The 60,948-nt window shown below is 32.9% G+C and overlaps 1 protein-coding gene and 1 long non-coding RNA gene across 3 annotated transcripts; one reads left to right on the top strand and one right to left on the bottom strand.

Moving 5' to 3' along the window:
* Positions 1 to 8,091: 8,091 nt before the first annotated feature.
* Positions 8,092 to 29,151, top strand: LOC146995100 (uncharacterized). 2 transcript variants are annotated; one of them, XM_085825542.1, is made up of 5 exons: positions 8,092 to 8,181; positions 8,314 to 8,409; positions 15,158 to 15,233; positions 23,477 to 23,567; positions 28,714 to 29,151. In XM_085825542.1, the coding sequence occupies exons 1-5, from the start codon at positions 8,152 to 8,154 to the stop codon at positions 28,862 to 28,864; spliced, it is 444 nt and encodes a 147-aa protein (XP_085681668.1). In that variant the 5' UTR covers positions 8,092 to 8,151; the 3' UTR covers positions 28,865 to 29,151. The 2 variants fall into 2 exon arrangements, with proteins under 2 accessions (XP_085681668.1, XP_085681667.1); XM_085825541.1 differs by having other exon boundaries at positions 8,099 to 8,181; positions 15,155 to 15,233.
* Positions 29,152 to 48,199: 19,048 nt separating this feature from the next.
* Positions 48,200 to 60,606, bottom strand: LOC146995101 (uncharacterized). Its single transcript, XR_015043680.1, has 5 exons — positions 60,581 to 60,606; positions 58,846 to 58,914; positions 57,408 to 57,485; positions 57,105 to 57,170; positions 48,200 to 48,374 (listed from the first exon to the last, which is right to left on the bottom strand). It is a non-coding gene; the product is annotated as an uncharacterized LOC146995101 (long non-coding RNA).
* Between the last annotated feature and the right edge of the window lie 342 nt (positions 60,607 to 60,948).

A 60,948-nucleotide genomic window follows, 5' to 3' on the forward strand; every position in this document is an offset into this window, starting at 1 on the left:
TATCCCTCTTTTACGGTTTAAACGGCGGCACCCAAGGAGCGACTAAGCCGGAGCCGCCTACCAGACGAGAATGCGCGGGAGTGGGATGCACAGCCATTCACTGCGCATGCGCACAGTGTACACGTCATCAAAATTCCCATAATTTTTGTATATTGGTTATTCTGCTGTGGCTAAACCGTAATTCCGAATTCTATAATTGTTTTTGCATTTTGTAGAGTACACCTTCATCTGTCAAATGAAACATAAACCCAACTCTCTATACACTGGTGTGCAAAAATTAAGGACGAAGGCGAAAAATTAGCATATCAGCTGAACGAAGAGGCAGAGCGGACAGAAAGACCAATCAGGAGATTAAGTAAGGTGATGTACGGTAGCACATGCGCAGATATGCAAGTAGACGTAATGGGGGAGTGTTTGAGTAGTATAAAGCATGTTGTCGGTGTAAGATCAGTATTTCTGGCAAAGAGATTGCACGCCGTATAGCAGTTAAAATCACACCGAGTTGCTGCCTCAGCGAGAAATGGCGAATAATCAATCTGTTAGACGACATCTGGATGCTTTTACCCGAGGTCGAATCATTGGGAAGTTGGAGGAAGGCCGCAGTGTGACAAGTGTGGCTGCAGAGTTCGGAATTGCTCACAGCATCATTTCACGGCTTTGGAGACAATTTCAAACTACAGGAATAGCTATCCGGGGGTTTAGTAGTGCTCGTCCACGAGGAACCACACCCGCAGATGACCGGTATATTGCCTTACAGGCCAGAAGAAACAGGCGGCAGACAGCGGGAGAAATCGCTAGACACACGACACAGGCGACTGGACGACCGATATCGCGTTTTACCGTGGCCAGAAGACTGTACGGTGGTGGTCTGTTTGCACGACGCCCTGTGCGGTGTGTACCTCTAACGCCTGCCCATCGGAGAAGGCGTTCTCTGTGGTGCCGGGAACACCGGAATTCGAGAGACAATGAATGGGGACGAGTACTCTTTACATATGAAAGCAGATTCAGCCTGAGTAGCGATTCTCATCGCATACTCATCTGGAGAGAGCGGGGAAGCCGCAATCATCCCTCGAACATCATTGAAAGGGACAGGTATGGAGGTGGCGGTGTTCTCGTTTGGGGACGCATCATACTTGGTAGTCGTACAGATCTTCACATCTTCGACGCAGGTTCAGTCAACGGGACCCGTTATTGTAACGAGATTCTTCTTCCATATGTGCAGGCGCTATGGGTCCGCAGTTCCTTTTCATGGACGACAATGCACCATGTCATCGCACAGCAGATGCCGAACAGCTCTTAGAGAGTGAGGATATTGAACGTATGGATTGGCCGGCACGATCTCCGGATCTCAATCCCATCGAGCATGTATGGAATTTTCTAGGCAGACGCTTGGCAGCTCGTACCTTACCACCAGTAACGATTCCGGAGCTTCGATTGGCGCTGCAAGACGAATGGGCAGCAATGCCTCAACAACTCATTGACACCCTCATTCTCAGCATGGGCAGACGCTGTGAACCTGCCTAGCAGTCAGGGGAGATCATATACCCTATTAAAGACCGGATGTTTCTTGCTGGACACCCATCACAGGGATGTTTCGGCCTTCAGTCGCATTGCGCTCCATGCTACTTTTTCAATAAAGCTTCTTTTTATCCCTCTGATTTCTCTTTTAGTGTTGCTTACATTACTCATGTCCTTACGTATTGGGGATCTTACGGTATCAAATGTGTTTATTTGGAAAGCGTTTGTACAAAGTTATATTGAAAAAACCGTCTCGTCCTTAATTTTTGCACACCAGTGTATTTTTTTAATTGTGGAGACCTAAGCGTTTCCTTAACCCACAAAAGAGTCTGGTTTTCTTTTCCACAGACCATCATGGGGGAACGTAAGTCTACGTTAAAACTGCCAAATGTGAATCACTCAAAATTTTGTATTCTATTCGTGTCGTTTAATTCCGTGAAATATTTTCAACAAATGTCTTATAATTTGAATCATTAGCCTGAAAAAAAGAAATTAATGATGTGCAAAATGCACTTTCACATTATGTTGTAATAATAGTTATGTTTGCTAGGTGCGCCGTGACGTGAAAATGGCTGGGAAGCGCTGGTCTAAACAACGGCAGCAACAGTTTGATGGGAATCATTCACTTAAAGTTCATTCAAATCCCGGAAAAGGGATAGATATTTGTAAGTGTATTAAATACACGGCGAGCCGAGTACTCGAGATTGCGGTGGGAAAAGAGGGGTGGGAGAACCTCGGACTGCCCCCCCTCACGGTGAATGCATTTAATGCTGTGCAACATCACACAATGTTGTTTATTGATTTGTTTCTTGTATCAATAATATAGAAGGTTATGTTTTGCTTCTATTATATATTTCTTACCATTTTTGCATTCGAATTATAACTGCACAATGCTCAGCAACATGTGTAATATGTATGTAGCTCCGGTGACTACAATGTCACAATGTATTAGCACTGTTTCTGCTACATTCTGCATTGTACCTTTGATTAGTTTTCTGCTTACTACAGTTATGCTACTTGGCTTAGGCCCTATTGCTCAACGTATTTTTTATTGTATATTTTATTTTGCTTATATGTGCATTCATTGCTACTTTTTCACTTTTTGTTTATATGTGCATTCATTGCTACTTTGAAACATTAAGTGGAAACTTAAGTGAAAACACTTAAGTTTTTAAGAAAAACTTAAGTAAACTTGAGTATGTTACTTAAGTTTTTTGTATCTTAGAATAGTATCATGTGCACATATATTGTGTAATATTAGTTGTTGGACACATTCATAAACTCTTATGCCTGCCTGATCTGCAATTTTGGCTTCTGCCCGAGGTTTTGTATTTAGGAGAATCCACTGCTAACAGAGCATGGTGCAAGAAACTCATTGTTAATCGGCTTCCATTTAACCGGGTCTCCGCTTTAACTGGCCGTAAATAATTTAAGTAAAAATTTTTTTTAAATAAAAAATTTTACAAAAAATTGAAGAAACCATAATTATATATTTTAAATACGAAATAAAAAATAAATAAACTTTAAAAAAGGAAAACTTTGTGCATTAACGGTATCGCACACTTCTCTTAATTTATAAAATAAATGGGACCCGAAATAAAGGTTGGGAAGTTACACTAGGGAGAAGGTACTTCCAGACCCAGGCTTAAAAAGCCCATACATAATTATGACGCTCCAGCCACTAAAGGTAATCCAAGATGACCAGGGAGAAAAAACTGCACATAGTAAGGAGGAAACGTAAGTCAATTCGACCGGCAAGCAGCCTCCGACAAAAAGGACGAAGATCAATGTCAAAGTCTCTCCTACAGTGTAGACCAAGGGAACCTTCGATACATAATTATGTAACGTCCCCACAACCAAGACATTGCCAGTACGGTCCCTGCAGAGCCTGAACATACCACCGAATGAAAGATGGAAAGTCACTGTGAAGACTGATTACTTTACCTCATAAGTCGAGTCTGTCTAGGTATAGGTCCTAGCCAAAACGCCAGAAGTTGCCTCCCAGTCGGCTCCGGGGGGTAGAATGCAGTTCAATAATAGATACGACACGTGTTAACCTTGAAACGAAAAGGGTAGGGCGCACATATCGCAATCCGAAGAATGGCGATTGGTCAGATGGTCACAATAAAGTTGGTTGAAGTAGGAGAAAGAAGGAGAAATGATGAAATCTCAAACACTGTTCCCGATAGTATTCGAACGTATTGGGCTTTAATAATTTGTTTGATTCGGAAAATTTGTTTAAATGTTGTTGTGGTAAACGAAAACTCTTTGTTGTCTCAATGAAAAAGCGATTAGATACCTTAAAAATAATGGATAGAGGTGAAAACCTTAAATCTATTGCTTCATCTCAGTGAGGAAACTAACTCTGATTCAAGCGTCATCGATTTATTGAAAGCGATTAATATAAAGGAAGTTACTTATATGATAGATGAGCCACGGTCAGAGGTTGCCGAATCTACAATGGTAAAATCTTGGGGGAAATTTTGGTCACCATATCAAAGAACTACAGAAGGAGAAGCAGTCGCTGCAGTTGAAGAGACAGACTTTTCTACTAATAACTTTGTATCGCCATTCAGATGTCTTAGTGGATGCCAAGATGTTGATGTTGAAGACGTGGAACGGTGATTGACGACTGACAAGGATCTTCAGCAAGAAATTTTATTAGATGACATTATCGTGCTGTCGCTGATGTGGTTTATGGTGACGATGACTCCGACATCGATGACAATGTGACCTCTGTCATATCACATACAAATACAGCAAAAGTATTGGAAATTGCTTTATGCTATGTGGAACAACAGGCATTGGTTCTTTAACTGATGATGCTTTTAAAAAAATGGCAAAATTATGCATCGAGTTGCCGAATTTCCAGGCTCTCCGCTTTAACCAGAATTTCCTTTAACTGGCTTAACCTCGGTCCCATTTCAGCCGGTTGAGAGCGAGTATACTGTAGTTGTACGTTCAAACGATGGTAAGCAGTCTGCCAGTGGAGGCGGTGGATGTTCTCCCTCAAAATTGCGGAAAACTGCATAGTCAGTGCGGAGGAACTATACTTGTACGACCAGCGGTGAACTTCCCGTATCCAGCCCTGTACCTGTACTTGAAACTGTTGCATCAGTTTTTGAAAATAATTGTACATATTGTAATGTATTACAAGATTCTGGCCGTTGTGAAATTAAAAGTGTGGATGAGAAGAGGAATATTTTGAAAAAAATCAGGATTAGCGTTTGTTATGTCTTAAAATCGTGCATAAAAAAAGTATGGAAGGAAAGAAAATGTGTGAAATTTGTAGTAAAAAACACGGCAGATCTATTTGTTCCCAACTTGAAACAAAATCAGATAAATATAAAATCGTGTCTGTAATTTTACTTTGTAAAGAAGATATTCAAATTAATCGATTAAAAACCAAAAATTTTCGGAGTACATTCTGTAGATGCAGTGTAACAAAGAGCACATATCCTAATGATGATTATCTGAAGCCAGTTCGTATTCTGTTAGACATTGGTTAAATGACAAATTTTATAATTCGGGACTTGTGAGAGAAGTGTAAATTACTAGTTACTAGTAAAGACTTTCTGGGTATTCGCCTTCGTAGTTAACTAAGCAGCAAACCAACATTTGATATTTTGAAAGTTAATTTTTATATCTGCCTTTCTCTACCTGAGATAGAGTATAACTTGAGAATATTATATACATATACATTTTAAATAAAGTAATTAAAAGTAAATTAAAAAGCCTATAACTTTACAGCTTTAGCGCACTAAAGCTGTAAAGTAATAAACCAATAATTTATAATAAGAAAACTTTCCATATTCAATATCCAAGAAACACAAATTTAAAACCATCAACGAAAATATTTGTTAGAATTTAAATAAGTATTTTAAATCATTTCAATTATTTGATTAAAAATCTGCAAAGAAACTCTTTACTCACAAAAATATTATTATTTATGTTAGCCTCAGCTTCCGATTTTTTCTTCTTTATTCTAACTGGAAATTAGGTTACTGTGCTTAGAATATCATCTGCCCAAACAGAGAGAAGTTGTAGAAGAAAACAAGGCCCATCATCTAACTTAGACTGTAGCTTTCAAGGCAAAGTAAGCAATCAGTTTACATAAAAATTTGCTTCTTATTTAAGGAATTTTAGTATTACTGCACTAAATTAGTCACTTTCAAATTGTTTTCAGTGGAACCCGATGTTTCCATGCAGTTCTTCTAGCGGTTTCGCAAGTCAAAATCAAAATGCAAAAGAATTTTTGAATACCATAAAGAATACAGAACTATATTCTTAAAATAATCAATTAAATAATACATTTTATTGTTGTTACTACTCTTTCTTAAAGTAATATGATATAGTTCTGTTCTAGGAGTGAAATTACAAAAATTTTCTTTGGATTTTTCACATCAATGTTCAAAGTTGGTTTCGCATCAGTTCATATGAAATGTAAATATTATGTGTTGTAAATTTCAATATATATGTTTAGCTTTTTTGAAGATAGTAGAGGTTTCGCAAAAGAAAATTTTAGTTATGTGTTTACTTGGTCTCGAAGACCATTTTTCTAAACTATGTTAAAATAATATGCTAATTAAATTGAAATATTTCTTAAAAATTTATGTGGGAGTAATCTCACAAAGTATTACACGAAATTTTCTGAGATAATACAAAATAATTACAAAATGCTTTAATATAATATTACTCTAAAATCCTAATATTATTTTTTAAATTAAATCACTGCAGACTCAAAACATTTTCTATCCGTTCTTTCATACGATTTCGGTTTTCCGTGAGAATATACAGTGGGTCACATTTGTTTTCGGACAATTGTATATTTGAAATTTATTAGCATAGATTTTGCATTAAATACTGAAGCATAGACTCCATATTTTATTTACATATTACTTTTTTTTTCTATTTTATGACTTGCTTGTTACAAATTAAATATTATCAAAATATTTTCTGCAATAAAATAATTTATTCCAAAAGTTTTAATCAGTAACTCATATAATAATTCGGACACATAAAAGTTTCGTTAAGATGGTCTGAAATACTATGTTTTTTGTCATATATTTTCGTTTTAAATAAAAACGTACATCGCAAAAATTGTCATCTGCATTTAGCAATTATTGCTTGCTTAGTATAGTATGTTAACATTTCCATATCTGAAGTCAACATGCTAAGGCGCTACAAATTAATGTAAGTTTCGTACCAAAAGTAAATTCTAAATATTGAAAAAGTAGCTACTGTCATTGATCGCAAATTAATCGACTTATCAAGAAGATAAACCAATCTACCATCAATTAACAATAACTAAATTAAGAGAGTATTTCATCTTACTTCCAAGTAAGCATCAAATTATTTGCTAGATCAAACCATAAGTCACATAAATAGTCAATCCAAACAAAGACATTAGTCTCTTTAAGCCAAAAGAATCTTGTAAAAAAAAGCAAATAATCTTAAAATTGAAGTTGCTCAATAAGAACACAATTAATCTGAACGAGGTGCTTACTTTAGAAGACATATCCCCTACACTCTCATTTTCAAATTCAGAAACAGAAGTAAACATATTAGAACATTAAAAGTTTATTCTAAATCATAAGATCAAAAATGATACAATCTTAAAATTAAAGTTTAAAATAAACAGGTAATTAGAAATTTAAAGATCAAACTAGTAATCTAAAATTAACAAACTTATCTTCAAAATTTGAAACCCAAATGGCTGGAAATTCAAGTATTAAGTGATACAAGTATATTATATATATATATATGTACATATTAGGTTTTACGTCTAATTACCAGTTAGCTTTACATTTTCTTTTTCAATTAATATATATATACATATACATATATATATATATATATATATTACATATACATATATATATTACATATACATATATATATATATATATATTACATATACATATATATATATATATATTACATATACATATATATATATATATATTACATATACATATATATATATATATAAGGGGAAAATATTATCATTACAATATATATATATACATATATATGTATATTGTAATGGTTATATTTCCATTCTCCTATTTTCACAAGCATTCTCTTGTTTTCAGTAGGTAATCCTCTTCACCGTATTCAAATTAGATAGCTTGCCAAGTTTGCTGCAGATGCTTTGGGCGATATATAAGCTTTTGTCTAACATTCGTACAAAAGATAAAGGTAGTTGGCACATGAAAATTTGCCTTGTTGTACCAATGCATAAAAAAAAAAAGAGAGAGAGAGGACAAAACAGCTCATAGAATTAAACTATAAGCGAAACGTCTTTGAAAATACATTTTATAGAGGATATATGAGCCTGGCTTATAAAATAACAATAATCGAAAATGTACCAATGATGGCCCTTAGAAGATTAAAGAAGAAGGCTATTATTCTAATAAAATAATATTTCTTCTAAACATAATACTTCTGTCAAAAATGTCTTATAATTATCTCTTATGATTATGACTCTTTTGCTTCAGGGAAACAAACCTTCAAATTTATCTTATCTTATTCTTTTATGAAGAGCGAGGTCTGTTAGGTCACGGTGTACCAGTTTAAATGAAGTAGTTCTCTAGACTTGGAACTGCACAAACTTGATTAGAATGATGAAATATGAGCTCTTTTTTCTTCTATCATAATCTAGTGAGTGGAACTTTACTAATATATATTTTTATCACGTGTTTCATGCAAACGCAATTTTCATTAAAAATGGTATCAGATTTTATGTTAGCCTCAGCTTCTGATTTTTTCTTCTTTATTCTAACTGGAAATTAGGTTACTGTGCTTAGAATATCATCTGCCCAAACAGAGAGAAGTTGTAGAAGAAAACAAGGCCCATCATCTAACTTAGACTGTAGCTTTCAAGGCAAAGTAAGCAATCAGTTTACATAAAAATTTGCTTCTTATTTAAGGAATTTTAGTATTACTGCACTAAATTAGTCACTTTCAAATTGTTTTCAGTGGAACCCGATGTTTCCATGCAGTTCTTCTAGCGGTTTCGCAAGTCAAAATCAAAATGCAAAAGAATTTTTGAATATCATAAAGAATACAGAACTATATTCTTAAAATAATCAATTAAATTTAATTGTTTTATTGTTATCAATTACATTTTATTGTTGTTACTACTCTTTCTTAAAGTAATATGATATAGTTCTGTTCTAGGAGTAAATTACAAAAATTTTCTTTGGATTTTTCACATCAGTGTTCAAAGTTGGTTTCGCATCAGTTCATATGAAATGTAAATATTATGTGTTGTAAATTTCAATATATATGTTTAGCTCTTTTGAAGATAGTAGAGGTTTCGCAAAAGAAAATTTTAGTTTTATGTGTTTACTTGGTCTCGAAGACCATTTTTCTAAACTATGTTAAAATAATATGCTAATTAAATTGAAATATTTCTTAAAAAATTATGTGGGAGTAATCTCACAAAGTATTACACGAAATTTTCTGAGATAATACAAAATAATTACAAAATGCTTTAATATAATATTACTCTAAAATGCTAATATTATTTTTTAAATTAAATCACTGCAGACTCAAAACATTTTCTATTCGTTCTTTCATACGATTTCGGTTTTCCGTGAGAATATACAGTAGGTCACATTTGTTTTCGGACAATTGTATATTTGAAATTTATTAGCATAGATTTTGCATTAAATACTGAAGCATAGACTCCATATTTTATTTACATATTACTTTTTTTTTTCTATTTTATGACTTGCTTGTTACAAATTAGATATCAAAATATTTTCTGCAATAAAATAATTTATTCCAAAAGTTTTAATCAGTAACTCATATAATAATTCGGACACATAAAAGTTTCGTTAAGATGGTCTGAAATACTATGTTTTTTGTCATATATTTTCGTTTTAAATAAAAACGTACATCGCAAAAATTGTCATCTGCATTTAGCAATTATTTCTTGCTTAGTATAGTATGTTAACATTTTCATACTTGAAGTGAACATGCTAAGGCGTTACAAATTAATGTAAGTTTCGTTCGAAATTTTACTGTTCATGATTTTAAAGATGTAAATAAGATAATATAAGGTATCAAGATAATAAAAGAAATATCCAAAAAAACCCGTGATGCAAAGCGTTCAACCACCTTTCATGTATTAAACGATAGAAACTGAGCGGAACTGTTCAAAATGCTCTGAAGTCTGGACCAAATTCAAAGATAACACGAATAAATCGGAGAATCGGAGAAAAATCAAGCAAAACCCAAAAATTAGGTATGTAAAATTTGCAGTGGATTCAGAAGGACGGCCGGTTTGCAATAAAAAGGGACCCTGAAACTGTTAGAAGAGTCTTCGAGGACACATGGATGTGAAAGATGATCAGCAAGAAGAAAATTCTTCATCAACAAGAAAACGATAAAAATACGCTTTCGCTAAATCCATGATCAGTAAAGATATACCATATTGAAATAATGTTGTATTTGCAGATGAGTTAATATTTAATGCATTTGGGTCCAATCAATGAATTGCTGTGAGGCGAAAGTCAAATGAAGAAATCCGAAAAACATATTGGCTACTGTTGAGCATGAAGGTTGAAGCATAATGGTTTGAATATGTTTCGCTGCCTTTAGAATTGAAAATTTAATTTTTATTACAAAAAAATATGGATAACATATAAAATATATAAGCATACAAATATTCTTGATGAAAACCTCGAACCATAAACTTGGAATACAAAATAGATTGAAATTATATCAGAATCACAGCCTAAACATGCAGTCCTAAATGTTCCTTTTGGTTATTATACAATTGTTCTGAATTTAGCAGAAACCCTCCGTATTCTTCCGTCTTAAACGCCATCAAACATGTATAGAGTGAAATGGAGAAGAGAATAAGGAAACATATTTCTTCGAAAGTGTATTGAAAGAGATTTTTACGGAGGAAAAGAACAAAATGGAAAATTAGATAAATGGTCTTGAAAGCGCATGAAAAGCTAAAGGATAACTAAACACGTATTGGATGTTCCGTAATTTTCCTGTTTTATTAAGTATAAATATTTTTTATTAAGTAAAAACATTTTTTTAAAGTATTCGAGTACCTGTGTCAGTTTATTTTCAGATCCTTTTGGATAAACTACTTTTTTTTTTAAAACCAAAAACGTTTCGAATAACATTTTTAAAAACAAGCATATTTTTAAGAAAAGGACGAATCATTATTGTACATGAAAGAAAAGTTAGTTCTTTAAGATTTAGTAACTCAGATTGAAAAAAACAAAAGTGTTCCAAAATAAATGTAAGCCATTGGAGCCACTTCAGAAAACATGCTTATTTATAATGTTCAATATTAATATTATTCTTTAATTATGTTCTTAGAGAAAGCCAGAGGTTGCCACCTTGCTGCGACTGTGAGGATTTTCACTCTGCTTGTTGAAAAACGAATAGAGAAATACAAATATTAGAAGAATTAAGTTAAATGTACAAAATGTACGCGCATGGCGTGTAGAAAAACCGAAAGCACGCGTAATCTAAAAAGGGTTCATTGAGATGTAACTGATATTGATGCACGGCTATTGTAAAAATATGAAATCTTTTAGAGTTTTGTATTGACTTGCACACAGCCGAGTGTTTAAAGCAAAATTGAATTAAAATTGTGCTAAAATTTATAGAGGTTTCCAGTTTTTCTACTAGAAAATATCTGTACATTTATTTTCTCTTGAAAACCGTGTTCACATGCTTTCAGACATCTCGGCAAACACTGACTAAAGCTATTATGATGTCAAATTCGAAATATATTTTTGTAATTATCTTATTCACTCATTTAGTCCAAAAATTTGGCTATTCATTCTTATATTACTATTTCTCCTTCATTTTCATCACTGCGGACTTATTGAATCATAAGAAGATTGGTTGCATAAAGCATTTACCACTTTTGCCTTTTTCCATTCACATTTTTAACAGGGAAAAAAATCTGAAAGGTTTCAGATTTTAAACTACGTCCAAAAGAGCGTTTTTTTAACATTTTGCCTGTTACCTTTATTTATTAAATATCACGTTCTCCACACTTAAACCATAAATTTCAGTTCAAGAGCAATATCACAAAATAGTTTTTAAATTGAGCAAATCTTTAGAATTTCGGATACAGAGTCTCGCGCGTTGGAGATAAAAATGTTTTTTCTGTACAACGTTGCCATTGCTCGCTTTGAAATCCTTGAGTTTGTTAAAAAAAATTCGTTAACCTTTTACAAACTATGAAATCGATAATAAAACAAATTTCAAATTTGGGTTTTCACATGGCCATATTCGCAGTAGGATAACATCATTCAAAATTCAATGGCTGTACGTACCGTTGTTTTACCAGAATGCGAGAAATATACATACATTTATGCAGATTTTTAGTCCAAAGGGGCTTTGTCCCTGAAGGACTATTGTTTTCGTTTTGCGATTTTGCGTTGGTTCACCATAAATGGCCGTTTCACTTTTCAAACTGTTGTCACCAAATGTTAGAGTCCTGCATTGTATTTTAAGAAATTAAATAATGAAAAATCTGCATAAATATATGTATATTTCTTTCATTGTGATAAAGCAACGGTACATAGAGCCATCCAATTTTGAATGACGTAATCCTACTGCGAATATAGGCATGTGGAAGCCCAAATTTGAAATTTGGAATTTGTTTTATTATCGATTTCATATTTTGCAAACTTTTAATGAATTTTTGATAAACAAACACAAGATTTCAAAGCGAGCAATGGCAACGTTGTACAGAAAAAACATTTTTATCTCCAGCGCGTGAGACTCTGTATCGGAAATTCTAAAGATATGCTCAATTTAAAACTATTTTGCGATATTACGCTTGAACAGAATTTTATGGTTTAAGTGCGAAGAACGTGATATTTAATAAATAAAGGTAACAGACAAAATGTTAAGAAAACGCCCCTTTGGACGGAATTTAAAATCTGGAACCTTTCAGATTTTCTTTTTAAAAATTTTTCATTGTTTAATTTCTTCAAATATAATGCAAGACTTTAACATCTAGTGGCAACAGTTTGAAAAGTGAAACGGACATTTATAGTGAACCAACGCAAAACGAAAACAATAGTGCCTAGAAAGCCCTTTTGGACTAAAAAGGCAGTTAAAATGTTTTAGCTTAAAACTGGTTCTTTTGTCTTTTGCTGGAAGCAAACAAAACATCTGCTTTTGGTTTAAATTAATTTCATAATTCCTTCCAGACAATAGGAAAAATCGTGTTGTTATGACTCATTCTCTTAATCTGAGAACAATCTAGATCAGGCTTTTTCTTAAACAAGAGGATTGCTCTTGTCGCTGCCTGAGGTCTTGGGCGTCTAATAGATGACACTACGAGTCTGTTCAACTGCAGTCCAATTTCCAATTTTAATAAAAAAAAAAAAAATTCAAGGAACGGAGCAGACCTCGTTTTCGTTGTGGACTCATTAGGTTTTTTTGAAGCAGGAGATATGAAAAATATGCAGTGGGCTCGCAGCGACTCGAACTTGGACCTCTCGACTATGTGCTGAGTGTTTTATTGTTGCACCACGAAGGCATGCTGGAAAATACTTCCTCCCTTTTAAAGAGCGAAGGGAGATTAGGGGACCAAATAGTCAAATCTTGGTGGAGGCGAATTATTGTTTACCACCTCTTAGTTCGGGAGCCGCTGTAGAGTCATTAGTGTTCCCCCCCCCAAAATAGGAGACATGAAATATGAGCAGTTCTCTCGCCGGAACTCGAATCTGAACCTCTCGAATACGCGTCGAGTGTGCTACCATTACACCACGAAGTCCGGCTGGAAAGGATGAAGAAAATACCTTATATCCTTTAATATCAAACTATCGAGAGGATTTTTGGTTATACCGCATTTTAAATACCCCTGTGCCCCCAAAATAAACATCTATAATTATTTACAAACACATATAATTCTCTGGAATATGAAGCTGGGTTCCAAGCTATGGCAGCCGACTTCCCTTACCACTAAGCCAAGAGGTCGTCAGGAGAAGTCGAGTTTTATAGAAACAATCAAGAATGCTTACATCTGAAACATTTTTTTCAATGAACTTACACTCATGTGAATAGCCTCTGTTGAAGATAGTTATGCTATTTATTTTTAGCATAAAATGTAAAAGATTGTCTATTCAAAATTGGCGGTGATAGTATAAATTCTGAAGATGTAACGGTCACTAGAGTTTTATTATTATTCTAACAGTTTCAATTATCACTTGCTTCGTAACTTGAATTTTTATCAAATAAATTATTTCTTAGTTTTTCTTGCGTCTAGTAGCATTGATTGTAAAATAAAATGATAACCTTTTACTTTTTATGTTCAAAATAAATAGTATAACGATCTCCAACAGTATCGAACAAGGTTATTACTTATTATTCCAGAAGGAACTCTTTTTATTTAATATCCACAGTCATCTATCACATCTTTGACTGATACGGAATTATAAATGCTTTAATGCTTAGTGGACCTTAAGATGAGCCTGAAGTTTGTCAAATCTTGGTGGAGGCGAATTATTGTTTGCCGAACTAAGAGGTGGAACTAAGAGGAACTTCTTTCTCTTTGCTCATAAATTTGCTATCCCTTTTTCCTAGGAAAGTTATTTAATGCCCTGTTTGTTTCCTGGGCATCCTTCAAATTTCTATAAATTCCTGTCAAATTTCTTTTATCATTGAATCAAAGTATATTTTTGCTTTTCAAAACAAAAGTGGATATTTTTAACAATTCCAGTCATATTTAACTTTTCCATTTTTTTCCAAAGGATGATACGTTGCTTTTAGCAACAGTATTATCGATTGGCATCGTTCTAGAATATAGTCCAGGACAAAAATTTGACGAGAGATGTATATTTTTTACGCAAATACTTGTCTTTGAATAATCCATAAAAATGCTGACCCAAAATTTGAGTTTGACTTCTGTAATAATTGTTTTGTAAATGATATTATTTCTGTGTGTTTAGTCACAGTAAAATCCAATATTCTAATTTTTCAGCAAACTACCAACATCTTTTCAATAAAACTGCTATGGAAACTTTCTTCAGTAAATCCCTCGAAAAATGCTAGTTTTTCTTCGATTTAAAATGTCTTTCCCTTTCATTATCGTATTTCTCGGGCATTGGATTGCGCAATAAAAATCTCATGTCTATCTTTCGAAATTTCTCTTGATGTTGCTTAAATAATTTCTAGAGAAAAAGCAAATTCACTTCGACTGCATAGCGAAAGAGAATCTTATCCCCCCCCCTCTACAAATTTTGTTTTCCAGTCGAAGAGAGTATTTTTCTTCATCGTAACATAATACTTTCGTTAATAAAATATGAATTTATATGGTATTTGCTTTCTCCTAACCACGTGCATTTTGGATGTAATTGAAAACACGTCCGGCTTACTGTCGAGAGATCTGGAATTCAAATCCTGGTGAGGAAATTGCTCATTTTTCATGGTTCCTGCTTTGGCAAACTTCAATTTTCTAAACAATTGAAAAAAAATTTACTCTACAAAATCTTACTTCTACAATTTTCTAAACAATTAAAACTTTCAGTACGTTAATTTGAAATTTCTAAATTAGTACGAATGATATCTCTAATCATGAAATGACATTAAAATTTTTGGAATGAAATTTTAATCAAATCTTTATTTTTATTTTTAGCAGCTCAGAATGAAATTACTACTGATGTTAGGAGTGAGTTTAATTGTGGTCATTTGTTATACTACAGCCGATGAAGCAAGTAAGTAAACAAAAAATTATCAATAATTAGCATTATATGTTTACCCTGAAGAGAAAAATATCTGAAATATTTTTCCTTGTCTATGTTGTCAAATTCTTTTCATGTAAATATCATAAATTTTTTTTCCATTTCTATGCTATCGAATCATAATTTTTGGTGATAATTACTATCAAATTTAGCGATAAAATTGTCGGTTATTGAGAAATGCGAAGTACAGAATAATCCAATTTCATTAAAATATGTTTATGTAAATATTAGTATTTTGGAAGCAAGCGACTGTGATCACTCTTCAGGAAACTTTGAAAGCGAGTAATCTAATTTGAAGGTGATACACTGATCACAGTCCAGCAAACAAGAAACTGGAAATGAAAAATTGTAATCTCAATAATATGACAGGCAAGTAAGAGAGAGACAGAGATAGACATGATCGACTGAGATAACGCTGTCTGACTTTACAAGAAATTGTCTTTAATTATGCAGTTTTGTCCATTCTGAATATGGCTTCGTGTAATTACCATAGTAATGAAAACGAAATAAGTATTGATAAGTTATCAAATTATTTTTGTAGTGATGGTGAACTTTGAGATACTAACTTAACGGAAAGTGGTATTTTTTCAATAAAAATGAGCCATCTTGCATATTATTACTTCCTAGTAATTATTCAGAAGCAATTAAAAATTATTCGAATACTGAAGCTATTGAAATGGAATAAATGAAATTGATGAAAACATAAATCTGGAAGCATTTTATAAAATTATGGGAGGAACTATGAAATGGACATAGCGAGTTGTAATGCTGATCAGAAATTCTCCGTATTCAACTCTTATTTTATATATATATATAGGTTTAAATAAAATTAAAAACCAATCGGATCTAAAAAATGTATCTATATAATTGGTAAAGATAGATATCAGAGTCTAAAAAATAGTATCAGGAAATAATGCCCTCAGCATCAGGTTCATTTCAAGGCAAGATAATAATGTAAGGCTATTAGAAGACTTCGCAAACATAAATAAGAAAAAATAACGATTACTGCTGAAGTAAAATATCCGATTCAAAATACCATATAAGTATCACATATTATTTCTGTCAATAAATGTCTTTCTATCACATATTACGTTTTAAGCTCTACGTCAGCTTAAAACGTAACGTAAACTTACTTTGAATATTACCATTTATTAACATTAATTATTCTTCTGTAAAATGGATTTTTTGTTATTTTTACAGAAATTACAAATAAATCTAACTGTATTTGTTGCATTTTCGCTTTTAACTTTCTTCAAAGCGTTAACTTTCGTAAAATATCAAGTTTATTAACACATCTGCCTCTAAAGTACTTGCAAAAGCTCCTGAAAAAATCTACAAATAAAGATCCAGGTGAAATGAGCAAAAGCTCTACATAATTCCCCAAGCTTTCTTTTCTCTAATTGCTTTTTAATTCTATTCTAGGATTATAAAGCCTTTTTCCTGTACTCATATTCCATACTTCTTCTATTATTTTATCCATTCTAAATTTTGCTTCTAAATGCAAAATAGATATGCTTCATTTAAAAATATTAATAACTACTGATTTCCTATGGAGAACAGCGTGTTCATTAGCTATGTATCATAACATGGAGAAAACAAAACTTATATGAATATTTATTAAGGAAATTACATTTTTGTCCTAGCTAAAATTTGTAATGTTATTAGGTTTTGGAAAAATTTGATATTGTCTCTACATACAACTATGATCCTCATCTTACAGAAAATTAGGATTTTGATCCACATGGAAATGTAGTAAAGGATTAATATCTTTACAATGCCGTTTCAAGTTTATTGTGTTAGTACTCAGAAAATTCTTCTACCAATCTCGGAATTTAAACATACAAATATTTATTAAGTCTATGACTGCAAGTGACCAGTTTAATCAATATCAAATTGTGGAACTAACGTGCAGAAACGAAAAGAAACTGTGCTCATCTTATCAAGGCAAAGTGAAAGATACATTATTCTCATTCTGTATTCCACAAACTGTAGTGAGTCGCATGGGGTTCATGCATGCTGCCTGAGAAAATGAAAGCTAACATAGTTCACATTTCTAATGAAATTTTGCGGGGATTTACAAAGTAGGAGGGGAGATGAGTTTTGCTTATAAATAAAACCACTTCAAGGGAAGCAATTTGGATCAGTTATTTAACAGTTCATGGTTTATTGCTATAAGGGATTCCCTCTCTTGAAAATCTCAGACCTCGACTAGGAAGGCCATGTTGACTGTCTTGAAATCTTGAATGTGTTATTTTTACCAATATTTTTTAAATGGAACAGTAGTCTTTCGCAGTTATATTCAAATCTTTGCTGCATTTAAAAGAAGAATCAAACTGATGTTGCTGTTGTCTTGTCCATATTACATGGAACAATGGTTGCCAGAGCCTTCTCTGAAGAGAGGTAATCAAACTGATTAGAATAAAAAAATAAAAATGTGGCTACGAAATGACAATGCCAAGCTTCACTCAAATGCCATCAAAAAGATGCAATTAAGTGCTCAGACGTTTTAATACTGCCGCATTCACAGTGTCATCAGGCCTACTTCCAGCTTTTCACCCTGTTCCTCAAACTAAAGAAGCAATCGAAAAATACGCACTTCAACTGTGACGGAAAATCTAAATCTTTGGTCAAGAAAAGGCTTCAAGAATAGGAATCGATTTTTTTTTAAACAGAATTAAAAACTCTGCAGCTTTAGCAAATATATGTAATAATTTGTAAAATAAAAATAGGTTTCCTTTTTTCGCTAAAATACCTTTTCCAGTTCATTTTCTGTTTAAACTGATAATTTATCAACTGCCTTTGTATGTAACGATTTTATACACATGCTTTCTCCATAAATGAATTAAATGATATTCAATTTTAATGTTTCATAATCGAACAATATTTTTAGAGCATAGGTGTCATTTTTTTTTTTTTTATTCTTGTTCTTCCTGATTAGATTTCTTACGTAATGTAAATATTTTATATATATTTTACACATGTTTCCGTAGTTATCACATCGCATAGAATTTCACGTAGAATGGAAACTATAGTAAAGATACCTTTCATGATATTAAATACTATTTTTATCTGAGTTTGGTGATAAAAAATTGGACTGAAAATTTTTTAGAAGGAAAATTTCTGTGTACTTTTGATTTTAGGAAATCGAGCAGACTGTAAAAGATATTTGCAAAATTGGAAGTTGATAAATAAGAATAACATTAAAAAAAGCATAAACCTTTAGAAAACTGAACGATGATTTGTAAAAAAAGTGTAGTTCTTAAATTCGGTCCATGATATTTCACTCTTGACTCTCAAATCTTGTCATTTCGATCTCAATGTTTCGATATTGCAATCTAAACCCTTATTCCCACTCTTTTCAGGTTTTTCTTCGTCTGTGCCCAGCCCGCTTGAAAGACAATAATTCGGCTTCATTACTGTAATAAATTCATAAGCCGAGTACACAAATTAGGAGAAAAATGTATCAAAGCAACTACTGAAAAGTTAGTGAAAGAAAAGGTGATGAAAGAATTCTAAAAACTATGTAAGATATCTGGGACAATAATACGAATCTCATAGAATAATTGCGAGAATTTGCACAGAATTGTCTCATGGACTAAATAAAGACTAGTATATTATTTTTTAACATAATTTGATGTAATTATATTTTTTATATTTATTGAATGTAACTATTTAACTGTATCTTTGAGGTAATTATGTGGGTTAAATAAAAGATAAAGGAAAGGAGGAAAAAGGATTAGTACATTAACTACCTTCATGCGTACAATACCGATAGCAAACGGTACATATTTACCTGTGATTCATCAATTTAAACTAACCAAGTTTCTTGCCATATATTACAGATGCTCTATGTAAAATTTCTTTGTCAAGCGACATATACGTACTTAGTAGGCTAAAAGAGTAAAGGATAATGCATTCGTTACCTAGACTCCAGACCCCATTCCTTTATGGAAGGTGTTTTGTTAAAGACATTATTCTGGGGTCCACGATTGCCATCTGACCTTATTGAATACAAAATCTTAATTAACCGTGTCGCGGCATTAATCACATCGGATAAGCAGATCAACATATGTGGACTGAAATGGACTGTAGAATTTATCCATTGATAAGATCCTTTTGTTTCTCAACATAACGCGATGTGTTACGAGACAAAAGGATTTCCCGTAAAGCATCGGTAACAAACGATAAGGAATTTGGATTCTTAGTTTGGTGTACCATAGGTAAATATGAGCCATTTAAAGTGTTTGCGATAATCATTTGTTTCAGGATGATTCTAATGACTGTCATGCATTTTGCTATTTAGCACGTTACTGGAGCGACAAAGAGTGTAGTGTAAGTTGGTCTGTCATATAGCTGTGAATTTTAGTCTCTCTTTAAGCTAAGAATAATTTAGAGTATTTTTCATCTTAAAAATTCTTATTATTTTGTATTTTATGTTCTGATGCATACTGCTGATAGTTCTTGAGATTCTAGAAAGCATCTCTCTGTATTTTACACAGAAATTTAATTATTCAGATCTACTCATGTTTTTGATTTCGAATTGTCCTGTAGATGATTTTACAGAATAAGGCTGAGGTTTTATTGCTTAAATCGTGGTTTCAAACTCGAATTACGCACGAACCGAATGCACTGACTGAAAACAAATTTTCGTTTTCTTTACAAAATGAAAACTGTTAGGTACAAAAACAAAAAATATATTTTAAATCAATGAAAATTTCTCTTACTAAATATTTATCAAAACGTGTATAAAAATAATAATATAGCAATGGAAAAAATTCAAATTTATATTTATTCTCTACTTGAAATCCCAAGTTTGGCATCCGTAACACAATTTTGTCGGTTATACTTTGTAATTTGGAAAGCTAAATATTAAGTTCTAGACTGATATTTCTTTTAAATAATTCTAACATTTTTATTTGACGATTAAATAACTTAATTTAAACAAGAAATGAATAAATGATGAACCAATTTCCACAGAAAACGTACCAAAGGGGAAAAATTTGAAAATTCCTTCGCCATATAAATAAAAATATATATGTTTGTATGTAAATATTTATAAACTTCCTTATGCCTTACTATAATTTGATACTTAATGGTGTTTCAATTTTGGTAAAGTTTGTAGCCTTCGAGAGAAAATACGAGAAACAATCTTCATCGCATTCGTAGATGCTCATCGGTCAGTCGGGTTCTTTTCTTGTTAACATTCAGCTATGAAAGAAAGCTGTGCAAATATAAATGCATTCCTAAACAAAGAAATTATTCTTAGTGGAAAATTTCCTAATTGAACTTGTTTATTTTTTCGCAAGCACGAATGAAAATTAATAAAATCTGAATAGTCAAATATTTGATTAAGAGTTATATTACATTGCAAGTTAAGTAACTCCATTTACCGATTTTCTGGTACGTTCGTTTTTAGTAGACTTGAAAGTACTATAAACTCAGACTTCAAATAACTGAAATCTCGACATTTTAACAACAAAATGCATAGCTGAAATATCTTCGCTGCACGCATAAAATTGCTTTGCGGGCCGCCAATTTGAGCCCACCTTAGAGATGAGATTGTATTGTTCGTTCTATAGCTTTAACAGTCATACCCTTTTATAGAACAGATAAATTATTCATACTGAGTTCCAAGCGGCTGAGGTCATGTTCATTCGAAGTTTCCTAATAGTTTTGAATTTAAATGCAGTAGCAAATAAGAGGAATTAGAGACATATCAATACCAGTTGAGTATTAAAGCTGTCAGGTCATGAAAAATAAGCTTTTAGAAATACGGTATAACTGTATAAAGGATGTCTGTTGCGTACTTAATTGACTACTTGTAATGTATATGACCTACTTGGAGAAAAAAGTTACTGTAAATACAAAAACGACTTTTACTACTGAAAGGAAACAAAACAAAAACTGCAAATAGTGAAAGTGAAAGGAACAACGAATGAATGAATGAGGAGAAGGAAGATATCTGCAAAAAAGGTAGTCGAACTCTTATATAATGAAAATTAGAAAACTGCGAATAATATGAAGAGAATTAGGGGAAAATGTCTGATGTTGAAGATAAGACAAACAAGGAAGACTAGACGAGAAGTTCTGATATTGGAGCCAGAGGATCAAATAGTCTTTAGCTGCTGCTCCATATACATTCCAACTAAGTTTTCCTTTTCACATTCTAAACCAGGCCAATATAAAATTGCCTGAAATGTGTACAAGACCAGGTATGATACTGTTCTTTTCGCAGTTTCGATCAAATCATTTCTATTATCCACTTTAGTCCACGGAAAACTGACATACTTTATCATACTTTTAGTAAAAAAAAAAAAAAAAAATACCGGACGTCGAAATAAGTAAGGTATTGAAGATTGAAGGAAAATATCTCAAGGCCAATTACAAATTACACATTAAAGAACAAATGCAAATGGCAGATAAGTCCATGTAAGGAGTCGGTATTCAAATTTAAAGACTAACGCAGCTCTCTTCTACCAGATTTCTTATTCGAGAAATTTTATGTTTGAAATAACTCAAAACAATCGAGATAACATAGATAAAAAGAGATGTAAGTAAACTTGATTAACTAAATGGAACCAATGCATTTCAAAGCTAAATTCTGGCTCCTAAGAGACAGCCAGGCAACTTATAACCCGTCTTTATCTTTGGTGAAAATATGTGCTAGACCAGTCCATCAATATGACTCAAGATACCGCACAGCAGGAAATATTTGAAACAATTCGATTCCTGCGGCAGTGAATGCAGAGCAATAGAGGGTAAGAATGCAGATTTATAATATTGTTATATATTAATTATGTATCATTTAAAGATACTAACATAAAAATTAACAGAATAAAATATAACTGTTAATTCAATATACATAAAAAATTTAAATTTTGCATATATTATGTATTATATATCTTCTAAACATATTTATTAAAATAAAAATGAGCGCTATAAAATATAAGCATTCCTTCAATACAGTTAAATAAAAATTTTTAATTTTAATGACAGCCTTGTCCTTGTACCGCTCTACTTAATATCGCAATATCAGAGGTATAATATGTGACTTTCAATTTGACACATGATTCTGAATATTCAGTTATTAAACAACTTCTTTGTAGACTCAAAATAGTTTTTATATGAGAAAAGATTTGTTTACATCGATATTTGTAACTAAAAGCGGAAAGCAGAGCACATGCAGTTTTCTTCAAACAATTAAATGTCTCCGGCACTGACATACAGCAATTTAAAATAGCTGTTGATTTACCATTAGGGTTATCTTCCAGATCTTTTCAGAATTCAGTAAATTTTGCTTTCCATAATTCTGAAGATCCATTTCAGAATTATCAATTTCCATCCTCTCAAAAATTGACAAATCGGATGGGATTATTTAATGTGTCTACTAAATCTGGTTTGATTAGGAAGGAAAATATAGGCATACAAGCTTCAAAGGCCTTGAATCTTCTGGAAAATTCTTCCTTAAGGCAGCGTAGGTTTGAAATTCACCTAGGTCTAAGGTTCATGCATTTGCAAGCGCTTTATATTTGGGAAGTATTCCTACGTACTAGTATTAATGTCACGGAAGAAATATTTAATTTTTTAGCGATGCCTTTCCAATATTCAAAACGTTCAAGCACTGTTTGGTCCTTTCCTTGCAATCCTTCGATCATTGAGATGTTTAATTATATCAGTTAGCAAAATGTAAATCTCAATATCAATATTTTTTATTTTTTAATAATTATGAAATTTAAAATTATGTTTCAGTTTTAATCAACAAAGTTGGCTATTTTAAAGCAATGTGTTAAAGCTGCCGGAAATAAAATACTTTTATTTTCCCAGCCGCAGCGTGCTGTCATTCAGTAAAGCTTAAGATGTTTAATTTATATGGAAGGTTATTGAATATTAAAGGAAGCGCCGTAAAAGTAACAAACACAATTTTCAAGAATATTTTTTCTGCTTTTTAACATGATTGGTTTAGATAAATGTTCATTAAAAGCTTGAAATATCGAATCAGAAATATTAAATATTTTATGAATTTACATTAGCTGCACTTATAAAAACCACTTTCATTTACATTAAGTATTTTAGGTGACTTGGCTGCGCAAGAGGCAAGTTAAGTAAAAAATGAATAAAGGAAAGAATATTTAAATGTTTTCTTTCCTCCATAAGAAATATTTTAAAATGAATAACTCAGCTTAACTAATTAAGATTTGAACTAATTTAATTTACAGGTAGACTAGGTCCAGAGGAAAGGAGAACTCTTTTAGATGACGATGTATTCACAGAAGACGATAACACGAGAAATTACAATAACAATGCAAGGTATGTATAAATTCTAATGCTTTATTGAATTAAAAAATTTTGCTAGCTTGGACACTTTTATTTGACTTGTTGACTTTTATTTGACTGTTGATGTAAAATAAAAATTAAGGGTAATAACTTTTATCGGTTGATTTATCTTTTGTGTAAAACTATATATTTATTATTATTTTAGATAGTAAGAGAAGAGTTTGTGTAAGTATTCCCATAAAATTTTAGGGAAAACTTTTATATCATATTCAGTAAAATAGCAGATGATGCTGTTATTAGAGTAAAAGATAAGGAACTGATATTTTCTTTTATCTCAGTTAAATAAACAAGCAGAACTTCCTTACCAGAAATTGTTAACATACATCACTTGTTTCACAATTACTAGTTGATGCAATAATTTTATTCCCTCTACTTTTTGAAAATATGACTGTTGGATATCTATTATATTATTATCTTTGTTTTCTTGATTTCTATCTTTATTTTCTTATTATTATCATTATTTTCTTGATATTTATGAGAGAAATGTAAAGTTGCAGAGATACTGCACATAATTTTATGACAAGTTTAAAAAAAGCTCTATTTTGAACTTTGCTTTGCATTAAATCTGAATTATTAGGAAGCGTTAAGAAGAACATCATCATATCTGTCATTTAAAACCGAAGTGAAAACATGAATAATTTTAGAGCCAAAGATATGTGGAAATTAGAGAGACCTCGAAAACTAGGCCTTTTGCTCCAGTGTTAGCTTAATTGAATTAATAGTTAACTAAAAAAAATAATGCTTTTTAAGTGAAATAAAAGTATTACTCAAGTGAACACACAAACGGTAAGCATAGCAAATCAATGTTATTCTTAGTTTAGCCTACATATATATACATACATGTATGCTAGATGATTCAAAAATATTTTTTTGAAAAAATGTGAAGTAATGAAAAAATGTGAGAAAATGAGTAGAAGGGACAGAAAAAAAAGCAGATTTCGTAATGTGAGTACCGGGTAAGGGCGATGTTGAGTGGACTGTAAAAACGTTCTGCTAGCTTAAATCGGCATTCCTACTGCGAATTTTGTCTGCGTGCATCGCTACACGAATGCAGAACTCACCGATATGCATTTTATCTGTAGGGCTGCGGCATAGAAAACAAGACACAACTTTTTAACTGTATGTCAGTGCCGGAGACATTTAATTGTTTGAAGAAAACTGCATGTGCTCTGCTTTCCGCTTTTAGTTCATAAGTCTCCATGATTTGTAATAAGACTATGGAATGATACTCTGCAAAGCAGAAGCACAACAGTAAGCCTCATTACACAAAGTATTAGTAGTATAACTACCTCCTTCAATAGTACCTGCATACATTTTTTTTAAATTTAATTTTTTGTTGTTGTTGTTGTTGTTGTTAGTCCAAAAGGGCTTTGTCCCTGAAGGACTATTGTTTTCGTTTTGGAATTTTGCGTTGAATTACTATAAATGTCCGTTTCACTTTTCAAACTGTTGCCACCAAATGTTACAGACCTGCATTATATTTGAAGAAATTAAATAATGAAAAATCTGCATAAATGTATTTCTATTTCTCGCATTGTGATAAAACAACGGTACATCGAATTTTGAATGACGTTATCCTCCTACGAATATGGGACCTCCTACGAATTTGAAATTTGGAATTTGTTTTATTATAGATTTCATATTTTGTAAAACTTTAACGAATTTGTGAGTAACAAACTCAACGATATAAAGCGAGCAATGGCAACAATCTACGGGGGAAAAATCTTTTTATCGCCAGCGCGCGGAACTGTGTATTGGAAATTCTAAAAATAGGTTCATTTTAAATTTATTTTGCGACATTGATATTGAACTAAAATTTATGGTTTAAGTGCGAAGAACATGATATTTAATAAATAAAGGTAACACACGAAACGTTAAAAAAAAAATTTGGACGTAATTTAAAATCTGAAACCTTTCAGATTTTTTTCATTATTTATTTTTTTGTTTTGTTTTGCTTTGCGTGTGTGTTAAATTGTAATTGTATTTATATATACTCTGCATCTATGCAGATCTTGCTCTGGGAAGAGCGTGGCTAGTTAGACAATAAATCGCCTCTTTAGATTTTTGCCACATTATGAAGGTTAGAAATTAGAAGGCGACGAGTCTCTCTCGGGTGTAACGATCGAGACCACATTTAACCCCATCGAGTGGGTCTCGTTTGCTGACGACACATTTCGAATTATTGAGTCTGTCGAAAGATTTCTATTATTCAAGTCACAAATTGCTGAGTATGTTATTCAAGTCAAAAATTATCTTTAAATAAATCTTAAAATCAGCAGCTTGCCCCGAGCTATGTTTAATGAATACATAAAATTGGTTTAAAAGCAGTATCTGATGTACGCTAGAGTTCTTACTTCATCTGAAGCCAGTTTTAGTCACTTTGAACAAAATTCAAAAGGATAATTGCAGCATTACTTAAACTTTAGTTTGTAAATATCTTGAAAATTAGCTTAAAGCGTTTGATAATGCCTGCATAAAACTATTTGAAACACGATATGAACAAACACTGTTATCAGCACATTTTAGCATATATTTCATCACCAAAATATAAAACTGAAGCCCTACTGCCAAGTGTAAAGGAACATATATTAGGATTAGTAAAAACAATATGAAATACTGTTTTTTTCCAGTAATTCTTTGAAATTTATGATTCGTTTCCTATAAATCTGTAGAACCTTTTCTGAAAATGAGGCAGTCGAATAAATGATAACATTTGGATCGTTCATTCAATAGATCTTCTGACAAAATGCTTAGGGGGACAACCTGGATATTATTAAAATGCTAAATATAGCAAGAGCTTCATCTGCAAAGACTGAAAGAACGTTGTCTACTTTTGGAATCGTACACAACAATCTGAGAACTTCGGGTTGAAAAGGTACAGGGGTTGGACAAAAATACGGAAACACCTTTATAAAAACATGTTTCTTTGCTTAATATGGTGTAGGAAACCCGTTGGCATCCAAAACAGCTTGCAGTCTTCTCGGAATGGATAAATACAGTTCCTGTATGTTTGCCAAGGGAATATTATACCATTCTTCCTGCAAAACGGTGGCAAGTTCAGATAACGATGTTGGCGGTGGATAACGAGAACGCACTTTCCGTTCCAATGTAGACCACAAAGGTTCGATAATATTCATGTCTGGTGACTGTGGTGGCCAGGGGAGATGGGACAACTCATCCTCGTGCTCAGAAAACCAGTCCTGGACAATGTGAGCTGTGTGAACAGGGGCTTTGTCGTCTTGGAAGACACCATCACCATCGGGGAACAAAGTTTGTACCATGGGATGAACTTGATCGGCTAAAATGTTCACATAAGTCTTGGCAGTCATGTGCCCTGACACAGTTATCAAGGGGCTAGCAGAGAACCACGATATGGCTGCCCAAACCATAACAGAACCCCCGCCAAGTTTCACTCTTGGCAACAAGCAGTCTGTATTATAGGCTTGAGATGGCATTCTCTAGACGTAAACTTGGCCAGAAGTGGGAAACAATGTGAAAGAAGACTCGTCAGACCATATTACTCGCTTCCACTGCTCTATAGTCCAGGCTTTATGACTTAAACACCACCTTTTCCTGTTACGGGTATTAGCATCACTGATGAGTGGCTTCTCAATTGCAGCACGGCCAGAAATTCCCTGTTTATGAAGCTCCCTTCCAATTGTTTTGGTACTCACAGGGTTCGGTAACACAACATTAATTTCAGCAGTAACTTTTGCAGCTGTGGTCTTCTTATTTTTCGTCACAATCGCCCTTAATGATCGTCTGTCACGATCACTCAGGACACACTTTCGTCCGCGCTGTGATTTAGCAGATGATGTTTTTCCGCTTTTCAAATATGCGGAATAAATCTTCGATACAGTACCTCTTGAAACACTAAACACCTCGGCTACCATGCTTACGGAAGCACCTACCATACGTGCTCCAACAATTTGCCCACGTTCGAAGTCTGTTAACTCTGACATAATGCAATGACAACCTCACATAACAGTAATTTACAATGACAACCTCACATAACAGTAATTTACGAAGTTGTATAGTTGGCGTCAGTAGTCAAAAACGCCAGCGCCACCTACATATCTCATTAAAATCAATCTTTCTTTTTAAACATGCATTTCACAAGGTGTTTCTATATTTTTGACCATCCACTGTAACATAATTTGTTTTTCTGTCACAAGTATTGAATGCAAACGGCAACAATGCAGATACAATGTGATAAAATTTTGAAAAAAAACTACGTACATGTCTTTCATATAACTTATTTACTCTGATTACTTATTTGTATTTATATAAAAAATGTAACTAAAAGAAAATTTTTCTTGCTGTTTTTGTTTGTTTGATAATGTATATGTGCATGTGATTAAAATGGTTCGCTGGTATAGATGTATATATAAATTACACAGAAATTTCAAATTCAAAACGTATTCAATTTGGAATAAGTAGGTTCGTAATTTTTAAATAAATTATTTTGCAAAAGCATTATTTGGTACTATGGGAGAAAAACATTTGAACGCATCTAGTTCCAAAATCCAATGAACAACGAGTGCAAAAATTAAAATTAAATACAAAAAAGAACTTGCATCTCCTACTATATTTTCTTCAGGGGCCTGGTATATCGATAGAAATAAATGAATCAGTTTATTTTTTATCTGACATACAAATTTGCAACAGTTAAAAAAATTTCAATTAAATACAAAATTTGTGTCTTCATCAGTTCAACACTTATAAGTTGGAATATAAAAGACATCTTTCATAAATTCACACAAAATTTAATCTTTTAGAAACCAAACATTTCAAAATCAGTATGAATATCATTAATTTGATTTAAAAGATGTAAGAAAAATCAAGTTTAACAACACAAGTCTCTGAATAAAAATACAAAATACTAAAAATAGTAAAATTAATAAAGTTGTAATCTGAAGCAGAAAAGCTATTTATGATCATTTTATAACAGTTGAGAAATATCAGTCGGCAATATCCTAATATTGCGTTTCTAAAATTCTAAAATTCAAAAGCCTGATCTAAAACTACCGAAAGGAAAACCTGGAACACAATCCTTTTCGTTTTCATAAATGTATTAAGATTATTTATTAGAAATTATATTTATTTATTTATTCCATAGACAACGCAACTGCGCTCGTGATTACGAGGACTGCTCAACCAGGAACTGTTGCAATGAATGTACCCGCTGCTCTTGCGACCGCAGCGGAAGGAACTGCCAGTGCAACGGGAAAAGTGAACTTGCCATGTTCATAGGATTGTGCCATGGATGAGCTATGCTCATTGCCATCGTTGCTTATGAATTTTACTGTTGTATGAACGTATATGTAAAAAGTGCCATATATTCTTATGTTTCCTATCTGGATATGTTTTTAAATCTTTCTATTTAATTGTTGTCTTTAATTTTCTGTCACTCAAAAACTACAGCATGTTATATTGTGATAGAATATTACATCACGTAATGTGCTTGGTGCTATATGAAAACACTTGTGACTCTGCCCGTGGTTATTGGAATGAATGTAATGCAAAACTTTTTATGTAATAAATGTTTTTAAGTAAACTTCAGTCCATTTTCAATTATATACGTTTACTCAATATTCACTCTACATACTCGTCAAAAGTTAAATGAAAATGAAACGTCTCCCATTCTTGTAGTTCTCAGATTTATAAATATTTAATAGCAATTCCATAGCGATACTATAACCTTCAAACTCATTCTGTAAAATAATTTATAGTACTTGTTACTTCAGTAATATTTTCATGAAAAATTAAAATTATAAAACTGACTGAATTGACCATCTCAATACAGAAGACTACTGTTGCAGTTTAAAAAAAGATTATTCATCATTTTTCCAAATTGCTGTCTAAAGCCAAAAATATTAAAAAAATTAGTTACTTACGTATTAATTTTGATTATACAGGGTAGTTATAATTATAGTGACCCTATTCAGACCTCTGTAGAACCCGTTCTGCCTATCCGATTTTGATGAAATTTGGTGTATACGTTATATGGACTATGGGGAAAAGATTTCTGTAATAAAAAATAGTTCAAAGTTTGACCACCAGATGGCAATTTTCAAAAATTCCTTATGCAAATTAGTCAAACCTATAAAGAGACTTGCAGTCAGAGCCAGAAAATCATTCTGCGTTACTTTGTTACCGTTTATCATGCCCTTACAGAAGAAAGATCGAGTTTTACTGGTAAAACTGTTTTATCAGAACTGCAGAAATAGCTTTACATTGCGTGAATACCGTCGTTTAAAGGGACTGCGAAAGGCTCATGTCAAAGAATGGTTTAAAGAAGATGATTATGAAATTTGAAGAGACTGGAGACTTGGATGTGCTGCCAGGAAGAGAGCGGAAACCGGTTGCGAATGAAACTGTCGAAAGAGTCGCTACTGATGTGTTTGAAAGAGAGTGCAGTTCCCGCTATTCTTCAGCAAGCGCTCAATCGGTGTCACGTGAGTTGGCGATTCCTTGTTCAATAGAACGAAAAATTCTGTGATCCATTTTTAAAATGGTATTCGTATAAGATCCACTTGGTGCAAATACTGTAACCTCAAGACCACCAAACACGCTCTGAATTTGCTTGCCAATTTTTGGCGAGAATGGATGTTGATGACGCGTGGCCATGATGGTCAGATGAGGCGCACTTTTCTTTACATGAAGCTTTGAATAATCAAAATTGCCGCATATGAGGTGCTTCATCTCCTAATGTCCTGCACCAACAACCACCGCATTCTGATTATGTGACTTCATGGTGTGGATTTACTGATGATTTTATCCTCGGACAGTTTTTCTTTAAAACTCTCACTACTCCTCAAGGTCCTAAAACATGCTCCGTCATGAGTTATAATGAACTTTTTATACAGCAAAGCAAAACATTCCTGCTTTACAGGAACGGCAATGTTTGCGAACCACTGTCTTCCTGCAAGACGGAGCAACTCCCCACACTGGGCGCCAAGTCAAAGAACTGCTTCGTGCTAACTTTAGCGAGAATCGTGTAATATCCAGAGTTTTCCGGATGCCTGGACTGGCCTCCTCATTTATACGACTTAAATTCCCGTGATTTCTGGTTGCGGGAATTCCTAAAACATCGTGTTTATGGAGTAGGAATTAGCAAACTGAGCTGAAAGCCAGCATTACGCGCCGTCTTGGCTGAAATCTCTCGAGAGTTACTTCGCGCTACCATTAAACACGCTATAATGCGCTTTCAAAGCTAAACTGATGTCAATGGAGCACACATTCAGCACATTCTGTAATTGAATAAATTTTAATGGTTCTGACACATTTTTTGTCCTTCTTTAGGCTCCACAATTCCCCCTGGTGGTCAACATTTGAACTATATTTTTTATTGTAGAAATCGTTTCCCATGGTCCATATAACATATATACCAAATTTCATCAAAATTCAATAAGCGGAACAGGTTTTGGAGGGGTCTGAATATGGTTAATTTCATTATAACCACCCTGTATTTTGAAACATATTCAAGAATATATATATCGCCAATATAAATATATGCGAGGTTGATAGCAATATTATTTTCATAAATAACTCAGAGCACTCATTATGAACATTATGTACAGTCTGAGCGTAATATCCCTTTGAATAACAATCATGAAACCAAAGCTTTTGCATATTATCAGAGATATTCCACTAAATGGGAAAGCCTGGTCTTCTTCTTCTAAGGTCCGAGGATTCAGCAACTGTATATTATGGATAGTGTCAATTTAACTGAAGTATACGTTAGTGGGTGTTTGAATGAATGATATTCGAATTGTGGCAAGAACTCTATAATAAACTATCTATTTATAATCGTGTTCAATCAAAATTAATGAATAATTTTGACCATTATAAATGTAGAAGGGCCTTTAAAAGTTATTTAAGAGAGAAAGGGAATTAGATAAGCTGTCAATTAAACAAGAAATTAGAGGAAAACGTTTTAAAGCAGATGAAATAACCGAATTATAATTTTTAAAAAATAGAGGGTAGTTCATATTTTAGTTTAATTCTTCATAATACAACAAGCAAGAAAGCTCAAAATATGATATATAATACTTTTTATCTTTATCAGGTTTCTTCCCTTCAAAAACTTTATTTTGGTATAAGAATTGCAAATTTTAAAAAACCTTATGTTTATTTGTTTCTTTCTTAAAAGTTGTTTTTAAATCTCATTTTTTGGGGAAGGAATGCATAACTGAACAAAAACATGACATTGTTATAGTTCCGGTATCCGTAGAAAACATTGCGAAAGTAAACATCAAAGAGAAAACATCGTCATGCAAAACATCATAGGAAATAAGAAAGCAAAGAGAAAGCTCTCAGTCCTAAAATATCCTAGTAGGAAATAAAACGGTGCAAAAACTTCGCAGTCTTAAAAAGCGTCATACAATAAAACATGGCAGAAAATAAAGCGCCTACAAATTATCGCATGATTATAACATTGCATACATGTGTCTTCTAACTATAAGTAAACAAGTTTTAAGTAAACTTGTGCACAGTAAGTTTTAAGTATAAGAAGAAATGGGAAAATTTTTACTTCAGTATTCCGTATTTTTGAATTAACTCATAAAAAATTTTAGCTGAAAATGCAAGAAGGATATTTAACCATTTAAAATCTGCAAATTAGTAGAAAATAATGCTACGTATAGTAATTATTAGAATTTTAAACTTATGTATATACCTCTTAAAAGTCGTTATTTAATTAAACTCCCTTAAAAAGATGCATTAGCAATTGTTAGGGGAAAATACAGTAAAGAAAGAAAAAGAGGAATAATTTCATAAAATTATTTATAGTAAAATTATTAATTATCAAATTCTAAAATCCTCTCCCTTTACCTCTGTAAATCTGATACTCCTTTAATAAAATTTTTTTTTTAGTCCAGAATGGCTATTAGTCTCGTAATCGCAATTTGCGTCGAATCTCTATTAACGGCTGTATCATTTTTCAAATTGTTGTCATCAAATATTATCGCCCTGTATTATATTTAATTAAATTAAATAATGAAAAATCTGCATGAATGTATGTATGTTTCTCGCATTGTGAAAAAACAATGATACCTAGAGCTATAAAATTTTGAATAACATGGTCGTCTACCCGAATATGGACACCTAGAAGGCCGAATCTTGAATTTTGATGAATTTCTGATTAACGATTTCAAAACGAGCAGTGACAACAAACTGTACGGAATAAAATATTTTTATCTCCAGCGTACAACACTGTCTATCGGAAATTCTAAAGATATTCTGTTTAAAAATAATTCTAGCCCAAATGCTCTTGAAACGCGTATGTTTGTATAAATGAAAAAAAAAAAAAAAAATTCCGAAAGATTTAGATTTTTTGGGGGGGGAGGGAGGGTTGGTCATTTTATGTAATGGGTGTAATGAAGCGCTTGCCTATTGATTCGTCAGTCATGGCGGAGCATATTAAGCGAATAAACCACAGTGGAGGTAGAAACAGTTCAGTACTTCTCATCTCCATGGTAACTACCTGATATTTTTGTAGGAGAATATTAAAGGAAACCGTTTAGTTTTTTTCTTAAGATACTGGACAAACTGAAACTTAAAATTTATACCTCGAAAGTTTAAACATGCATTTCTCCAGAAATATAAAATTACAAGAAATTCTCTTTCCCACCATCGTTCTAAAATGACCAGTAGCCAATTAAACCGATCAATGTTTCCGAGAATATAAATAAATATCTTATTGAGCATTATAAAATGACTATATCCGCAGAAGAGCAAAAAGGCAGGAACAGGGTCTGATCACCTTAGAGAAAGAGTTCATTACAATTAATTTTTACATTTATGTATTTGTTATTTGTACTTTTAAAATATTATTTAATTTTCAAATAGATTTTATTCGAAAATTTTTTAATTATAGCATAATCTTTATTTTACTACCTTCTTAAAATAACCATCTCTATATCATTTCCCTAAAACAAATATCTTCATAAAAGTCTAAAACCATCTAGAAATGCGGTTGGTCTCCTAAGAGCTGGTTCATTTCATTTAACTCTACCATTTAGGTATTTTCATTTTTCTTAAATAATATTTAATTTTTCGGGTACTTTAATTTTAAAAATGTTTTAAATTGATTGAGAGATAACAATCAGATGTGTTGCCATAATTACTCTCATAGAATTAAAATTTAAAGTTCACTAGTTTGAACCAAAAAGGTATTCAAAATTTCATAAAATGGTATCCAGCGGAATTTAGAAATTTAAGAATCTAATAGGAAAGAAAAAGTGAAAAATGTGAAATGTAAAGGAAAGTTATTCTTTGCAGATGAAAAATGCAAGAGAATATATATCACTGCCTCAATAAATCTAAAATTCCTGTTTCCAAGAAAGAAATGTTAACATCTCTAGTTAACCTTCAAGATTTCTTAGACGGTTCTTTTATTAGAAGGTTAACCTTGACGAGCGCTTAAATACTATTTGATCTGTTAGAAATATCATAATGAAGATGAATAATATTTAGTACATCACTTTTAAACAATCCTTGCTACTTTTGACACTTCAACTTAAGATGCGTATTTACATGTTTCTGGAAAGGCGGGTTATGAGTAGAATATAAAAAGTTGGTTTTCGCACCTGACTTGGATGTGTAAGCAATGTTTAGTCTTGCATGCCACATTAGTTTGCTATTTCAGCAGATGTTTTTAGATTTCACACCTTTTGAATTCATAAAAATAACATTATTGCCAGCGTGAACGTGAGGAAAATCAAAATAATATTACTTAAGCAGTCGTAAAAACTAATTCATTTTTTTTTCATTTATACAGCGCAATGAAATTAAATTTTAAATTTAAATAAATTTACTAATTATAAATCATAAACATTTAATATATTTCCCTTACATTTAAGGTTATTTTTATTATCTGCAATGGAAAAAAAGACACTTTAAATGGCTCGAATCCCAAATATCGGGAGCGAATATTTCTTGCATCTCTTCTGGTTTCTTTAAATACCATAAATTATATTCATAATTTCCCATCTAAAAATGTAAATAAAAATGAAAATTTAAAGAAAAATCCCCATTTTATGTCATTAAAACTCAACAAAACTAATTATAACATGACAGTAATTTTTACTGAGGGTGATTTTATATATTTATCAATCGTTATACTTTTGAGAGTCTCCCATCTCTCATTTTAAATGAAAAAGAAAACATAAGATGTTTTACAGCTAAAGATCTGCCGAACTTGCCTCAGGCATCCATTGCTCTGGCTCTACAGAGGATGTTTACACATTTTTAGAATAATTTTGGGTTAATTATTATTTCAAAAGTTGTTTAACTATTATTTCAAAAGTAAAGAATATTTTTATAGGTTCAATCTGATAGTCAAACTTCATAATTAATTTTCGGTTTGGCATATTTTGCCTCCCTATTGCTTTGCAGTTTGTCACTGTGTTTCTGATTTTTTTGTTTTTGTATGTGATTTATTTCGAATAGAATAGTGATGAATTTTAAACTTATTTTATATTTCATTTTGCGGTATTATCACCGCTTGTTGCAGGGAGCAGTTGGATTAGGTTTTGGATTGTTTTTACTTTGTATTTATTCATTTATATATATATATATTCATATATTTATATATATATAGTATATACTCACAACAATATAATTAACTTTAAATAATTCTTTTGCGCCATTGCTGCAGGGAATGAAATTTGAATTTAACAAATATTCTATTCGTATAAAGCTAATATAAATTTAAAATATAATTAAGAAATTTAAATTGCAAAAATGAACGAACGAATATATATATATATATATATATACGAACAGAATATTTGTTAAATTCAAATATGTATATATATTAGTAGGAGCCGCCCACCTTACATAATTAAATTTAATTTTGATTTAATTTTTACCTCTTGATTATATATATTTAAACACAAGTCACAACATTTTACGTATTAGGAAGCCCGAAATTTCATGTGGTCATTTTTATTCCATTTGACAGGTATTAGAATAAAATATACCAATGTATACTGTATGCTTTTTCTAAGATACAAAACATTCGGAGATAATGAAATCAAAAGTCATTTCCTTAGGGTTTTCATAGAAGTTTATTTTATATGGTTTAGTGGAAATATTTATTTACTTTCGCATAGATAAACTAGCTATGTTCCTGATTTTGAAGAATGCTCAGCGAGAAAGTGTTGCAATGAATATACCCACTTCTTTAGCAACCACAGCGAACAGCTCCAATTCAATTGCCAAGCTGCTAAGATTGTAATGAGCTATGTTCGTTTTCCTCGCTACTTACTGTTATATGAATAGATGTACGGAACGCTTGTATGTTTTTATGTTTTATAGCTGGATATGGTTCTTAATCTTTCGATTCAGCAGTTGTCATTAATATTCTGTCATTAAAAAATAAAGTGCATTATAAATAAAATTAAAAAATCATTAAAAAATAAAGTGCATTATAAATAAAATTAAAAAATCATTAAAAAATAAAGTGCATAAAGTGATGAAATTTTACATCACATAATATCCTTCGTCCTACATAAAAGTACGTGATTGTTGGAAAGAACGTGCATAAATTTTGTATTTAATACTAAGTGTTTTTATGTGAACAATAAATGTCTTTTTTGGACTATACGTAATCCTCGATTTACGACGCCTCGCTTTTAAGAAGGCCCAAAACTAAGGTTAAAAAAGTTCTACTTTAAGGTTACCTCCAGCTTATGCGTATATAGTCATTTAATAGTCTCCAGCAAATTCTTTTTTCACTTCCTTGTACAAAATAATGGAAGTATTCTAACCACGAAGAATTCCAGGTATCATATATCAACAAAATTATCCATTTTGACAACTATCGAACGCAATTTAACGATGTTTTTGCATGACATCTGTATGTAAGGACAGAATAAAGGACTCTTTTTCCCGAAACGAATTATAAAACTGATTTAAAAGGGATTCAGAAGAGATTTTTTTCGTGGCATTTGTATGCACGTAGGTGTCCGCCGATAACATCGTGGCAAAAACGTCGCGGAGAAAACAACGCAAGGTGAAAACATCGTGCTCGAAAACATCATGGGAGAAAACATCGCAAAGACAGCATCGGAGAGCCGGTTTAGACAGTCGACCTGTGAAGACCACGCTGCGTTGCGCTCCTGGTATTTTTCGATTTTTCAAGTGGAAGTTTCACAGTGCGAACTGCGTGTGATAAATCAAATTGTGCGTGAATGTGAGCTGAATCCAAGGATACATCGCATTAGTATGTGTGCATCGTAGTTTTCAATAAATTTGTGAAAAAGTGTGTTCAATAATTTTGTTCACCTCATATGCCGTCCTTGTAACGGAAGGGTGCCGCCTGGCCACCACGTGGTTGCCGTACTAGGCTTAGGAAGTCCGTCGAAAAAATTCTAAGTCCAGAAATCCGTGATTTCTTTTCAAAAATCAATATCTTCGTAATTAATGCACTTAGGATTACCGGGTTTTCGGCAAATTGGTAAGTTCTTCATATACTATTATATTATATTTTCAATATGGCTATAACTGCATTATCTTCGATATTAGTATCTTAAGACTAACCTTTTCTGGAACCTAGCTAAAATCTGGACCCAAATAAACTTAATTTTCTGATTGCTGTCTGAAACTTTATAAAATATGCTAGTAACACCAAAGGGTCTGTTCATTGGGCTCGGAATACTAGTTTAAACATGATACTTGATTTTGTCGAAACGTTGTGAATTTCGACACAACTCCTTCACGTCGTCGAGTGCAATTTCGACAAACTCCTTACAGTGTATTCTCCATAGTTTTTAAAACTGTTTACTGTTATTTTAGCTGTGTTATATCTTTCTGAGCCTTTTCTGTGTGCCTTTACATATCGTATACATATTTTTGATTGATTATATATTATTTTATATAATAATATATTATTTCTCTGTTTATATTGAACATTCATTATGTTTTACTGATATAAAGCATATTAACGTCATTTGTAATTATATTATACCAGTCTGTTTCTTATGGGAAATTAATTACCTAGTGTGAGCTTATGTAATATTCACGCATCGCTATGCCTCAACAATCAGTTTCGTTTACGGATGATCCAGTGAATGACAACTTTGATCCTACTGCATTGCTTGCAACTGATAACAATTATAGTGACAAAGTTAATTTGTTATACGATCATATTCGTGCCATTGCAACTCTCTATCGAGGAGGAAAGTATACACTTCCTTTCGAACCACGAGAAAAATTGCTCCATTCATTGGATGCGTTACGGCAATTGGCTCTTCAGGGCCCGGATTACATCCCGAAACCAGCCACAGTTGAGGCTGAGGTGAATACATCAACAGTGGTCTGCTGTGAAGTTATTCATAACCCACCTATTATTTCATCTCTGCAGCAAGTTCCTTTAGTTCCAAATCCCCCTAAATTTTTAATTAAGCAGAAGTACCTTATCAGAAAACTCTCAAAAATTATGGACATTCTCCACAGTTATGGATCTGATCTATGTCAGGTTGTCTAATGTTAATGGTTTTTTCCTGTTTTCATAATACAACTGTATTCTTGTACACTCCAGTTGCATTCTTGTCTGTTTACATAGTGTTTTCATAATACAATTGTATTTTTGTACACTCCAGTTGCATTCTTGTCTATTTACATATTATAACTATATTCTTTCTTTTTAATAGTCCCAGTATTGTTACAAATATTATTAAAAATTGTATTGTATTTTAAATGCACTATAAGATATTGCACAATAAGTATTATACTCGCAACCTCAAACTATACATATGATATTACTATCTTACTGAATTACAAGCTACATATTAAGTATTCTAATCTGGTTATATATCAAAAATATTGTATCGGGCATTGTAATAACTATTGTATCAAACTATTAGCATTGTATCATATTTCATTATAATTACAATATACAATATTTGCACTCTAAGTACTGCATTATATTCTAACTAGTCTATTAACTTAATTTACTTATTATTTTAATTCTTGCATTAATTATTGTATTAAGTTGGTAGTTAGGTAATATTATGTTGAGTTACAAGCTCTACCCTAAGAATAAGTGATGCAACATATTGAAATTATGAACATCGTATCGCTATGTATGCTTTAGTATGGAACTGTAAATTAAATTCTTTGCAATACAGAAACTGGATTATTAGCATAACGTTATAAGTAGTCTTGATTCAACTTGGCGTTAACTATTTTATTGAATTGCATGCAGAATTTTAGACTTTAGATTTCAGATTTAGTTTATTGATTATATTGAATTATATGTCGTGTTTTGCATATTGCACAGAATTATTAATATTGAATTGATCATAAGTATTTTTTATACATTATATTGGTATAACTATATTGTTGCATTGTATCGCATATTGCACAGAATTAATAATATTGAATTGATCATAGGTATTTTTATACATTGCATTTGTATATATATACTGTTGCAAAATATGTCTTTTTATCCTCAGTATTGTACTGAAGTGTTGCTTTTGTGTATTGTATACAAAGTATTGCATTTAATTCACTTTAGTTATTAAGAACATTGTCTTATAGGCATCATACTATTAAGAATAAATATATTGTACTTCTTTTTATACCCTGAGATACGTATTGAATTAAATATTGTATTAATTATTTTACTGAACTAGCAATTATGTTAAAATACTGTATGAAAGTTAAAGTAGTATTTTGGTCTCTTTTTGCTTTAAATATTCCATTAAATTATAAATAGTATCATAGACGTAGCTTATCGATTTTATACTGTATCATATGTCTTGTATTGCATATTGCATAGAATTATTACCAATTACTTGACAATATGTATTTTTCTACATTGCATTTGTCTATATACTGTCACATACTCTATTTATTTACTCTTAGTATTGTATTGTACCTATTGTTGTGTCTTGTATGCTAACCCTGTAAGCATGTTAATTTACCTATTGTATCACATATCTTACGTATTTGCAGTACATTATATTATATCGTATAACCGTATTGTATAATATATATATTAAATTGTGAGTTATGTATGGATGTGTATCATCTTATATGAAATTGCAATGTTGTGAGCATCGTATACATAATAAAATTGCACTATAAGTCCCCTGCAATACAGGAAATGTGTAGTTGGTATCGTAATATAAATAATTTTGCATTAACTTTTGTAATTGAATGATATAGCATCTATTATCTTACATATTAGTTGTAAATCATATTGTACTGTATAATGTATTATATAATATATACATTAAATTGTGAGCATAGTATAGATATGTATCATCTTGTATAAAATTGAATTATAAGTTCCCTGCAATACAGTACTGTGTAATATATATTAAATTGTGAGCATCGTATAGATATGCGTCGTATAAAATTGCACTAATATAGGAAATATACAGTTGGTATAGTAATATAAATAGTGTTTTATTAACTTTGCATTAACTATTGTATTGAACAATATGGCTTATTGATCTTATATTGAATTATCTATCTTGTCTTGCATCTCGTACAGAATCATTAGTATCGTTTTACCTTGTATTAGTATATATCTGTATATGTGTATGTATGTATATATGTGTGTATGCGTGTATATATAGTTGTATAATGTATCCTCTTTACCTTGCATTGGTATTTATATAGTTGCATAATGTATTTATGTATTGTATCCTTGCTTTGTACACTAACTATTGTATTGAACTTACCATCAGTATTAAGATCATTACATCATCGATATCATGCTATCAGCATTATTATCAGCCTAGTATGTAGCAGCAGTAGCAGTTTTGTAATATTTAGCATTGTATCAGTTTGTAGTACTGTTTGTAAGTATTCTAGTAGTAGTTTTGTAGTATGTAGTAGTAGTAGTTTTGTAATGGTGTTTACTCCTTTGGTTTTCTATTGTTATCGCTATCTGTATGTGTTTTGTTCTAATTATGTCTATGTGATTCTAGTATTTATTCAAAACTGGCACTTGCACCTTTGTAATCTTATGCTTTGTCAAAACTTCAAATGTACCCTTTATTTATCTATTTATTTATTTATTTATTTATTTTTTTTTTGAGCCCTTGTCTGGCCATGTATTTGTTGAACTTTGACTCAATAAATACTAGGCCCGGGCGGTTGGTGTGAACATGCTTCTGGGGGCTTCTTTGGTCTTTTGGACTGCCACCTGGATGGCCTGGTCGCTGGGTTTCGGTGTATGGTGCGAGGCGCCTGTGTGGTCCATCTGGCTCAAGATAGAGGTGGACGTGTTGCATATGCCAATTAACCATTACGGTAAAGGGATGGTGCACACGTCCCCCGTCAACTATCAACTATCAAAGACAGCATCGCAGTTCTAAAACATCGTGGTAAAAAATAAAGTATCTACAAATCATCGCATGACGATAACATCGCAGACATGCTTTTTTCAGGCTTTAATAATTGTAAATGGATATTTCCATAATGATTGAGTGCAAGATGGAAAGAAGGATAATTTTTACTTTCATATTTTTTATTGACTAATAATTTTTTGCTGATAAAGTAAGAAGACAACTTAAGCATAGGAAATTAATGCAACTTATAGCCCTTAACAGAATTTTAAACCGACATAGTTAACTAACAAAGGTCATTAATAAATTATTTTTATAAAGTTTTTACTGGTAATTTTTCATGAAAAGTATAATCTAAAAAAAGGTTAGAAAAGGAAGGTAAGTAACTGCATGACCTTATCTATAAAAAATTGCAAAGTTATTTATGAGATTACTTGCTTCACTTTTGTTAATCTAATAATCTTATAGTGAAAATTATTTCTTGTTTTGCTTCAGTTTATTCTTAGACTGTTATTAAAATTTTCATGCACAGCTTGCAGTCAGTTACTTGAATGTCGATTTGTTGGTTATGACGAAAGTTAGCTATATAATATTTCAGTAGGATTTGGATTTATTAGATTATGCCAAAGCACACTACGTCTATCTGCTTAAGGATTAGGATTCCTTTGTGGAGTACATTCTCAGGAACTGGTTCATATGCATATTATACTTAAGGAAAATCACGAAAATCTTCACGCAGTTTTTTTGTTTTTGTTTTTTGTTTCTTAGAAATAATGTATACTTTCAGTGAACCTTCTTGGTGATTATCTCCCTAAGACGAACAGTGTTTTTGAAAACAATAAACATAGGTTTTAATCATTACGTGAGTTCAGCACATCCACACAAGATTAAAAAGATATGGAACTTTGAGTGGTCGCTTTAAATTGGATTGCTTACATTTACTTTTAGATTTATGCCGCCCATGTATAAAGGTTTGGGATGCCGGGCTGCGATACCAAAGGTCCCGGGTTTGAATCTCGGAGGAGGCATGGCTGTAACTGCACTTTCCTTCATAGGAGGCAAAGTTGGCCAACCTATTTGGTGTCTCTATCCAAGCCGAAGTCGGCTGAGAGCTCGCCATTGGTAACAAAAACTTTTAGATTTAGACATTTCTTATTAAGAGCGTTTAATACCCCTTTCTCATGTCGATTTTTAATAACAGATGGCGCTACGAACGTTGAGCAATAAAGACTCAAATCTGTAAGACTACCTACAGCCTGGTTACTATGGCAACGACGCTTCCTTCCTCTGTACTTGTTTGGCGGGAAAGTGAGTAAGCCATAAAACACATCCCCTCAGTTGAACAAAAGACCTGCTGTCATTTCTTCCGTGTGTGACTCAGACTGCAGGGTATGTTTTGAACAGGAATAGAACTTTTTCACCTTTGTGTTGAATGAAAGATATCTGTGAGATACGTGCAGCAGTCGCTATTTCTTTTCGCAAAATTTGTTCATCACGCTTTTCAATGTTGCGTAATGTTTCATAATTTGCCGTTATTTTGCGGAAGAAAACAAATTTCATCGCGACATAAAAATTATATATAAATGATTTTATACTTGATGATATGTGTATACATATATAGCACGCACATAATATTCCATTTACTCATCCATCCATAATATTTCATAAATTACCATCCATAATATTCCATAAATATGTGTTAGCACTTTCCAGAGCTTTATATATATTTTTTACTTGTATTATAAAATCGTATAACACTCCTAACTATTATTTTTTTACTTCAAAAGTGGATAAATCATTATCAAATTTTTCTAGTACACGGAGAAATGGTCTATGTATCCACACACATAAACGTAGTAAAAGATACTATTGTTGATTGAATATCTTTTGGCAGCAATATCAAGATGCAACGAAAATTCGAAATCAATTAATAACATGCATTTTATTACAAAAACACTAGCAGGACGTATTATTTGCACAAAAAACTTAGTGTGGAAATAATTTGCGGCACATTATCTGAGATCCGCTTTGAATGAATACATAAAGTGTTATAATGAACAATCAGTTTTAATATTTCACTTGATACTGAAATGCATAAAATCAAATTGCGTTTCTATGTTTCAGGTTTATAAAATACAGCTGATAATTGAAGGGGTATCAGGTTTATAAAGTACAAGCTGATAATACATGATAAGGGAGAAGAAATTCCTAAATTACAAAATTGAATATTATATTTTAATAAAGTAAAATGATACATATTATAGATACATCCTAAAAAACGATAATATATATATATATTGTATATCGTTGTATACCGTATATATATATTATGTATTTATATGTATATCTACTCTTTTCCGGATGTAACTGTAATTACGTACTGTGCTGGTTTATCATCTTCCTGTAGCGATGCATTTGGATTTGCTGTGTATGAATCTGTTTCATTGAACAGGAACAAATAGGAAACAGAATATTGAAAATTGAATTTTTTTAAAGCATTAGTAATTTATATATATTAGATTGACTAAAAAGAGTATATTCATGCATAACGTATAAATATGCGAAGTGAATACTTTTTGGCAATCACCTTTCTAGGATGATCATTTTTAAAAATAACCAGTACTGTTGATAAAATAAACACCGGTACGATCTATCTGCCTAAGGGAAAGGATGCCTTCGTGGAAGACTTTCTAAGGGAAATTGGCTCCTAGACACGTTACACAGGGTAAAACCACGAAAGCGCAACCAGTCCCTTCGCGGGATTCGAAACTCGGGCCGAAATACTGGTGTTCAGCTACTTTACCGCTTCGTGCCTCATTTCAGAGCGGATTCGCTATATATGAAACAGAGTAATGTGCTGTTACCGTATTTAGCAGCCTGCCTTTTTCCTTGACCTACCATAAAAAAATAAAATAGCAAAATTATAACAGCGTCTCTAAAAAGATGCTTTGCTATATTCTCATTAAATCTTTATCATTCTGCGCTACTAAAAACGAAGTACGATTATTTCAAATTCAAAATTTTATAACATTACTTTACAGAAAGCGATCTCATGTCTTCTAAAAATAAAACCCAACATCTGTTTCTACTCAAGCGCTTATTTCTAGACAAAGTAATTTCAGTGTAACGTACGTTCAGTTTTATCTAACTTTGAACGGAAAAAAAAAAAAAAAAACTATGTACATAACAGGCAAAGATATTAACAGCACATAAATTTAATCAATTATATTGGATTACCAGAGGAGAAAAAAATAATTCGATGAGATAATTCTCTGAGAATTCATAAACGCTAAATTAAGAATAAATTTTAAAAAATGTTTACTAATGAATACATGTATTTGCATAGTAAGTTTCCTTTTTTAAAAAATTTTTCATCTTTATCACGTTTATCGGAGTGTCGTATTTAACTTCACAATTATGCTCCGAAATTTCATTGCTGTAGATTGGATTATTACCAATATATAATTCTACTAGTAACCAGAGCCAGTATTAGAGGTTTTTGCTGCTCACTACAATATCTGTGGCTCTTACTTCTGCCACGCGCCGCCAGTGGCTGAGTGGTTAAGAATATTGATTACTGGAAGTTCGACCTGGTTTCGTTCGATCCCAGGCGAACCAGCTGGCTGCATGGTTTGTTTTCCTGTTGTGCAACATGAATACGACCCAGTTTCCTTCAGCAATTAGGCTCACCCGCGGCCGAGCGGTTAAATCGCTGAACACTGGTAGTTCCGACCTGGGTTCGAATCAAGGCGAACGGGCTGGCTACATGGACGTTTTCATAATCTTCCCCGTGTGTAACGTGTATGGGGAGCTTTGCTATAAACTAAACTAAGCCTTTAGAAACTTCCTCCACGAAAGCATCTGCTATCTGCCACCTCGTGGCTTTGCTATATTCAAAGAGCCTAACCCAATTCTAGCACTCAGTTCCTCTCTAAATTCTAGCGGGCGAGCGCTAAAGTCGCCTATTACTGGTAGTTCAACCTCGGCACATTATCTGAGTTCAGCTTTGAATGAAAACAACATAAAGTGTTATAATGAACGATTAGTTTAAAGATTTCACTTGATACTGAAATGCATAAAATCAAATTGCGTTTCTACATATCAGATTTATAAAGTACAGCTGATAATTGTAGGAATATCAGGTTCATAAAGAACAGTTGATAAATACATGATAAGTGGGAAGGAATTCATAAATTACAGAATTTAATGGTTGTAACGAAAATTTTAAGCACGAACGTTCTTCATAAAGTTATGAAAAAAAAGCAGTCAGTACCTTTAGTGCGGATAGTAATCACTACCAAAAATCTATGCTTTTCTGCCAATTTTTTGGTAGTTTTTCAAAACCTTCGGCTCGGAAACTTGGTGGCCCGAGTCCAAACACAGGTCAACCTCATTTCGGACGTCTTGTGCAGAAGTGAAGATAGGACCAGCAAGATGTAGCTGAAAGTCCGAACGTGCGATGTCGGGGTTATATGGTGATTGTGGTGAAAGATCCCTTTCGAGTCCGTACAGAGGCTAGCCGGTGAATGCAGACACGTATGGTATTATCTTGATGGAACGTTACCTTTCTGCGCCGGAACTCAATTCGACTCTTTTCCTTGATAGCAGCGTCAACATGCACTAGCATCTCGTTGTATCCTTTACTGTCAAGGGTTTTACCTTTTTCCATATACTATTTGTGATTAATACCACGGCAATCCCACCAAATACAAAAGAATGATCTTTTTGTTAGTCAAATTACGCTTTACGATGCTGCCGACGGACTCACGGGCGCAGATCAACTAAATTTTTGGCCTATGTTGTTGAAATAAATTTATTTTTCAACACAAGTGACTATCCAGATCACCAGATCCAAAGCATGATCTTTTCGTTAGTCAAATTACGCTTTGCGACGCTGCCGACAGGCTCACCGGGCGCAGACCAGCTCCCTTTTCGACCTATATTGTTTGTGTAAACTTGTCTAACTTTGAAAGAAAAAAAAAAAAAAAACTATGTATATAACACGCAAAGATATTACAGAACATATACCACGTTTATCGGAGTGTCGCATTTGACTTTACAATTAAGCTCCGAAATTTCCTTGCTGTAGATTGGATGATTACCAATATACTTACAATCCTACTAGTAACCAGGGCCACTATTAGGAATTTTTGCTACTCAGTACATTATCTGTGGCTCCTACCACACGCCACCAGTGGCCGAGTGGTTAAAACTACTGAATACTGGAAGTTCGAACTGGTTTGGGTTCGATGCCAGACGAATCAGCTGGTTGCATTGTTTGTTTTCACCGTGTGTAACATGAATACAAGCCAGTTCCCTTCAGCAATTAGGCCCTCCCGCGGTAGAGGAATTAAATCGCTGAACACTGGTAGTTTCGACCTGGATTCGAATAAAGGCTAACGGGCCGGCTGCATGGACGTTTTCATAATTTTCTGTATGTGTAACGTGTATGGGTTGTCAATTTCTCTAAGAAAGTTCAACATGAAGGCATCCTACTGTGCTTTGCCATAATAACCTAATCTAAGCCTTCAGAAAATGACTCCACGAAGGCCTCCCATCTTAAGAAGGTAACCCTCGTGGCTTTGCTACATTCAAAGAGCCTAACGCAGTTCTAGCAAGCGAGCCGCCGAACACTGGTAGTTCATCCGGAGTTCAAGCCTCGATAACGAGTTGGATGCATGACCGATTTTGGTGTTTTCCAAATTCACCTGCTTTGGCGTAATCAAACTCTATAATTCTAAACAAACTGACGTTCGGTTCGGCTCCAACGGCTCTAGCACCACGTTCCAAATTATAACTACAGTTCAACAAATAAATGTCTGGCGTATACATTCGAATAACCTAAGTAAAAAAAAAAAAGGGGGGGGGCTTTTTAATTTCTTCCACAACCAAGCATGCATGCATGCACATAAAGCGAATAAAGAAAAACTTATGGAGTGCAATAGGGTTCTAATCCATAACATATTTAGTTAGTGATCGCCATCATTGGGAGCTATAAATATGCTATATTGACGGGAAGGAGAAAATTTTACTTCCTGAGTGAGCTAATTCAGAACTAGTCATTATTTCATCTGTCATCTTAAATTTAGGATGTCAAATTACGTGACTAACAAAAACCTAGTATTTATATGAAGCTTGATAAAAATCAAAGTTTTGAAGACGGTATATGTGATCATGTTCGGTTGATTACCATTATGATCAGCAAATAACAACAGCAATTTACTGATGTCTTTCTTATCTTTATATTCAGATGTAGTTTTCAGGGCAACTAGAGAAAATTTATTAATTACTTTTATTATTTTTGATACTTTATACGTACGAAGATACATACTTGTAGGGAGAGAGATATAAATATCATATTCGAACAAATAAAAACAAATCGTAACTTGAAGACCCTAGAGATACGGCTTCTGATTGCTTTTCAAATTTTTACCATATTAGTAACGATATAATCGAATAATCTTTCAAAGATTATTGTTTACCGATTTTAGGTAACAACTAGAAAACATTTTTTCGAACTTATCCTCAAACAAGTTTGCTATTGGTAATGAATACTGCTGTATCATGAATCAGGTACGGCGCTATGCATTTTGCTGACTTTGTACGCAATAAATTCTGTTGTCAAGTGCCCTTCCCACAAAATTCTAAAATTTTATTGCTTGATGCTTCGCTGAATTTTACAATTTTGCTGTACGTAAATTCTGCCGTACCGGCAGTGATCATGATTTCAAATTCCCCCTCCCCGAGATTTACTGTGTTATCTGAAAAACAGCTCACAAGTTGCTAAAAATAGCTATAAAACTGGTTCCACAGCTTTTAGCAACGGCCTCCCGTTGTGCGTTTGGAAACTCAGCTTTTGAAAGAAAAGGAAGGGGAATAATTTCTCTCTGACTACAGTATAGATGAGGTCCGTGACTTTGTTTGAGCTACTGCAGAATGTTCTGAAGTACACTTTTTTCTGTTTCGGCAACATTCATCTTGAGAATTCAACACTTGTTCATTAGCCCTTAGTAATTGACAGAAATGCTTTTAGAAAGTAGTGGGTTCATTGATACCAACAAAATGGTTGGTATCAATAAACTGGGGATACGTTAGTTTCAGTTGTTGGGTTCAAATGAACCTTTCAAATACTAAAAAAGTCCTTTTGCATAAAGAATTTCATCTGAGAATAATTTTCTACTTAAAAATGAGTTTTGCAGTACTTTTTAAATACTACTTGTATTTTTATTTTCGAAAATTTTCATAAATATTGTAATTAATTATTTCCAATTTTAATAACTCGCAGAAAAAACACAATTTTCAAGAAATTTTTTTATTATGGTTATTCAAACTTATACTAATATACAGCATCTTTTATATTCCTTATACATTTGACACTGCATGCTTCAACCTGCATGTAAGTTTCTCTTCCTTAGTAACTCCTGACCCAGAGACGTCTCAATGAAAGCCAAATCATGCACAAAATTTTCACCTGAAAAGAAAAAAAAAAGAAAATGATAAAATATTTTTAACACCATATTCTCGACCCCCCCCAAAAAAAAAAGAAATTGCAAGAAATACAAATTTCTAACAGAAAAATGCATTTTCAAGCAGCTGAAATTGTTTCACAAATTAATAATGCAGATAGCAAATGTAACATATGGCACTATTGCCACTCAGTGCAATCTCTGCATATCCTAAATTCTGCTGGCTGATGTCTTCGTAAGTTCTGAACATTTTTTTGCCTCTAAATTTTGCTGCTCAGTGCCCTCTGCTAAATTATAAAATTTTGACTACCACTGGTTGCACAGGCCCTGATCAAAGCAAAGAGGCAAGATGCTACCTGCTATTGATAAACTGCCTTATAAATACCACAAATCTAAATAAATATCAGTTTTATTTCCAAAACAGAATTATCTCACAGCTAAAGCATTGCCTTTGCAGAAAATCTTCTAAATGGAAATAGAATTGCATCCACATTACATGTGCAGAATCCCAATAATTCATTATAAACAGTTCCAAACCATAGTTAGGCTTAGAACTCACAACAGTATTCTTCTTGGAAGTCTTCCTAAGGAAATGGTAGTATATTCAGGGAACATGTGGGCAAAATCATGACAGTATATCACAAGCCTAATTCTTGACCATACATACTAGAAAGATCACAGAAATTCCTCACAGGAAGCTAGATTCATATAACAAAATTTCATGCAACATATGGCATATGGGAAAAAGCAAGGACATTATAATCACTAGCATAGTTTATACCCAAATGAGTTGCAGATGGTGCACTATGTGCTCACAGCTGATTATCACTAATGCAGATATATATTTACTAATATTTAGAAGATGATGAAGTATAGCAAAATATACAAAACATTAGTCCTTAAATCCAACACATTTTCTGATTTTCATACCATCTAGAATAATAGATTTGACGTTAGGTACAATATCAGAATTTTGGGTACATGAAATGTGAAATGGTTTTTTATTTTTAGTCACTGTTTCTAGTAATTTGTTCGAAAGTAACAAATAAGCTGGTTTCAGTCTGTCAATGAAATGTTAACTTGTCTGTCCTTAATTAAGACTCGGAAATATTTATCATATTTTTTCACCACAAAAAAATGGTCCCTCAATAAGCAAGTTCAAGTGCCTTTTTCACACGATCAGTTCTCACAAACACATGAGAACATGATCTCAAGTCTTTATGCATAAATATTTTATGTTTGTTAGCAGTTGATAAACTGGTGCTGATCCATAAAAGACAGTAAATTTGTTACAAATGGTTCAGGTTTAGTTTTAGTGGTAGGTAGTCGAAAAACTCACATGGTAACCTTATTTGCATAAAATATACCATTTGAGCTACAGAGTGATTAGTATCAGGACATATTGCAACTCTGAATCCTAGAAGGATTTCTGTCCATCTGATGTTGCTGTGAGCCTTTATTGCATTTTTTTAAGTTCTGAGAAACTGCTCAATTTTCCCACTGCAATGTGGGTGGTATGGAGTGGAACGTAAAACTTTAGCACCACATACTTTTGCAAGGCTCTTGAAAGGCTGCGACTCAAACTGTCTTCCTTGATCTGAGATTATGGAACTAGGCACAACAAATCTGCTAATCCAATGATTGTAAAATGCTTTGACAACCATTTCTCTTGTGATATCTGGTAAAGAAACTACTTCTCCCTAACAGGAAAAATGGTCAATAAATGTCAGATAATACGTCCTACCAGCAGATGGTGGTAATGGCCCAATCAGGTCAACTTGCACAATACTTAATCTAGCATGAGGTGCTTGGAACTCGGCTATTTTAGATTTTGTATGCCTGTTGACTTTGCTCCTTTGACAATTAACAGGACTTTAAGTCTATTCGTGAATTTCTTTCTTTATATTTGGAAAGATAAATTTTTCAGTCATCTCGTTGACAGTTGTCCTGATACCAGAGGAGCAAAATTATGAATTTGATGAAACATTTGTTGTCTAAATTGCTTTGAAATAAAAGGCCTGATACTGGTTGTTGAGCTGTCACATCTTAATGTTTTCCAAAATGCTAATGTAGATGATTTAAATTTCAGTGAAGCACTACCTGTCATTAAATGTTGCAATTCTTCATTATATTCTTGAGCATCTGCTACTGCTTCATAGCCAGTAACTGAGACTACTTCAACTGCAACTAAATTTTCTTTGGCATCAATATGCTGAATATCAGTTGAAAATTCCGATATATACTGAAGTTGGTGTTGTTGTCTGGGTTATGCCTTCCCATTCTTTTGCTTCTATGCATATGACAGTGGCTTGTGATCAGTAAGTATGATGAATTTGCGTCCTTCCGATACATGTTTAAAATGCTTGACAGAAAGATATATTCCTAAGAATTCTCTGTCATAGGTACTATAAACCTTCTGTGCATTATTTAATGTTTTAGAGTAGAACACAATAGGTTTTCAGTCTTGTTCTTGTTCTTCCAATTGCTGCAATACTGATCCTATAGGAAAGTCTGATGTATCTGCACACAAAGGGTAATCCATTGGGAAACACAAAAGGGCACCATTGACTAAATCAGATTTGCACTTCTCAAACTGGTGAATTCCTTCATCTGTGCAGGCCTACCAGCGGCAGAGCGGTAAAATCGCTGAACACTGGTAGTTCGGTCCGAGGTTTGAATCCCGCGAACGTACTGGCTGCATGGGCGTTTTCGTGGTTTTCCCCATGTGTAACGTGTATATGAGCCAGTTTCCCTTAGAAAGTCCTCCACGAAGGCATCCCTTCTCTTAGGCAGATAGCCCTAGTGTGCTTTGCCATAATTAAATACACTAAACACCTTCATCTGTGCATGGAACTTTACAATGATCTTTTTTTATCACCCTTTAACATTTCGTGTATGACTCCTTGAGTTTCTGCAGCATTTTTCAAAAAGCATCGATAAAATTTTATCATGCCCATAAATGAACAAAGCTCATGTATTGTCGGTAATTTACATTGCAGATTACTTCAACCTTTTCTGGCAGCGAACAGGAACCTTCTGTAGTTATGAGGTAACCCATAACTTATGTTTAATATGTAATACATAATGTAATATCCCACCACATTACCCATTTCCAATCCTCAGATGTCCAGTGTCTTTTCTCGACACCACTGAAAATGAAGTCTTGCATGTCGGCAGAACTGAGTGATTTTCTTACAGGCACCAAAACTATGCATTCCTATCCCTCTGCAATTCGCTGCGCATAGTTCTAGCTGAAATTTGTTGGGAAGAGCCTTGGTTGACGATTTGTGATAGTTGAATCCGTGTTCTGCCGTACAATTCATCGGAGATACCGCCGATCACTGTCTTTGAAAACTATGCTCGAACTGCAGTTACATTTTTTAGAGAAGGATTCGAAATCGATGCCCCCACTAAATGTGCACCAACAATAAGCCCCTTTTTCAAATGGTGAATGATCTGCCGCCTTTTTTCCCCATTTTACTTCATTCATCATGAAAAGCACTCTTACACCTTACTTATACTGGCATTTTAACCAAGTATAATCCACATCATAGAAAAAATTTGGATATTTCATCCCTAGCATGCATTCAGATGAAAATCTGAAAGGTTTCTTATTGATTGGCCAGTGTGTGTATTATTATATTATGCAACATGAGGCAGCATTAACATGTGGAGCTGGGAAGGCTTCTAATGATCACCTTTCTCTCTTGTGAGAGCAGGATGCACTGAAATTTGATGTCCTTATTTTTTAGAATGGTTATGAGTTTTGTAGACAAGTGGATCATCCACGTTCAAGATATAAGCAATCATCTTTCCACAATACTCAATTTTGTATGTCTTCTTCTCAAATATCATTGTATGGATGTCCTTCCAGCTGAATCAGGAGCAGTGACTTTGTGGAGGTTTTCCTTGGAGAAATGGACTTATATTGGAGTTACACATGATTCAAACCAAAATACTTCTTTACCGCAAGTATTTAAGTTCAGAGGTGTAACATGTTGTGCAGAAAATATTCTCAACAAGTTATCAGCTATGGATCAAAGCACACAAGAATACTTAGAAACAGAAGTGCATGAGGAAACATTCAAAAAAGAGATGACTTTAATTTTTTCCAATGTTAGTGCAGCACAGGTGATGCTATTTTAAAAAATTATTTATTGAATTATGACAGAGGTCATCAAACTTATTTTCTTTTTCACAGAAACTGTGACTTTATGGAAGTCTTCTTTGCATAAATGTAGTTTTACCAAAGTTACTGATGATTAAAACCAAAATATATGATTGCACGCATTATTTACACTGCAAAATATAACATGTGGTGCAGAAAATGTTCACAACAAGTTAGCAGCTATAAATGAAAGCACACAGGAATATTTAGAATGAGAAGTGGATGATGAAACATTCAGAAAAGAGATGCAATGGCAGTGCAGCACAGGAGATTCTAGCTTCAAGTATTGATTACAGAATTATGGCAGAATTGATCAGACGTATCTATTACTGAAAGCAGAGACTTTTTGAACATATTTTTTTTAGAGAAATGGGGTAATATTCTAATTAGGTATGGATTTAATCATAATGCTTTGTTGCAGGCATAGTTTTTATTCAGACGTAGAAAATGTTACGGTGTGCTGGCTTGGCTTGTTACTGATTACAAATCAAAAATAATTTTTGGTTTCCTGATTCTTTTCTCTCCTGCATTCTTTCTAGGAGATGAAATAATTTTATCTGCTTCTGAAATTTCAATTTCTCTTTTTTCTTGTGTTTGTTTTACAGAAGCAGTGGCCTGTTTTTGTTTCTCATTCTGTGCTCTAGCATCAACAATATACTTCGGTTCTCTAAGAGACATTTTTCTTGGTGCTCTTGGATCAACAAGCTCAGGAAGAATACAATTCACGTAAAATTTTTCGAGTTTTGGAACTAAACTGATCCAGAAAGTTTTGTCTTCGGGTATTCTTAATGTGATTGCATCTTCTCTGCACCATATATATAAATCACACCAATTCCTCTCTGTTATGGCTAACTGCCCTTGAATTTGAAAATAATATTTGTGGCTTTTCGGTAAATAAAGATTATTATCAGCATCCATCCGAAGACCAACAGAATTAGGCTTGCTGAAAAAGTCTGACAAGTCTGCTGAGAATCTGGCTGTATAAGGACATTTTATTTCAAGTAATCCATCTTCGTCTATCAATCCATCTGGCGAAGTACAAAGAAAGGGATATTTAGGATCAATAAAAAGGCCACAACGTCTGATGTTTTTTCCCATGTGCTTTTCCTTGTATTGATTTAAGGCTACTGCTTCGTTAGCCAAGCCATACTTTAATGCTTTAGTTGAAACGTTATCATTATATATGATACGTTTCACTAAAGCAGCACTGAGTGTTGTTGGACGCCTATCAGCAACATCTTTGAAAAAGGATGATGATATTCTTCTTGATCTTTCAGATGATGACTGTCCACGTGTTACGGCCTCAAGAGAATCTTTTTTTGGAACTTCAATTGATATAAAAAAATTTTTAGCTGCCAATTCATATGCTTCATCTGATAGGTCTGGTTTCTCAGGAAAATCACCATAAGAAATATCCCCACCTTGCTGAATATGTCCTGCTTTCCTCATATTTCTCTTTTTCTTCTCAGTGTCAAAAAGTCTACGTCTCTCAAGACGTTTTACATGGCGCTTATTTCTGGAAGCTAAGAATTTCAAAGTTGGAGTCCTGGGGCTACTTCCTGTTACAGCTTTTTGTGCATTTTTTTGCCACTGCTGTGCTGGATTTTGATAGGCCATGACAGCAATACTCGCACGCCTGTTCATGCCACCAGCTTTGGAAAAATCAACTCTTTTTCCACCAGATGTTTTACACAGTTTTACACAGTTGACTCATGAAGCTTTCAGCAGGATTATTTGCGGCATTCCAAATAAGAGTACTGCTACACGATATCAGTACTCTTCCCACTTCTGCTTCAATAGCTTGCAACATACCCGAGGAAAAAATTTCATTGTATGTGCTGTCCAACTCTGCACCTTTCTTTGCACAAAAAGCACTACAAGCATCATGCTTGCCAAATATATGATGTGGCCCATTTCTCAAGTCAGATACTAATGCATCAATAGCTTCTTGTGTGTGCTGATAATGGCTAGGTAAAGCATGAGCTTTTATAGCTACTCTAGCACCTCTGACTAACAGTGGCATTTTAATTTTCAGCAATTTACGGGCAGCAATTCCTTTAGCCCCTGGGAAGCGCGCAGTATTTTGCTGAAGTTTCTCAAGAGCTCTGCGATATCTTCGAACAGCATGGTTAGCACATTCTACTTTGATCACCCGTCCTCCATATGAAACGCTTTCTTTCACTTTGGCCATTGTGTTAGCATCTCCATCTCCAACAAGTCGAGTACAACGTATTTTGTGAACACACTGGAGATAATTCAGACCTTCCACAATGGCACTGCTTTCCATACCTGTAGAAGGCCCATTCCAATTTCGCCAACAAAGGTGCACTTTATTTGGCATCTTGCCATCTTCAATAGCACTGCATATAAGGCACACTTTGTTGCGAATTCCAACAAACAAAATTTTCTGGGTGACCATGCCTATAATAACAGATATGCCACTTGAAGCATTGTAACCATGCCCATAGCTTCTTTTACACCAACCTCCATCAACAATGACAGTTATACAGTGATAACCATCATTATCTTTATCATTGCGAAGTTCTGCCTGCCTTTTTTCCTCTTCTATAGCAGCACACATAGTTTCCTGTGCACATCCCTGTATTATTTTGCCAGTAGTTCGCTCACAAGAAGCAAAGGTTGAGTTGCTCATATACGGAATTTCCATGATGCTAAACTTTTCCTCCTCTTGTGAAAATCCACTGCCAGTAGATAACGCACCTAATACTGCAAGCTGATTTAGGCTGCTTTTCTCCATATCAGAACAAATTGTTGCCATTTCCCCACATAAAATTTTATCACATACATAGTTATATGTAGTGACAAGACCACGTTGAATCACTTTGTTAAAAATAAATGATCCTCCAAATTTACAATTTAGGGAATGTTGCTCTAATGTCCTAGCCTGCACTATTACAAAAGACATATTGCAAATTGTTCTGCCTGATGGTAATGGATTTGCCTTTCGTCGATCTTCCCTTTCGATAATTAAAGGTGAATCAGGACACAGAAATTCATCATTAAGGTTCTCCTGAAGAGGCTCAGACTCCAAGCTAAAATATATATATATACAATATATATACATATATATAAATATTACAAATTAGGTTTAAATTTGGCTTATTTGATGACAGCAAAGCACTTGATCTTCCTAAGAGGAGGAATGCTTTCATGGAGGACTTTCTAAGGGAAATGGCTCATATACACGGGGAAAACCATGAAAACGCCCATGCAGGCAGCCCATTCGCAATTAGGTTTAGGAAATTTAGGCAACAGATAGCAAATAAATTAACAATAATAATACACTGGATTACCAGTATATTACTACAAGAAGATGAGTCATCTTCACAACTGCTGCTTCCATGCTCGCAGTGTCATTTGCTTGTGCAATATTAGTCACTACTTTGTGTGCCGGAGGTTTCACATGAAGGGCCTCTACACCTGAGTATAAAATGTTCGTGTTCCAGTAAACACTGAATTCAGAGGGGCAAGAATAACTCTTTCATGGTGGATAACTCAGTTACCAAATGGCTTTCTAAGGCTCTATTCAAGCCGTTGTATAAATGTCATAATTCCCAACTAACAACGCTTTGTAGTCAGACCTTGCTATGTCACAAAAACTAGTTTGGGCATTAAGCTTGAAGTTTTCAACTTTGTGCCGACTTGATATAAGAGTCGGCCAATCAGAGCATATACATAAAACCTATTGAGAGAGAAAGCTGTAGACACATACATGCATGCACAAATTTAGCTTCTCTAATTGGCTATGGCTTAGACCCTCTCTCGCAGGTGTGAATGAAACTCCCACATTTTGTGCCTTATGATTATGTGTCTATGACATTTATACCATCATGTGAACGGAGCCTTAGGATGGCATACTAAGAAGATGCACTGTCTTGTGGGGATAAGCAATTTATACTCCTAAGCCTAAAAAAAAAACTTGGAAAAAAAAGATCACGACTTAAATTTGTTGTCTAATTGCTCTAATTTGAGGCACATTATGAGAGGAAAGCAAAGGTAGTAATCAGAATTATTTAAAAAATTTTATCCTTATATTTTTCTTAAAAATTCTGTAAAATAATAAAATTTGTGGTTTTCCTCAAATAAATATATATGGAAAAAATAACAGCCACATAATCACAGATTTCATTTTGTTATATTTTATTAACAAAATTTAAATTATTAAAATCTCTTTCATGAAGGGAACATAAAACATCATGAAAACAATGAAAAAGAAGCAATATTTAAAAAAGATAGTAGGCTTATTGATGAGGCTCCCATCAAAAGAATCAAACCCCAAAATATTTTCATTTGCTTCAGTGTCCCGACTGAAAATTTCACTGATTTCAATGAATATATTTTTAAAAAAATCTTTTATTTTCAAGTTCTTTCATGCAAAACGTCCAAATTTGGTACAAATCAAATTCATCCCCCTCTTTTTGATAGCTACAATATTATATTTAACAGTTTTAATAGCTATCAGTATGTAAACAACATAATGTAACACCATAAAAGAAAAACATAAATGATGACATTTTAATTTTGGCATAGAGAAATACATATTTACCCCAAAAGAGAGCTTGTATTTCTACCTTCTACGTCAGAGTCAATAACTGAAATGTCCAGATCAGAACTGAGAAGAAAAGAACCATAATTAGTTTAATTAAGATACAATAACACACCGACCAAGTATTAATTTGAGAGTCAAGCAACAAAAATCAGCATCATATTTTGAAATATTCACTATTTGAAAATATAACGCTGATTTTGGTTGCTTGACTTCTAAATTAATACATAATTAGTTAACCATAATTAAGTAACTGTAATATCATGCACAGCTAATATCTATTTTAAAAATAAACCAACTTACCTCAGGAAAGCCTGGTTTGTCTTAGGAACATTAGCTGTAACTTCTGGCGTAGAAAAGTCAAATTTTTCACTTCCGGACCTAAGAATGAAAGAAATAAACTGCTATAACATAATTAAAAAAAAAAAAAAAAAACATGAATAAATAAATAAATAACACATAACAAATTTAAGCATTAAGCTATGTATGACTACCACCCATCTCAGACAGTGCGACAGATATTGCTGTATACTGTTTCGCCATACCCTGTGTAGCTATTATATCATGCTGTATAACCACAGTTTAGAAAAATTACAAAATGTGTTATTTATATCTATCTAAAATGGTACATTACTACATGATTTGTAAGAATAAATTAGAGGGCTCTGCGAATGAAATTCCTTCCAATTAAAAAATGTAGGAATAAAGAAAATGCAGGAATTGCAAATGCAGAAATGAAAAAGGGGATTATATTTTTTGTACAGAATCCAGATGACATATTTTTCAACATTTTAGAAATTTCAATATTAATTTTAGGGGCATAAAATATTAGGCCCCTAAAAGCAGAATATAGTTTTTAAATGTTCAGATAATCTTCCTATGAGAAGAATTCCTTTGAGAAGTACACATCTGAACCACAATTAAAAAACATGTACAAGAACACAGCTGAGGACTTCTGTTTGCAGAAAGTCTGTCACATAACATATGAAAAGTTTCTTATTGGTAGATTTTTGATCAGACGGATATTTTAATGTTATACAGAGAAAGCATTCACTCCCTTTATACTGGAGATAATTCAATTTGGACAATGGCAAAAAGGCTAAGCAAGCCTGAGCATATTGGTCCCATTCTTGGCACTAGTTTGGTTTACGCTCAAAATACACAGCAGATATTTTCTAATTACCTGCATCCCAATATCAATTCAATTCAGCTTTTGGTGGAATTTAACATTTGTGACATATTTTTCAAAAACTACACTTCACAACATGCATACATGACAAATACACAGAACCATAAATAAACAAGCAATAATATATATTTATATATAAATTTTACTAAATGATCATAAAATGTTCCAACGCTAAAAGAAAGTTTTAACATCCAAGTAAATGACATAATAAAAAAAAGCAAGTTGAACAGCGAGCACATGAATAAATGTGCATACACCTGTTAAAATATACCATAGGTAACTGACAAAGCATTTCGTAGCAAACATATGACTATAAAATTTCCAATAATACATGTAATGATGGTGAATTCAATTTAGATCGCAAGAACATGCTCATACTTTTGAAAAGATTCAATTATTTCAGCAATTCCTTGTGAATTGGAATTTACCCTTTCAATATTTCCCAACAATTTAGTGTGAATGGAGGAATAAATTATTATAACAGAATTGAACAATTATTAGCATCCCCTCATACACACACATACAAAAAAAAAAAAAAAAAAAAAAACTTACTTTGTAAAAAAATCATCCGGGCAATGATTCTCCTTTGACACAGATGCAGTTGTATCAATAATTTCTGACCTTCAATAAAAAAAAATACGCATATTTTACTTCGGAATTAACTTACTACGAAATCATAAACACGGGGTAGTCGATATAAAGAATAAATTATTTCTCACCTTTCGAAAACATCCGCTTGTTCGGAATCTTCCACATCTCGGGAATTTAATTTCATATTTTTTTCTTGAGCTCGACGTTTACGCTGAATTCTGGATCTTTTATTAAAACCAGGATGTTTTTTCGGTCGTCCTTGATATTTTCGCATATTTTTTGCAAACTGACCACAGTACAAATAAATGTAAACAAAGCGAGTGCGGAATAGCAATGCAATAGGGTTGCCGTAAACGTCATTCTGCTGACAGCTGACAATGTTTAGTGAAAACTGTGTATAAAGGAATATATGAAACGCTTCTAAATATTATTTAGAAAAAAATATGATTTATAACTGATATCAAAATCAATTACTTCGTGAATTTTTGCAGAAATAAGATTACAATGTTAAATTTTAACTCGTAGCGCCATCTATTGATGGCTTTCCAAACTACACATTAAAATTACGTATTTCAAACTAATTTTTTTAAAATATAATATTTAAGTAAATTTCATTTCAAACCTGATTCTAACATTGTGATTCGAAAACTGACCTATTGCTTTATATTTCTGCCAAATTGCACGCAACATAGTTTCTTAATTAGCGATTCTGCGTGTATTGATTTCCAATTCACAATATATCTTTGTTAATTATTATGAACTGTGAAACTAAAACTACAGTTAATTGCAGATGAAAAAAACTATAAGATTTGTAAATTATTAAAACAAAAAAATATTTTTGTTTGATTTAAAAAGTAAATTAGAGAAATTAATATGCCTTCTTTCAAGATATCTTTTTCCAGTAGTTTAATGCGTAGGAGCACTAAATACTTTCATTTTACTGAAAAAATGTTCCTTCTGGTTATTTAATTAAAAAATAATCATGCAACGAAGCGAACCCGGATTTTAAAATTTAGTTATGATCGATATTCAAAATCATATGTTTCTAAAGCATTTAAAATGATACATAAAAATATTACATTTCCTTATTCCAAACAATTCGTCATTTAAATACAAAAAATCTGTACTTGAAACGTTTCAGTCAGTGAAAATAAATGTCAATGTAAAATATGTGCAGTTTTTATCATTGAAAATTAATTATATAAGGGAAATTTGATTAAGTTTTTATTTCATTAAATTTTATCTTTAATTAAAAATTTACAAGAAAAATTAGTCGCTTTAAAGTTGCTAGGCAAAGAATTCCGAGGACAAAGAATCGCCGCAAAATAGAATCTCACTCAGAAATATTAATTTTAATTTCGCTACAGATTTCTGGAGCGCATAAATTAAGATATTCTGAAAATTAAGAAACACCAAAAAAACATTAAAAATTGTCTTAAGAAGTTGGTCACTTTAAGTTTACAATAAGTAACTACGAAATTATCGAATAAAATGTATATGAAAGTTTAAGTAATACTTTTATAGTGCTAATAAGAAATGTCTAAATCTAAAAGTAAATGTAAGCAATCCAATTTAAAGCGACCACTCAAAATTCCGTATTTTTTTAATCTTGTGTGGATTGGTGAACTTGCTTAATGATTAAAACCTATGTTTATTGATCTTAAAAGCACTCTTCGTCTTAGGGAGAGATAGTCACCAAGAAGGTTCACTGAAAGTATACATTATTCTAAAAAACAAAAAAGAAAAACAAAACAAATCAAAAAACTGCGTGAAGATTTTCGTGTTTTTCCTGAAGTATAATGTGCATATGAACCTGTTCCTGACAATGTATTCCACAATGGAATCCCACCCCCCTTAAGCAGATAGCCGTAGTGTGCTTTGGCATAATCTAATAAATCCAAACCCTACTGAACTATTATGTAGCCGACTTTCGTCATAATTAACAAGTCAACATTCAAGTAACTGACTGCACGCTGTGCAAGAAAATTTTAATAACACTTTAAGAATAAACTGAAGCAAAACAAGAAATAATTTTCATTATAAGAGTATTAGATTAACAAAAGT

The sequence above is a fragment of the Stegodyphus dumicola genome, chromosome 10, assembly GCF_044657685.1.
Source record: "Stegodyphus dumicola isolate Sdum_Otavi_A_Nest chromosome 10, ASM4465768v1".
NCBI lineage: Eukaryota > Metazoa > Arthropoda > Arachnida > Araneae > Eresidae > Stegodyphus > Stegodyphus dumicola.

Bases quoted from the DNA above. Each gene is read 5' to 3' on its own strand.
- LOC146995100 (XM_085825541.1), top strand. From the start codon at position 8,152: ATGAGCTCTTTTTTCTTCTATCATAATCTA. The intron at 8,410-15,154 runs GTAAGCAATCAG...TTTTATTTTTAG, and splicing joins ACTGTAGCTTTCAAGGCAAA to CAGCTCAGAATGAAATTACT. The intron at 15,234-23,476 runs GTAAGTAAACAA...TTTAATTTACAG, and splicing joins TACTACAGCCGATGAAGCAA to GTAGACTAGGTCCAGAGGAA.